This window comes from Musca domestica, unplaced genomic scaffold (genome assembly GCF_030504385.1).
Source record: "Musca domestica strain aabys unplaced genomic scaffold, Musca_domestica.polishedcontigs.V.1.1 60, whole genome shotgun sequence".
NCBI classification, from domain to species: Eukaryota; Metazoa; Arthropoda; class Insecta; order Diptera; family Muscidae; genus Musca; species Musca domestica.
The window spans coordinates 2528459-2596934 of record NW_026712364.1 but is presented as its reverse complement, the minus strand read 5'-3'; the positions used below and the strand labels follow the sequence as shown (position 1 = coordinate 2596934).

General features: G+C 35.7%; 3 protein-coding genes across 4 annotated transcripts in view; 2 read left to right on the top strand and 1 right to left on the bottom strand.

The window, feature by feature from the left end:
* The first annotated feature begins 17718 nt into the window (after positions 1-17718).
* On the top strand, positions 17719-24778 carry LOC101898314 (uncharacterized). The gene is made up of 2 exons (XM_059129362.1): positions 17719-18299; positions 24109-24778. The coding sequence occupies exons 1-2, from the start codon at positions 17859-17861 to the stop codon at positions 24685-24687; spliced, it is 1020 nt and encodes a 339-aa protein (XP_058985345.1). The 5' UTR covers positions 17719-17858; the 3' UTR covers positions 24688-24778.
* A 33345-nt stretch (positions 24779-58123) lies between these two features.
* Positions 58124-58953, top strand: LOC101898486 (loricrin-like). Of its 2 annotated transcripts, XM_059129394.1 has the most exons (2): positions 58124-58436; positions 58488-58953. In XM_059129394.1, exons 1-2 carry the CDS (start codon positions 58313-58315, stop codon positions 58811-58813), a joined length of 450 nt encoding a protein of 149 aa, XP_058985377.1. In that variant the 5' UTR covers positions 58124-58312; the 3' UTR covers positions 58814-58953. The 2 variants fall into 2 exon arrangements, with proteins under 2 accessions (XP_058985377.1, XP_005181767.2); XM_005181710.4 differs by having other exon boundaries at positions 58124-58953.
* A 9111-nt stretch (positions 58954-68064) lies between these two features.
* Positions 68065-68476, bottom strand: part of LOC101898655 (uncharacterized transmembrane protein DDB_G0289901) — a 597-nt gene continuing 185 nt past the window's right edge. The window contains exon 1 of the mRNA XM_005181711.2: positions 68065-68476. This exon is cut by the window's right edge and continues 185 nt beyond it. Coding sequence (XP_005181768.2) covers positions 68065-68476 — 412 coding nt within the window.

Sequence of the window (68476 nt, the reverse complement as noted above, 5' to 3'; positions counted from 1 at the left end):
ATTTGTCACATTTGCCCGAAGTTGCACTGCTCTGGCCCATTCCCGGCGAAGCGCTTGCTTGAGGTGATCGACACTTTGGTATTTTTTAGTGCCAACCTTGCTTTCCAAAATACTCCAGACAAAATAGTCCAACGGACTGGTATCCAAAGATTTTGTTGGCCATTGTGCACTGGAAACCAAGCGAAGAACCTCTTGGGTTTCGCGTGCTGAGTGCGATGATGCTGAGTCCTGTTGAAATGTCCAAGGTCTGCGGCCAAAATGTTTGCGTGCCCAAGGCTTTAATACACCCTCCATAATGTATTCACGATAATATTCGGCATTTATTCTGATGCCACGGTCTACTAATACGAGCGGAGACACCATCACCATGGCCGGCGCTTGAGTTCTGGTGGCCAACCGAAGGTGCACATTTTCATCTGACCTATTTGGCAAGTAAACACGATCATTTTGTTTGTTTACAAACTGCTGGACAACGAATGTTTCTTCATCGGCAGTTCACCACTTTCGGCCAAGCGAAGCAACTCTTAAGCACTTTTGAGTCTAGTTTCGTTTTGTTGAAGTGTAAGTTCTTGCACTTTTTGGAATTTCAATGGATTTACCCCGAGCTCATTTTTCAATATTTGTCGAATGGAATATTGCGATATGTTCAGGTCACGAGCCATTTTGCGGCCACTGCGAAGCGGGTTTCGATCAAGTCACTACTTTTCGAACCATTTCTGCTGATGTTGCTGTTTTCTTCCGTCCTCATTCTTGATGTCGGGCTACGCTACCAGTATCACGGTAACGAGCGATGGTACGAGACACAAAAGATTTATTGACATTTAAATGCTGGAGTGTTCTAACGATAGCCACTTGTGGTTTTCCAGCCAAATATCAAGAGATCACGCTTGAATTACATAACGAATAACTTTTTTTTCTGGAAAATTCTCACCAAAATGCTCTTGTACACTTGTAAACAATATAATGAGCTATCACTGGAATAATTTTAACAGCTGTCTGACGAGTGGCTTAGAAATTACAGCAGTCTGAATTTGGTTGTAGTCTCACCCTGTATCTGGCACCTCACGCACATTTCAACTGAATACTATCACATATCTCATATCAAGTGATGTAGTCCAAATATGACGCCTTGTAATATTTATACCAGACATATATCAGAGAGGAGTTGGATAATATTGACCAACTCCCTCGGGAGCTCCCCCATAAGGGCTTAAAATGATGAATAATAAATATGGATGTGAAATATGTTTAAATAAACGGACATTAGTACAAGCATCCCTCTGCAAAAACCGACCGATACCTTTTAGCTTATTATGTCTTTGTCCATTTGTGTTTAAAATGCAGAAGGAAACCACATTGATTCATATATTCGTTTGGTGATCGCCTTAGAGTTAAGTTCTTAAAGTTTATTTACGTTCACGTATCTCAAGAATAAATAATTCAATGTTGCCTTCCCATATATAAATCGTCTATATAAAAATTGACCGGTCTCGAACTTGAAATAAGTTGTTCATAAACTCCCAATATTAACGTTTATATGCTAAGGGAAGCTCCACAAAATATGCATAGTGGTGTAGGATATCATATAGTCGGCCCGACCGAATTCTGATCTTTCTTTACTGGTTTTATATTTTTTTACGGTTTTTACGCTTAAGTAACGCTTCAAATCAACCGAAGCATTTTGTTTTTGCTAAATACCGTTATTTACTAGTAGTAGGATCAGTACAAAAACAGAATGTGTGCTACTTTGTTGTGCGATGTGGTTGAATGAATATATAGATGCATATGGTATAAATATGAGTCGAAAGATATTATGATATTATATTTCAAATTGTTAGCAGTTTTAAAAAAATAAAATACATTTTTCTATTTTGAGTGAAATTTTGATAAATCTGTGCCAATACAAATAACGTAACTACTGAAAAGCTGTAATGCTTAAACAAACAAATAGCTCGGTCTACCAAAGCGTGAAGATGCTAGGAACATCTGACTATGAGAAAAGCAGGAAAATGCCAAATTTAGTGCGCATACACGAAGGGTTGGTCCTTCGGATTTATTAATTTCATAGTAAATGTCAAGCGTCCAGGAAACCGCAATCTTTTGAAGTTGAGTGGCATTTCTGTTGCAATTAATGAATTCGAAATATAATCGTATATAAGCGTGTCATCAATTAAATTGTTGTGTAGGTTTTTACCGTTAGACTAATACCATTGCAAAAGCTTTGTGGGTCAATGTTTCTTAATAAAATCATATCCCAATCTGAACCGATTTCGATATAATTTGACAAAATTTACTTTTACACCAAATACCAAATCTTTGTCGAATTTCATTGGAATCGGACATACATATCGCGTTGGGTGCATCAAATATGTAAAATGAGTCGAAAATATGTATGTGGGAGCTATATCCAAATCTGAGCGGATTTGAATATAATTTAACAATTTTTTTTTCTGATCAAATCCCATCACACATTCCAAATTATATACATATAAACGAAATCGGTCGAAAATATATATGGGAGCTATATCCAAATCTATGCCGATTTCAATATAATTTGGCAAAATTTATTTTTGTACCAAATTTAGTCACTAATGCCAAATTTCATTGGAATCGGACATACATATCGTGTTTGGTGCATCAAATACATCAAATCGGCCGAGAATGTATATAGGAGATATATCCAAATCTGTACCGATTTAAATATAATTTGGAAAACATTTTTTTTTTTTTGAAAAATTCCAACACACATTCCAAATTTCATTGAAATATGGCACACACAGCGTGTTTAATGCATCAAATACATGAAATCGGCCGAACATATATATGGGAGCTATACCCAAATCTATACCGATTTCAATATAATTTGGCACATTTATTTTTATTTCACATTCCGTTACGCATTCCAAATTAGGAGACTCTATCTGTAATCGATTAATAGATATGTGCATATAAAATCTAATTTTTTGGGAGGTACCTCCGATTCTGATGCCATATCTCCAGTTCCAAGTGAAATTTCAAAAATGTGTTATCCTATGTCACTTTCAGGCGATGTTGTAGTACGCTTGGAAATTTTCAGGAAAATATGTGCAGCGGTTTTTGAGTCCATAAATTACAAACAATCAAACATTTTCCTCCTAACTACACAACTTGAGGTCGCCTGTTCGAATTTACGCATCAGCAAGAAAATATACAAGTACAACAAAAGCTAAATTCGCAATGTCGAACTTGCAAGATGTTGAAAAATTCCGAGTATCAGCTGTTACAGTTATTTGGGGCAATTAAAGAGAGGATACGAACTCCAAATGCCAAGCTTGAGATAATTATGTTGAAAAATTTAGTTAAAATAATAAAACAAGCAAGCAAAACCTATAGTCGTACGGGGCCGACCATGTGATACCCTACAACACTACAATATGTTCAAAGTCCCCTTATATCCAAATCCATTTTGGAAGATTTCGTTTTTGGAATAATGTCAAAGAGCCCTGCCCAGTGGCCACCCTTAGGTTTTTGACCCGGAGAACTTAGCTAATATTTACACACTCTGTAGTGTTATTAAGAATTCAAAATAATTTCACACGAAAGTTGTGGTCCATTTTACAGCTAAATATTATCCAATAGTCATCCAAAATGCCAGACTTCTTCCCTATCCTTAACTCTCTCCTGATGCGAAATTTCGCGTCGATTAGTTGTCAATTGTGGCCTATAGAGCGACTACAAAATTAGAAAATTGTAATTTTTTAGTCCTCTAAATGTACATCTTAAGAAAAATTGGCTTTAATGCCGACCTTACCCCCATGCAAACTTTCGTGAGGATCGAAAGTGTTGGGGGTGTAAAAGTGTTGGGGGGTGTAAAAATTTAGAAAATTTACAATTCAAAATTGTAAGTCAAATTGAAAAAATCTCATTCGATAAAAAATATGACAAACATTAAAAAAATTGAACAAATGATATTCACTTTTTTTGATTTCACTTTTTTATCCTTTTCTAGCAAGAGAACATTGCGAAATGATGGGAATTGTGAAAATCGGCCCAGCGGTTCTTGAAGTGATTTTTAATGTATTTTTGATTTGGCTGGGATTGAAAATATTCGCGGTTTAGTGGAAATTTTCCTATTTTCTTACATACAAGTTGGGGTCTATTTTACCCGCTAACTATTGTCCGATTGCCGCCCAAATTGGTAGGTTTCTGTCCAGTCCTAAACTCTAACCCCCTGTAAATTTTCGATTCATAAATGTGGCCTATAGAGCAACTGTAAAATCATGAAAATTTTCTGTTTTTGGTCCATTTTAGTCCCTAAATATCGTGCGATCATCTCAAAAAACAATAGCGTTATATTCTGATCCTAACCTGACCTCTATTCTCAATTTCGTGGGGATCGGTTCATAATTGCCTGTAGCTTGATTATAAATAAACATGGACAGACGCACAGACGGACGGACGGATATACATAGCTAGAGCGACTCATCTCGCCGAGATAGGAAGATCCATATATACTTTCTTATGTGGGAAACCAATATTTCGAGGTGTTATATAATTTTTGGCCCAATTAAACTTATAATATCCCCAACACATAGTGTTTTAGGGTATAAATACCGAATATAGGGAGGTAACATCATATGGGGGTATATACAAAGACGTGGATCTGCTCAGGCAGTTTCCTGTGAGCGGAGGTGGTATCGCTTATGAAATGAAAAATGTGATGTAAATCATCAAAATACCTAGTATCCGGGGTACAGTTATATGGGGACTATACCTAAACATTGATCTCGATGGATAACTATTTGCAGAAATGTTTCCTATATACTAGAAGAAAACTGAGTAAATTCTGCTCAAAATATAAAAATATGGACCTATATGTACCATTTTCAATACCAGCAACATTTTACCGAATTTTACTTCATTTCATTTCGTTTTTTTTTTTTTTTTGTTCAGAATCCAGAATGACTTCCATAGAGGGACGAACATGGCTAAATCGACATGGGATCTAATACTGGTCAAGAATAAATATACTTCGTGGGGTCTAAAATACTTATTTCGAGGTGTTACAAACGGAGGGACAAACTTATTATAACCTTCCAGTTATGTATGGTGGAGGGAATAAAAGCAGAAAACCCGAAGAATTTACCCCTGCACATACAAGTTGTTAAATAACATTTTATTTTAACTACCCTTTGAGTTACAAATGGGTTGAGAAACTTTATATACCTTCCCATTTTATGGCTGCGGGTCTAGTATACCGTTACTGATGTATTTTTTATCTACAAAAACCACAAATTTGCAATATAGCAGAAACTAATACATGCGAATTTTATACCAATTTTAAGACCAATGACCTTATTGTGATGCGCCACGTACCAAATTACAGTTATTTATATACCTTTTTCATACAAGTACATACGGGTACTTGTATGTTTGCGGTTAGATTTCTAATATTCTTGGAATCAAGAGAAATTTCTATTTTGAAATGGTATCACAACTTCAGAAAACTTTATGTACGGTTTTTTTTTAATTTAAAACCCACAGAACATTAAAATAATCGAACACAAAACATCGAATTTGGTGCTGAAGTACTTAATATGACAACTTGTTCTAAATTCAATACCTATCAACCGATTGACGTATTACCAATTTTCCCATGATATCAACATTGGGTATTCAGACTCGAATTTTTGGATATGTACAATATTTAGCAAATAATTATCAATTTTTGGCAGCATACGTTAATTAAATTTATATTCCAGACACGCTTTGGGAATTTCAGATGTTTTGTTTTTCGATAACAGAAATTCTGATTGAAAAAAAGAGCAACAAAAAATTCATCCTACAGAATATTGAACATACCCACCTAGCCTGTTTAGCATTATATGCTAAGTGTTTTTATTTTTAATTTTTTTCAAATTTATGTGTTGAGTCATTGGGAGAATGATTAGAGATTGCAATAAATATACATTACTAATTTGCAGTTAGAGTTATACTCTGTGACAATGTTTCGAATGCAATGAGTAGCTTAAAAATCTAGACCTAAACGTTACTGAATAGCCTACTTAAACCTAACCTAAGGTTATTGATTCAAAACATCGTGCCAATAAACAAGCAAAAAAAAATTGAGCACGAAAAAATTTGCAATTCCTAATCAGAAAGGTGTGAGTTCAAACCCTCCATCCGGCAAATAAAATAACAAAACATGACATGTGGTTTGGAGAAACACAATGTCAAGTGTTCTCAAATTAAAAGGACTACATTTTTGATCTTATTCACTTTTCTACTTCCTTTGTCATGTCCATATTAAAATACGGCATGAATATGCTGTTAATGGTTAAGTGGTTAATTGAGCCGAAATTGACTTAATAAAACTATTCTTTGGCAATGAGATTTTGTGCTGGGTAAAAATACAAAAAGGCATAATTTCAGGGTTAAGGCATCGTTTGTGATATTCCTGTAAAAAATGTTGGTGAAGGCTAAAAATAAGATCCGATAAAAGTAATAAAGAAATCTACCCTACACAGAAAAAATCAAGCAAAGGTTATAGTCATGCGGGGCCGACCATGTGACCAGGAGAATTTGGCCAATAATTATGCACTCCGTAGTGTTGTTAAGTATTCAAAACAATTTCACACGAAAGTTGTAGTCCATTTTACAGCTAAATGTGATCCAATGGTCATCCAAAATGCTAGACTTCTTCCCTGTCCTTAACTCTCTTCTAATGCGACTACAAAATTAGAAAAATTTAAATTTTTTAGTCCATTTGAACCTCTAAATGTACATCTTAAGAACAATAGGCTTTAATTCTGACCCTAACCCTACCCACATGCAAAATTTCGTGAGGATCGGACGATAATTGCGACATGCATATATTACCCACAAAACGCAGTATTGCTTATTTTTCCGCGATTTTCTAAAATTTTATATTTTTTTGGAATGAGACCATTCCGAATTGATGGGAATTGTGAAAATCGGGCCACCGGTTCTTGATTTATAAGCAGAATAAATAAGATAATTTTTTACATATATATTTTGCTACATATCCGATGGCTATTGGCTATTATCATTCCTTTAATGATCAGAAGTGATCCTTTAATGCATTTGTGATTTTGCAGGGATTAAAAATATTCGGGGTTAGGTGGAAATTTTCCTATTTTCTTACATAAAAGTTAGAGTCTATTTTCCCCGCTAATTATTGTGCGATGACCGCCCAAATTGGCAAATGACAATTGATGACATTGACATTGACTCTGACAAATGTTATCAAAATCGGTACAGTTTTGAATATAGCGCCCATATTTGCTCCCGATTTTGGGTTAATTGTGCACCAAATGGCCAATATCAGTCCAAAAGTCCTGAATTTTGGTACATCTGACCGAATTCAGCATAGAAGCAAGTAAATCAAATTTGGTGAAAATCTGCTCAGATTAAGCTATTGCTCCATAATAATGATATTTGGTACCAGTAACCTTATAGAGCTCGGAAATATAGTCGCCGAATTCTATAGAGATCGGCTTAGGTCACAGGGTGAGACGCAAAAGCTGTAAACAAATTTCTCTCAGCCACAGTCCCTAACAGTGACATCCATTAAATTTCAGGATTTCAGCTCCATTCCTTCTCCCAATAATAAATTTAGTACTACAGACATCGTTAAATGGACTTAGAATTTTATGCTGATCATAAATGTACAGGATGAAATGAAAAAACTTGCAACCAAATTCAGACTGCTGTCATATCTAAGCCACTCGTCCAAGAGTTTTTAAAAATATTCCAGTGACAGCTCATTATATTGTTTACAAGCGTACAAAAGCATTTTGGTGAGATTTTACCAGAAAAAAAGTTATTCGTGAGGGAATTCAAGCGTGGTTTCTTGATATTTGGCTGGAAAACCACAAGTGGCTATTGTTAGAGCACTTCAGCATTTAAATGTGAATAAATATTTTGTGTCTCGTACAATCGCTCGTTACCGTGATACAGTGGTACAAAAATGGCTCGTGAGCTGAACATATCGCAATATTCCATTCGGCAAATATTGATAATATTGGGTAAAGCCATTCAAATTCCAAAAAGTGGAAGAACTTACACCGCAAGAGAAAGCAAATAGACTCAAAAGAGCTGAAGAGTTGCTTCACTTGGTCGAAAGTGGCGAATCTCAGAATTTGGTTTTTCTCGATGAGAAAATATTCGTTGTCCAGCAGTTTGTAAAGAAACAAAATGATCGTGTTTACTTGCCAAAGGGGTCAGCTGAAAATGTGAACATTCGGTTGGCCACCAGAACTCAAGCGCTGACCATGGTGATGGTGTGGGCCGCCATAACAGCCGATTGTCGCTCCCCGCTCATATTAACCGAAATGGTGAAAATATGCTGAAGGGTGTATTAAAGCATTGGACACACAAACATTTTGGCCGCAGACCTTGGACATTCCAACAGGACTCAGCACGCGCCATCCAAGAATGATTACAAAATGAGGTTTTTCGTTTCACTTCCAGCGCACAATGGCCACCGGGAATGGGCCAAAATATCGCAGAGCAACATTCGGGCAGTGAGTGACGGTTTCATTGGCCGTTTGAAGGCCATAATTTGTGCCATAGATGACCAATTCGAACAAATCTAGACTTATTCTAAAATTTGATGCTATTTCTGACATTTTTCATTCAATAAAATTAAAAAAAATATTATTTCTTTTGACTTTGTTGCAGTTTTTTTATCTCACCCTGTATACTCGCTACGTTTGTGCAAATGTAGAACGTTATTTTTCACATTTTGGCATTCGCCTTTATTATTCACAAACCTTTGATTCTGCTCATCAAATTATAGAGATATATTTGATGAGCAGAATCAAAGGTTTGTGAATTTTTGTCAGGAAGAAATTTTTCTGAATAATTGTACTATTTCGGTGCTGTGTGTAGTATTGCCAGGCGGTGTTCCATCGAAACTTGTACATGTTTAAAATTTCTTGTGCACTACATCTTCTGCCATGTTTTATTATTTTCTCTTTGATCAGACTCCCATTAAGTATGAGTATTTTCAAAATTCAATTCGTTTAGAATAATATTACTGACTAATAAATTTAAAGTCAATGCTTAATGTGACAATTGACACTGTAGTTATATTTACGCTCGCAAGAAGATTATAATAACATATACAGGGTGAGATAAACAACTGCAGCAAAGTCAAACGCCGTAATTTTTATTTACTTATTTTTTTATTTTATTGAATAAAAGCAAAAAATGTCGGAAATGGTCACCTTTGGCACGAATTATGGCCTTCAAACGGCCAATGAAACCGGCCCTTTCCCGGCGAAGCTCTTGCTTGATGTGATCGACACTTTGGTAATTTTTTTAGTGCCAACCTTGCTTTCCAAAATTATCCAGACACAATAGTCCAACGGATTGGTATCCGGAGATTTTGATGGCCCTTGTGTGCTGGAAATGAAGCGAGGAACCTCATTTTGTAACAATTCATGGGTGGCGCGTGCTGAGTGCGATGGAGCTCAGCCCTGTTGTAATGTTCAAGGTCTGCGGCCAAAATGTTTGCACAAGACTTTAATACACCCTCCAGAATATTTTACGATAATATTCGCAATATTTATTCTGATGCCACGGTCGATTAATACGACCGGAGAGCGACCATCGGCTGTTATGGCGGCCCACACCATCACCATGGCCGGCGCTTGACTTCTGGTGGCCAACCGAAGGTGGACAATTTCAGCTGACCTTTTTGGTAAGTAAACCCGATCATTTTGGTTGCTTACAAACTGCTGGACAACGAATGTTTTCTCATCGGAGAAAACCAATCTCGGCAGTTCACCACTTTCGGTCAAGCAAGGCAACTCTTTAGCTCTTCTGAGTCTATTTTCTTTCATTTGCGGTGTAAGTTATTGCACTTTTTGGAATTTCAATGACTTTACCCCGACCTCATTTTTCAATAATTGCGAATGGAATATTGCGATATGTTCAGCCCACGAGCCATTTTTCGGACACTGCGACGCGGGTTTCGATCAAGTCGCTTTTTAGTTTCCGAACCATTTCTGCTGATGTTGTTGTTATCTTCCGTCCACTTCCTTGACGTCGGGCTACGCTATCAGTATCACGGTAACGAGCGATGGTACAAGACACAGAAAATTTATTCACATTTAAATGCAGAAGTGTTCGAACGATAGCCACTTGTGGTTTTCCAGACAAATATCAAGAAATCTCACTATCACGCTTGAATTCCATAACGAATAACTTTTTTTCTGGGAAATTCTAACCAAAATGCTTCCGTACGCTTATAAACAATATAATGAGCTGTCACTGGAATAACTTTAATAGCTGTCGGACGACTGGCTTAGAAATGACAGCAGTCTGAAGTTGGTTGCAGTTTTTTCATCTCACCCTGTATGAGTGAGGCCATTTGTTAGCAAAATGTGGAAAATTATTAACAAAACTTAACAAGTAAGCAAAGGCTATAGTCGTGCGGGGCCGACCATGTGATACCCTACAACAATACAATATATTAGAAGCTCCATTTTGTCCAAATCCCTTTCGCTTTTGAAATTGTGTCACGGAGCACTGCCCAGATATAACCCCTAGAAATTTGACCAGGGACATTTGCCCAATATTTATGCACTCCGTCGTGTTGTTAGTTGTTTTAATCCATCTTACAGCTAAATATAATCCAATGGTCATCCAGAATGCTAGACTTCTTCGCTGTCCTTAACTCTCTTCTCAGGAGTGTCGATTGGCTTAAATGGTGTGATGAGGAACTTTTTTCTGTTTTTGGTTCATTGAACCCCTTACTATTTTGCGATCATCTCCAAAAGCAAAAGGCCCATCTGTATGGATTTATTTGCTTATCTACAATATTTGGCTCTATTCGTCAATGAAATCAGCATAAAAAAGAAGTTCGCCTTTTGTGTATTTCAGAAGATATCGCCTTGGTTTGGTTTCTATTTATGACCTTTATAACGGCTGCAAAATCAGAAACATTTTAGTTGTTGGTCCATTTCAAACCCTAAATATATTGCGGGCATCTTTGAAAACAATAGGCCTAGCACTTCTGAGCCTAACCCTACCCTCGTGAAAATTTTCGTGAGGATCGGACGATAATTGCAATCTGTATATAATAATAACCCCAACCTGTGTTGTAACCTGAAAAAATATTACAAAATATACTCTTCAATATTATAAGTCAAAGTAAAAAAAATCGCATGCGATAAAAAATATGAAAAATATGAAATATGAAAAAAATTTCACAAAATACTATAAAATCTATATTAACACCATTATTGCCATCTTTTTACGCGATTTTTTTAGATTTATTTCTTTTATGCCAAGAGGGCATTCTGAATTGACAAAATTTGTCAAAATCGGTCCAGCCATTCTTGAGATATAAGCATTCTAACTAACATCCCCTTCCTTTGTATATGCACATCGTATATATTTTGCTATATATAACCGATATATTTACTATCGGCATCTACCTAACTGTCAGAATTGACCTGTTCGTCTATTTGTGATTTCGCCGGGATTTAAAATATTCGCGGTTTAATGGAAAATTTTAATTTTATTTAATACAAATGATGTGGCCTATTTCACCAGCTAAATATTACCCGATGACCATCAAAATTGGAAGGCTTCTGCCCAGCCCAAAGCTCTAGCCCCATGCTAACTTTCGTTTCGATTGGTAAATAATTGTGACCTGTAGAGCAACTGCAAAATCAGGAAATTTTTCAGTTTTTGGTCCATTTCAACCCCTTAATATTATGCGATCATCTCCAAAAGAAATAGGGTTCTATTCTGACCTTAACCCCACCTACATTTTAAATTTCGTGAAGATCGGACCATAATTGCGACCTGTAGAGTGATTACAAATTAACATGGACAGACGGACAGACGGACAGACGGACGGACGGACATACATAGCTAGATCGACTCAGCTCGGCGAGCTAGGAAGATCCATATATACTTTCCTATGTGGGAAACCAATATTTCGTGGTGTTACATAATTTTTGGCCCAATCAAACTTATAATACCCTCAACACATAGTGTTGTAGGGTATAAAAACTTTAATGCTAATGAAAGGAAATATTTGCCCAAATTACATATTCTTTTTCAAACTGAACTGTAACGAATCCCACAGTTTTGATTATGTATGAACAACGAATAACCATCATAAAACCTCTTTAAATATATTCCAATCGAACCACAACAAACAAAACGGAATTAGAAAACCAGCAACAGCACTTCCCATCTTCAAAATACAAAAAAATAAACAAAATTTGTACATCTGTTCAGCTTCCGATATCAATAAAACTTCCGCTATATTATGTTGATGGTTCCATGAGACTGAAAAAAAAAACTCAAACATGTCATAAATAACAAAACACAACAATACAACAAATTATCAATTTTGAGTTAATGAAAATCTTTGAAGATTGTTTATCAATTAATTTTATGTTTTTGGTTTCTTGTCGACAAGAGATGCCGAGCTGACATTCACAACCAAACGTGATTGCTAATCAAACAACCGTTAACAGTTGTTCATCAAATTTAATAAATTTTAAATAGAGATGAAGATTTGGTGAAACAAACTTATTGTGTTTTAATATGTATGCCAGTTTATATTAAATGTATTACATCTAGAGACAGATAGGCTCCAGCCACGCCAAACTTAAAAGTGGTCTTACCAATTATCCACTTGTTTTCGTAATACCCCATCCGACGTCAATCATCATTAAACAATGCGGATTTCAGGCGTTGCAAAGCAAATGAAAGCTAATGTTGAATGACTGGGAGGCGGAAAGTTCCTTTTGGGAATGAAAAGCCGTGGTTAACATATTCAGAACCCCGAAAGACAGATTTATCGTGAGTGGAGATATGAGATAAAGAGTGATACATTTTCAGCTTCTGATCCTGAAGTGCATCACAACATGTTTGGCTTTTTCAGACGAATTTTCCTCAGTCAAATCGAATGAGGAATTTTGTGAAGAATTTCGTAGTCGTTGAAAGAGTTTGGCGTGAAATAAAAACTACACAAAAACTACGAAGGGAAATCGGCTTCAGAAATGGTATGTTTGTATATACTATAAGACTACCTAAAATTGTGTTGGCAACGAAAAAACTCTTGTTGAAGGACTTCTTTGGTCACAAGCCCAAAATTTATCACGCTATAAATGGGAATTTGGACTTGTGTCCTTCGAGGCACTTTATATGCCCACCAAGACCTTTTACCTCCAAAATTATCGGTCAATTTAAGTCATTGTTAAGTTCATAGACAGTCGAACAATCTGCATTATAGTATTTTTGGTTCCCAATGAGTATAATAGATGTTCTTAGGGATTGGTCAATGTAGGTCTAGGCTACGACGCATTTAATGTCTGATTGAGATGAAATGTTGCACAATTCATTTGTTTTGCGGTAGGATGACCCTATTAGAATTAGTTATACTCGGGCCAGATTTAAATATAGCTTCCGTATATATCTTCCTCCAATTGCAAGTTTATTCTGCACCAAATATTTTATTACAGCCGAAGCTTATATGTCAAATTTGGTGAAAATCTGTTCAGACATAGCCCGAGCTCCTACATACAGGATGAGATAAAAAACTGCAACAAAGTCAACAGCCATAATTTTTTATATATTTTTTTAATATTATTGAATGAAAGCGAAAATGTTGGAAATAGCATTAAATTTTAGAATAAGTACAGATTTGTTAGAATTGGTAACCTTCGGCACGAATTATGGTCTTCAAACGGCCACTGAAAAAGTCACGCGCTGCCCGAATGTTGCTCTGCGGAATTTGGCTCATTCCCAGCGAAGCACTTGCTTGAGGTGATCGATACTTTGGTATTTTTTTTTTTTTTTTTGGACCCACTTTGCTTTCCAAAACACTCCAGATACAATAGTCCAACGGCCATTGTGCGCTGGAAATGAAGCAAGGAACCTCCTGTTGTAACAATTCTGAGTCCTGTGGGACATTCCAAGGTCTGCGGCAAAATGTTTGCGTGCCCAAGACTTTAATACACTCTTCAGAATATTTTCGCGACAACATTCGGCATTTATTCTGATGCCACGGTCGATTAATACGAGTGGAGAGCGAACATCGGCTGTTATGGCGGCCCACACCATCACCATGGTAGGCGCTTGAGTTCTGGTGGCCAACCGAAGGTGCACATTCTCAGCTGACCTCTTTGGCAAGTAAACACCATCATTTTGTTTTTTCACAAACTGTTGGACAACGAATGTTTTCTCATCGGAAAAAACCAAATCCGGCAGTACACCACTTTCGGCCCAGCGAAGCAACTCTGTAGCCCTGTTGCAGTGTAAGTTCTTGCATTTTTAATACACTGTGCCATAGTAGGAGGGTATATTAAGTTTGTCATTCCGTTTGTAACATCTCGAAATATACATTTTAGAGCAGCTATGGGCAGCCTCGGACGAAAAAGTATAAACAAACCAACACGAACTCGCAATGAGAATAAGAATCAGTCGTCGATGAGACACCGACGAATGAAGACGTGTGTGGCTGCACGCATTGCTACCGTTGATGTACTTAGCGAAACAATAGTTTCATTTGCATTATTTTATTTCAGGTTAACTACATGCTACAATCATATTTTATGGTTAAAATTGCTTTTGATAATATTCAATGCATTTTATGTGGCAAAATAAAAAATATGACGTAATGAGACGTCATTTTAACAATTTTTTAAATGTAAATATTAATATTTTTATTAAGTGTTCTCTGCTTCAAAAGCCTTAAATCTCCATTTTTTTATTTAACTACTTTTGTGTCGATTATTTTTAAATTAACCGGTGAATTTGTTTTTTTACATTTAAATTAATTTTTTATTTATGTTTTTAGTTGAATTAAAATTTAATTTATATATTTGTATTTATACAAAACAAAACATTTCACTCTATAATATGCTAGTACACTGTAATAATAATATCATTATGCATTAGTTGGCGCCAACAACTCATGAAATTTCTTTGAGTGGACGTTCTCTCTCTCGCACCAATACACATTCATTTTTTGTTTTGAGCATCCCTGTTTTAGAGCCCACAAAGTATATATATTCTTGATCTGCATAAAATTCTATGTCGATTGAGCAATGTCGGTCGGTCTATCCGTCTGTGGAAATCACTCTAGCTTCCGAACGAAATGAAGTAGATTAATAAAATTTTATTCAAATATGTATTATGTCTGCAGGACTTTTGTTATTGAAAATGGGCCATGTAGGTCCACGTTTTGGTATAGCCTCATAAAACGGTACTTCCCGATATACGGTATTTTGATGATTTTAGGAAATTTATTTACCGGAACTATTTCAAATTTGGTATTTGAGTTTGGTAATGAATACTACAACATATGACAGAAAATTGTCTGTGCAGGTCCACGTCTTCGTATAGACACATATAACGGTACCCCCCGAGATTTGGTATTTTGATGACTTTAGCGACATTATTTACCGGAATTGTTTCAAATTTCGCATTTGAAGTTCGTAATGGATGCTACAGCCTATGACAGTAAATTGTTTGTGCCAGTCCACGTCTTCGTATAGCCCCCATATAACGGTACCTCCCAATATTCAGTATTTTGATGATATTAGCGTCATTATTTACCGTAGTAGTTTCAAATTACGTATTAAGAGTTCGTAATAGGAACTACAGTCTGAGACAGAAAATTGTCTGTGCAGGTCCACGTTTTATTACCCCCATGGTACCTCCCTATTCAGTATTTTGATGATTTTAGCTATATTATAAACTGTTTTTTTTTTTTTAAGTTTCGTATTTGAATATTGTAATAGCTTGTGGCAAAAATTGCCTATCCAAGTTGCAGGTCCACGTCGTCGTATAGACCCTAACATACGGCTACATTCGGTATTTTTAAGATTTTAACAGAATTTTTAACGGATTTTATTTTTTTTTTTGATAATTGCCAAATATGTACCAAATGGTGGAGGGTATTCAAAGTTCGGCCCGGCCGAACTTACAGTTTTTTTACTTGTCGAGCTCATTTTTCATTATTTGCCGAATGGAATATTGCGATATGTTCAGCTCACGAGCTATTTTTCGGCCACTGTGACGCGGATTCCGATCAAGTCGCTTCCTTACTTTTCAAACCATTTGTGCTGATGTTGCTATTTTCTTCCATCCACTATCTTGACGTCGGGCTACGCTACCAGTATCACGATAACGAGCGATGGTACGAGACACAAAAGATTTATTCACATTTAAATGCTGGAGTGCTCTAACGATAGCCAGGCAAATATAAAGAAATCACGCTATCACGCTTCAATTCCACACGAATAACTTTTTTTCTGGAAAATTCTTACCAAGATGCTTGTGTACGCTTGTAAACAATAGAATGAGCTGTCACTAGAATAATTTTAACAGCTTAGAAACCTTATTAGTTTGGTTGCGCCCTGCATAAAAACTACATTCCAAATTGTAGAATTGTAGCAGTTCAATATTTAGTACCTCTTAGGTAAATTCCAAAATTTTCACCTTTAATTATGTTTCTCACCAATAGTACAAGATGTCAAGATTCTAACAGCAAAACATAATATTTTGGCTAAAAAGCAAAATTATTAATACATTTTGGTGTCTAATATTTTTGGCACAAATTTTCATATTCACTGCACCCTTTACACCATAAGTGACCACATAATAAATTTAGAAATTCCGATTTTACTCAATTGCATTCGCAAAATATTTTAAATCATCAGGCAACAAAATATAAAATTTAAGAAATCCAGCTAGTATTTAAAACTCTTTAGTACCTTATTTTGTACGAACTTTTGAAAACACTACCTCACTTGTACTTTAGATGCTAATTTTATGGCGAATATCTGCTTATTTATTGTTAAACCTTATTAGGATCTCTGGTTAAACTGAACTGTTTTGAAAAGTATTTCTAGAGCCACAAGTCTATCTTTATGTTAATAAGTCAAAATTAGACAACACGTCGAAATATTCGCCGGAAACACCAAATTGTAAACATTTTCTGGATCACTGCAAAACTGGAATCAGAATAGAACACACTATTTCATATCCTCTATATTAGGATAATCCCAGTTTTTTTTGGGAAAACCTTAGCACATTTCAAATCAATTTTACTTTAAGTCGTGGTTACTTCATGTTGAACGTAATATGATTTTGAATACCTTTTATATCAAAAGACTTTTGTCAATTATTATTTTTTTTAAATCCAAAAACACTGTTTATATATGGTGTTGATCTCACCCGAAATGATCTGTACCCGCAATCTCCCACCATTATAGAATTATCTCTCAATCACTCTGGACTACTCAAATTAATCTTATTGATAGATAATAAGTTAATATAATTACGCTGCATTTTTTACTATGACACTTAAATTGTGGTAATTTTCGAATTAAAAGTCCCATTCTCGTCCAATATTATCACTTTCATTTATTTCGAAGTACGGATGTGTGATAGTTTTGAATTCATCAACCATTAATTAAAATCTATTAAAAATTCCATATTTTCTGGTTTTTCTGCATTCTCCCTGTGGCCGGATTCAATATCGTCAGACACCGAATTTAAGATGATACTCAGATGAATTTATTTATGTTTTGAGATAATTATAGAATTGTTATGCATAATTGGCAAAAAAAGAAAAAAAAAAAACAAAATACAAATATCAAAATTAACCACTAACTAAGAATTTGTTGTTGGCTTTGCATGATAAGCGTGTGGTGCAATATATCGGGTTTTTTATCTTTTGATGGAAAAAAATCTTTTCTAAGAATAATATTTAAGTTAGTGTTGGGCTGGTTTGCCAAAGTAGTTTAGACATAACCGTTCAATTTAGAAGTTGGTTAAGCACTGATTTGGAACTAACTGCGGCATTGAATACTAGCGTAATGAGAGTTTTCACCTGCGTTGTGGTGATTCTAGTCGCCATGGCTGCCTGCACCCATGGCCATTCTATACAGAAGCGTTCTTTGCAAAGCTTGATTCAGACTAAACTCTCATTGTTGAGCAGTTTGGGTGGATCCTTTGGCGGCGGTGGTGGTGGAGGAGGTTATGGTGGCGGTAGCAGCTACGCCAGTAGCGGTGGATACGGTTACGGTGGTGGCGGCCACGGAGGCGGTGGATACGGTGGTGGTGGCCACGGAGGTGGTGGCGGCGGCTACGGCGGAGGTGGTGCCACTAAGGTTATTGTCGTCTTGGCAAATGCTGGTGGTGGTGGCGGCGGCTATGGCGGCGGCCATGGAGGTGGTTATGGTGGTGGCGGCGGCTATGGCGGAGGTGGTTATGGCGGCGGTGGCTATGGCGGCGGCGGTGGTTGGAAAGGCGGCTGGAATGATTAAATCCTGCAGCAGTCTTGTTGATAATTGCCAACAGTTAACCTGATCCAAAAATTAGTTCTACGAAATAGTTGCTTAAGAAAATTGTTAAATGTTGTTAAAAATACACATTCTGATATTAAAAACAAGATCTGACGCTTGAGTCTAAAATTCCGTTCCAAATATCGACAAATACGTATTAATGGATATCAAGGGAAACCGGTAATTCTTAACGTTATAATACTTTTTACTATACAATTTAGGGTTGCGCCTTTCAGTTCGTCATTCCGTTTGCAACTCCTCGAAATAAGCATTTTAGACCCTACACAGTATATATTCTTGATAAGCATAAACTACTATATCGACTGAGTCATGTCTACGGACCTTTGGGGCCAAGTAGGTTAAAAAAAATTTGCTCAAATGGTTTTGGTAATAAAAGGGAGATATGTGGCTCCACGAAGGATCTTGCAAAGAACTGTCCAAATAGGTCAAAATTGTGGTATAGACCCTATATATCACCATCAATATTCTGCATTTGGATGATTTTAACTGTAATATTTAGATGTAGGTCCTTATACAATTCTGTTCGACAATAATTAAATAAGCATTACGATTTTGTCCTTTCCTTATTGATATCTTATCTAAAATCGATTTGATCAAGTAAAAAAAAGCTTAAAGTTGGGCGGGCCGACTTTATGATACCTCACACCAACTTGTACGGGTGAAGCTATTTCTACTAAATTTGCGGAGGCTTTTTTACTAGAAGCTAAATTCATCAAAAGTATTTTTTTAGCTGATATTACATTTTCACATAGGCCCAATAAACGTGAATTCGGATGTAGATATATGTGAGAGCTATATCAAAATCTGAGCCGATCTCTGTAAATTTTGCAGAGGTATTTATTTGCTGTATCTGATAGCTGTCGCAAAACATCGTCGTTGTGTTGAAAATTTTACGGGTATGAGGGATTTATATATATTGGAACTATGAACCGACCTGATAAAATTTGATTTGATGTATTTCCCCGAATATCATTATTTAGGAGCTCATATTACGGCTGTGGGGTACAAAAATAATAAAAAAGGAATAAAAATATATATTAGGGCTATTGTTATTGGCACACTTATTTCTACGATGAGTTTGGTGGTATATGCTAAGTTCCATCCTAATTGGAGTAATATTACACATAAAAGGTAAATCAAAAGAAGATATACGGGTGAGATGAAAATACTGCAACCAACTTCAGACTGCTGTCATTTCGAAGCCACTCGTTGACAGCTGTTAAAATTATTCCAGTGATAGCTCATTATATTGTTTACAAGCGTATAAAAGCATTTTGATTAGAATTTTCCAGAAAAAAAGTTATTCGTAATGGAATTTAAACGTGATAGTGTGATATCCTTATATGGGGCTGTAAAACCACAAGTGGATATCGTTAGGGCACTCCAGCATTTAAATGTGAATAAACCTTTTGTGTCTCGTAACATCGCTCGTTACCGTGATACTGGTAGCGTAGCCCGACGTCAAAGAAGTGGACGTAAGAAAACAGCAACATCAGCAGAAATGGTTCGAAAAGTAAAGAAGCGACTTGATCGAAACCCTCGTCGAAGTGGCCGAAAAATGGCTCGTGAGCTGAACATATCGCAATATTCCATTCGGTAAATATTGAAAAATGAGCTCGGGGTAAAGCCATTTAAATTCCAAAAAGTGCAAGAATTTACACCGCAACAGAAAAAAATATACTCAAAAGAAATACCGAATTTGGTTTTCTCCGATGAGAAAACATTCGTTGTCCAGCAGTCTGTAAAGAAACAAAATGATCGTGTTTACTTGCCAAAGAGGTCAGCTAAAAATATGTACCTTCGCTTGGCTACGAGAACTCAACCGCCGGCCATGGTGATGGTGTGGGCCGCCATAACAACCGATGGCCACTCTCCGCTCACATTAATCGACCGTGGCATTAGAATAAATGCCGAATATTATCGCGAAAATATTCTGGAGGGTGTATTAAAGCCTTGGACACACAAACATTTTAGCCGCAGGCCTTGAACATTCCAAAGGGACTCACCACCATCGCACTCAGCACGCGCCACCCAAGAATGGTTACAAAATGAGGTTCCTCGCTTCATTTCCAGCGCACAATGACCACCAAAATCTCCGGATATCAATCTACCAATCCGTTGGACTATTGTGTCTGGAGTATTTTGGATATCAAGGTTGGCACTAAAACATACCTCAAGCAAGTGCTTCGCCGGGAATGGGGCAAAATAAAGGAGTGCAACATTCGGGCAGCCTGTGACGGTTTCATTGGCCATTTGAAAGCCATAATTCGTGGCAAAGATGACCAATTCTAAACTTTGATGCTATTTCGGACATTTTTTGCTTTCAATCAATAAAATTAAAAAAAAAATGTAAAAATTCTGGCGTTTGACTTTGTTGCATTTTTTTATCTCACCCTGTAGTTACGTCTCAGATTTATCCTGCATTCTTTATAAAATATTTCGTCCTATGATACTTTCATACATCAAATTTAAAAGGGTCAAAAAATTAGGAAATATTTTTTTTTGCATAAATAATGCAGATAGATGCTCTTTTCATTGATGACTTTAAGTAAAATTTGATAAAAAATAATTTTGCTTTTATCCTCATTTTTCTAAAATGCTACTTTGTAGGATAATTTTGCATTAATTCACCCAAAGTCCGGCTTTAACCCATAAATGTGTTTTTATACCCTACAACAATATTTTTTGGGGGTATTATAAGTTTGATCGGGCCAAAAGTTATGTAAAACCTCGAAATATTTTTTTCCAACATAGGAAAGTATGTGTGGATTTTCCTATCTCGCCGAGCTGAGTCGATCTAGCTATGTATGTCCGTCCGTCTGTCCATGTTAATTTGTAATCAAGCTACAGGTCACAATTATGGCCCGATCTTCACGAAATTGAAACTGGAGGTGGGGTTATGATCAGAATAGAACCCTATTGTTTTTGGAGATAATCGCACGTTATTTAGGGTTTGAAATGGAGCAAAAACAGAAAAATTTCCAGATTTTGCAGTTGCTCTGTGGGCCACAATTATGAACCAATCGACGCGAAAATTTACATGGAGTTAAAGTTTATGAGTGGGCAGAAACCTACACATTTAGGCCATCGGACAAAAATTAGCGGGTAAAATAGACTATATTTTCAATCCCAGCCAAATCAAAAATAGATTAAAAGATCGCTTCCTACCAGTACAGTGATGCTAATAGCCAAGAAATCGGATATACAACAAAATAGGTACAATATATATGTAAAAGAATTGATTTTATTTATTCTGCTTATAAATCAAGAACCGGTGGGCCGATTTTCACAATTACCATCAATTTGGAATGGTCTCTTGACAGAAAACGATTAAATGTAAGAAAGTCGCTTAAAATATACCAATAAAGAAGTGAATACCTTTTGTCAAATATTTTCTATTTTTGTCATATTTTTTCTCGCATGCGATTTTTTCAATTTGACTTACAATTTTGTATTGTAAATTATTGCCCGATCCTCACGAAATTTTGCATGGGAGTAGGGTTAGATTCAGAATTAAAGCCTATTGTTCTTAAGATGTACATTTAGAGGTGCAAATGGACTAAAAAAAATATTTTTTTTCTTATTTTGTAGTCGCTCTATAGGCCACAGTTGAAAACTAATCGACATGGAATTTCGCATCAGAAGAGAGTTAAGGCCGGGGAAGAAATCTAGCATTTTGGATGACCATTGGATTATATTTAGCTGTAAACTTTCGTGTGAGATTGTTTTGAATGCCTAACAACACGACGGAGTTCGTAAATATTAGCCAAATTCTCCGGGTCAAAATCCTAATGGTACCATCTGGGCAGGGCTCTTTGACATTATCTCAAAAACGAAATTTTCCAAAATGGATTTGGACATAAGGGGAGATCGAACATATAGTAGTGTTGTAGGGTATCACATGGTCGGCCCCGCATGACTAAAGCCTTTGCTTACTTGTTAATATTTGTAAAATCCTGGCGTTCAGGTCCGATTAGACATGTGACAAAGACATAGAATTTTAAGTTTGTGGAAAATATATTTGTAGAATATTTTGTATACTTGGTCCCTCTTTGTTGGCGCGTGTGAGGTTTAAAACTGTCTTCTTGAAGAGACAAATTATCAAATATACATCAAAAAACCAGTAAAGAAAGTATTAAAGTCGGGCGGGGCCGACTGTATGATACCCTACACCACTTTGCTAATTTAGTAGAGCTCCACATAACAATTAATAGTTTTTATGGGAGAATTCATTCATACACGCTATGATTATGATTATAATTTAAAGTTCAAAGGACTAAATATGTCGAAGCATTTGTATCTTTTAAATTCGGAATTGTATTGCCCATTTGGTGCACAATTAATTTGAAATCGGAAAAAGACATATATGGGAGCTATATCAAAATCTGAACTAATCTCGATAAAATTTAGCAAATGTATTTCTGAGCTGTATTTTATATATTTCCCCAAATATTGTTGTTTCAGAGTGCATATTACGGCTGCGGAGGGCAAAAATAACAAATCGGATGAACAATATATATGGGAGCTATAGCTACATCTGAACCGATTTCGATCAAATTTGGCATACTTATTTTCAGGCCTATGAAAAATTCCATACAATTCACGCTGATATTACACGTTTGGTGCACAATAAAAGGCAAATCGGACGAAGATATATATGAGAGCTATATCTAAATTTTGACCGATTATCTCCAATTCCAATAGGGTTCGTCCTTGGACCCAACAAATGATCTGTGCAAAATTTCATCTGGATCGCGCAATAAATGCGACCTGTACTTTGTTTACAAAAATACATGGACAGACGGACGGACATGCATAAATCGACTCAGAATGTGATTCTATGCAGATCATCAAAAGGAACTATGGGTCTATCTCATTTCCTTTTGCCTGTTGCAAACAAATGCACAAAGACATAATACCCTGACCACCTTGTGGTGTACGGTATAATTACCTTTGGCTTAATAAGGCAAAAATTTGAAATAAAAATATTTTCGGCATAAGCCCGGCTGGGATTGAAGCCTACTACCTTGCAAATCAACGAAAAGTGTTGCCGGCATCTTAGCGTTCTAATCTATAAAACACTTGTAAACACTTCCGAACTGGAAGATAAATATGTTTTTTTATTTTATTTTTTTACCTTCGCTTGCTTCCGTCCCTTAAAAGGGCATATTTTTGCTGGTCGGAATGCCTACCAAGAACTTTATGATAACTTTAATTTCATTAGCATCCACAATCGTGTTGGGTATTTTATTAGTTGTAAAGCGTTGCTAATTCTATTAGTTTTCCAACAATGATTGAATTTTGTCAAAACCAAACCGGTTTGCACCTAATGAAGTGGCCATTCTTGTTGCGAAGTATTGTTTTCTTCTTTGAATTGATAAATGAAGAAGATTTTTTTGGTAGCATATACTGCCCATTCAGATATCGATGGAAGCTGGACAGAGTGTTGTTGGTGGGTTTTGTTAGGTTTTTATATTGGACCCCCTTCAGCTGACAATTTTATGCAAACATATACATATACATCCAACTGAGAATGTTAACAGAATATATTTATGTTTTACTGTTAATAACACAATGGGAACATCAAAGTTTGTGTGTGTGTTTGTGTAATGTTCTAAGTGCTTGTCTTTTTCTTAAGCCTTCTCAAAATTCTCAATGTTGAAGTATCGATGTCCAAAAAAAATTAGTATAAATGGCACTTACAGATGAGATGACCAGTTAGTTGACGTCGTGCCGCTACCTTTATTGGATTACCTAAAATTTTGTGGATTCAACGCCGTTAGTTTTACCCTTCACCATGAAACCTTTCACCTGTCTTTTGGTGATTCTTGCCCTTTTGGCCAGCGGCCAATGCCATAACGTACAAAAACGTTCCCTCGGCCAATTGCAGAGTTTGATTAGCTCCAAACTTGGTCTGCTCGGTGGATTAGGAGGCGGCGTTGGGCGTTCTGCTGCTTCATCATCGGCTAGTGCCAGTGCTGGCGGCTATGGCGGTGGCCATGGAGGTTATGGCGGTGGCGGTTATGGTGGTGGCCATGGAGGTTACGGTGGTGGCGGTTATGGTGGTGGTCATGGAGGCTACGGCGGTGGTGGTTATGGTGGCGGTTCATCCGGTGGCGCTGCCAAAGTCATTGTTGTTCATGTCCAAAGTGCTGGTGGTGCCGGAGGTTATGGTGGTGGTTATGGTGGCGGAGCTGGCGGCTGGAGCCAAGGTGGTTCAGGCGGTTATGGTGGTGGTTATGGTGGCGGAGCTGGCGGCTGGAGCCAAGGTGGTTCCGGCGGTTATGGCGGTGGTGCCGAAGCTGGTGGCTGGAGCCAAGGTGGTTCCGGTGGCTGGTAAAAACCAAAAGCCCAACATCATTTTTAGCGAAAAATAGAGAATCATAACAAACCACAAACTAGCTTAAGTCATTAGTTTAAGCAAACCTTTAGAAAACAAAATGGAAAAAATATATATTTTTTTTATAAAAAAGAACATTTTTCAATTTTTATTTTAAGAAGTCAAAGCTTTAACAGAAATTAGTAAAAATTATCAAGGAAATTGGTACAAATTTTCAAAATTTAAAATCAAATGCTAAAAATTTCATGATTCCAGTTCTATGACTTCATCATCCTATGACCGCTTTACACCAAAAAAAAAACAAATTTGTTTTTTTTCAACTTCATCAGAATTTTTGAATTCTAGGCCAATAGCAGAATTTAGTTTTTTTACAACCAATTTCCAAAACTTCATCTTATATCATATACAGGGTTGCCCATATTTGACGGACCCATCTGGCAACGCCATAACTTTTGACAGAGATGTCACATCGCTTAATGACATACCGCGTTTGATTTTTACGATGAACCAATATACGCCACGCGAGCGCTCTGAAATAGTTGAAATTTACATTCAACAGTAGAAGTCAATTGTGAAAACTCAACGAGCTTTTAAAACATTAAAAAATGTGAGAAGTGCGCCTTCTAAGAACACCATTAAGCGCTTATACGAAAAATTTTCTACTGGTAAGGCTCTTTCTAATCCGAAGAGGCCATATAAAAGTCGACCAAGGCGATCAGCCGAGAATATCGCTGCCGTACGAGCCAGTGTTGAGAGGTCCCCAAGAACATCCCAAAAACGCCGTTCTCAGCAGTTGGACATGGCTCGGTCCACTTTACAACGGATTATTCGAATTGATTTGCATTTGTTCCCGTACAAAATTCAATTGACGCAAAGAATGTTGTCTGCAGACAAGTCTCGTCGATTGGAATGGGTCATGGGTCCTGTATATCACTGTGGAAACCAGAAAATTTTTACCAAAAATCCAGTAGATTATGAAAGTAGAGCTAAATAAAAAAGGAGACACGAGTATCGTCATTTTGAAAGTTTACATCGAAAAGTATGCAAAATAGAGAGGTCAAATTCCACCCTCTTTCACAATTTCGGAAATTTTCGAATTAAAATCCCTCAGAATTCCTGCATTTTGTCTTCGGCAATATTGCAAATAAAACTAACAAGAATTTTAAGCCTCGATAGAGTCAAATAGGGGTCTTTTGGGTCCTTATTTAAAGTCAAAATATTTCTCAAAATAATTTTTAAATTTTTACGGCCGAGCCGAACTTTTAATACCCTCCACCTTAAAGTAAAGGAAACAAACCAACAAATACCAATTTTTAGACATATTCGTGGGAAAATGTGGCAAAAATCATCAAAATATCGGAAGGTACCGTTATATCAGGGCTATACCAAAACGTGGACCTATACATACAATGTTTCGCTATAAGAGCTAGAACCCATTATACCCTACAAATAACAATTTTTAGACAAGTTCGTGGAAAAAAGGTAGCAAAAATCATCAAAATACCGAATATCGGGAGGTACCGTTATGTGGGGACAATACTAAAACGTGGACCGATATATCTCATTTTCAATACCAACCATCCTAGACACAATACAAATTGTTCTGCTAAATTTCGACGCTCTACCTCATATTGTGTGGGCTGTATGATTTCAACAGACAGACAGGCATCGATAAATCGGCTTAGAATTTTATGCTGATTATGAATGTATATACTTTATGGGGCCTACGACGACCCCTCCTTTCTAAAGTGGAGGGTATATATTTTTTATTGGTGCAATAGATATACCTGACCGAGTTTCACTAAATGGTAAAATTCGGTGGAATATGAAAAAAACTATTCAATTTAGGCTGATGGTTAGTAAATCTGTATGTAAAATCGGGTGGAGATGTATATCGAAGCTATTAAAAAATTTGAACCGATCTCAATAAAATTAGCAGAAGTATTTTCGAGCAGTATCTGATGCCCGGTATGAAATTTCATTCTTATGGAGTGCATATTACGAATGTGAGGGATATAAACACCAAATCCGATGAAACATATATGTGGGAGCTATAGCAATATCTGTACCAATTTTCTCCAAATTTGATGTATTTTCTTTTAGACTGAATTCGGTTGGATGTGTTATATCCTAATCTGATTCGATAACATTTGACGAAAGTATTTTTGTGTTCCATAAGTTGATGTACTTGCTTCTAAACTGAATTCGATCGGATGTGACAAAATTCAGGACATTTGGGCTGATATTGGCCATTTGGTGCACAATTAACCCGAAATTGGTTGAAGATGGGAGCTATATCTTAATCTGAACTTCTCATCAATTCTCATCAATTTCAATAGGTTTTATCCTTGGGCCAAAAACATATTGTTTGGAAATTTTCATCTCAATCGGATCGCAACCTGCATTTTGTTCACAAAAATACATGGATGGACGAAGGGACAGAAACATTTTTAATACGAATTTCCAAAATCAGCTCATTGTTCTTTCCTTTTTAATTTTTTGGTTTCTCATAAATATCGATCTACCCACGAAGTATTGATTTTCTAATCCTAAAAGTACAGATTTGATTTGATTATACTGAACCCTTAAGGTTTTGGATTATTTTAACCTCTTTATATACTTTAAAATTTGATAAATATTTTCAAAAATGTAAAATTTTATACGCCAATATTTCATGAACTTTAGCGATTAACAGGTCAGTCACCCAACATATTTACATAAATATTTTAAAGAGTTAATAGGTGAAACAGCAAATAAATACCGGAATACAAAGCGGCAGTATATAAAACAGCTCTTAACTATTTCCAATAAATTGTGGGCTGGGCTGTATTGAAAAAACATTTAAAATATAAATAAACAAATACCAAAAAAAAAAAAAAAAAAAAAAAAAATAAATAAATAAAACTTACTATACGAGATTAAAAAGATTTAATTATGTATGTTCCGGCTTCTGATACCTTTTTTGAAAATGACAAAAAACACTTTTTTAAAACAAACATTTATTTTTAGTTATTGAATTTCTCAAAAATGTGTTTCTATGTTTTACATCTCTTCACAGTCCACATGTTTGCTGTTTGTCTGACAAATCGCTAAAACATATTGACAATTTGTATTCACTCAATACTAGAAAACCTGTTTTACGACATCTTCAACAAGCTTGGCAAATGTTAGAATATTTGAATAATTTTTTGCTTAATTTAATATTCATCTTAATTTTTATTTTCTAAAAAAAAACAAGTATAGTTTTAACTATTTAAATGAGTTTTTTTTATTTTATTTGATTAAAAATATTGAAACTTTTTTCGACTTGTTCACAAAAACAACCATCAAATGCTTTTTTGGGATTCCCTTGTCTTCTCCCAAACTCGCGATTTCTTCTTCTTAACATACAGCGAAATGTTCTCAAGTTATTCTCATTTTTTTGAAGTCGTCTTTCTGTCTTTGTTATAATAAACCACACATTAGCCCCCAGCTGGGTTTATACATCGCAAACTGTGCTATATTAGATTTCAGTTTTCTTTTACAGTTTCAGACTAATTAATAAACTTTCGATTTCGGCCTAACGCATTTTTAATAACTTTCTAAATTTTAAAATATATTTTGCAAATAAAGTCTTGGTACATTTAAAATATAAAAATTTTCCGTGTTTCTCACACATGCCTGGGGCTAAAAGGTAATGGACAGGGGGATGGTTATAAAAACTTTTAATACCCTCCATTATTTGTGCCGATATTTATTAATCGTGCGGTATCATAAAAATATCGAATACCTGGAGTTCTGTGCGAAAAAGTGGATTAATGTAGAAAACACTGTACACGAAAATTCAATGTTTTCAACAATTGCGGGAAAATCCAGCAGATTGTGAAAATAGAATTAAACGGTTGAACTTTTAATACCCTCCACCATTTTGAAGGACCTTGAAAATTTTCAAAAAAATCGTAGATAAAACCTGTTCCTTCAAAAAAAAATTTTATCGTAGACTGTGTACCCATTACGAACTTCAATTTCGAGATTTCAAACAATTATATATATACTTTGTAGTTACAAGTACGAACTTCAACTACGAAATTTGAAACCATTCCCGTTAAAAAGTCGTTCAAGTCATCAAAATACCGACATGGAGAGGTACCGTTATATGGGGGCTAAACGAAGATGTGGACCTGAATACGAAATTTTTTTTCACAGGCTGTAGTACCTGTTACGAACTTTAATTACGAAATTTGAAACATTTCCGGTCTATAATGTCTCGGAAATCACTAAAATACCGAATGCTGAGAGGTATCGTTATATGAGGGCTATATGGAAACGTGAACCGAAATGGCCCATTTACGAACTTAACCTGCCTTCTGGCAAAATACAGCCTTCTATCTCAATTTGTTCAAAAGATAGTGTGATTACAACAGACAGACGGACAGCGCTGGATCGACTTAGAATTTTACTCTAATCAAGAATAGATAGATAGATAACCTGACACGAGTATTTCGAGGAGTTACATACGGAATGACAATGTTATTGTACCCTTCATAGTATGGTGGAGGGTATAAAAAAGAAGACTATGTATCAGCGGTTTGAAGGTTTGCAAAGTAACCAAAATAGAGGGAGTAATTTACCCCCTCTATTACACACTTTTAGAATTTATCTTTTTTTAAACGTTATAGTGTCTTCTGCAACATTGAAGTAAAAAATACGAGAAATCTCTTGCTCTAAATATGGTTAAATACAAATTATTTGTCATAAAATTCTACTATATGCCCTACAAGACGTCAAATTTCTAAATCTAAAATAAACGCCTGACATTCCTTCAGAAGGTCCCTAGCTATATGGTCAAAACTATATAAAAGCCTTAACTAATCCTAAGAACCCGTAACTTCTTTAGGGCTTTGATCTACAAAGGAGTACTAAAAAAGTACACTTGGAATTTACCACTATGTTTTGGGGGTATTATAAAATTCCTATCTCGCCGATCTAGCTATGCGTGTCCGTCCGTCTGTTGCTGCAGTTAAGCCCCTATCCTGACGAAATTTAGCAAGGTCAGAATAGAAGCTTATTGTTTTTAGAGATGATTGCAAAATATTTAGGCGTTGATATGGATCAAAAACAGAAATGGGCTATAATTTAGGGCTGGGCAGAATTCTATCAATTTGTATGGTCATCGAATAATATTTTGCGGATGGAATAGATCTCAACTTTTCGTATGAATCGTATGAAGTCATATATATTTTTAATTCCAGCGAAATCACAAATACACGAAGAGATCAATTCTGACCCTTACATTGATGGTGTTATCCAAGATATTGCATATATAGCAAAATAAATAGAATTTTAAATATCAACGAAGACCGGTTAAAACTCAAGAGCGGCTGGACGGATTTTGACAATTTTCACCAATTCCGATTGGTCTTTTAGAGGAATAGAATAAAATTATAAATAAAGGCGCATTAGTTTTTTAATATTTTGACATATCGCATGACATTTTTTCAATTTGATTTTGCATGGGGTAGGGTGAGGATCAGAATAGAAACGTATTTCTTTTTTAAAAATATTTATGGACCAAAAACATAAAAATTGAAAATAGATATGGATTTTGGATATGAATATGAATACGGACATGTCCAATAGACATGGCATTTTTTATGAGGTTAGAGTTCACAACAGCGCTGAAGTCTAGAATTAGGATGGTCATAGTTTGTGTAAAGAAATATCAAAATTACCGAAACAACAGACATGGAAGGCACACCTCTGACCTTCACATTGATGCTGATTTCGTTAACGAATATAGGCAAATATCGGAGATAGAAGAAATAATATAAAGGAATCTAAATATTGTATTATTATTTTGAATACCCCTTAACATACATATGTCGTAAATGCTACGAAGAATTGCATGATCTCGTGGTTTCAGTGACTATTTGATACCATACAACACTACAATTTGACACCTTTGGTACGAATTAGGGCCATCAAACGGCCATTGAAACCGTCACACCTTCCCGAATGTTGCTCTGCAGTATTTTGGCCCATTCCCGGCGAAGCGCTTGCTTGAGGTGGACGACACTTTGGTATTTTTTGGTGCCAACCTTGCTTTGCAAAATACTCCCGACACAATAGTTGAACGGATTAATACGAGCGGAGAGCGACCATCGGCCCTTATGGCGGCCCACACCATCACCATAGCCGGCGCTTGAGTTCTGGTGGCCAACCGAATATGCACATAAACATGATCATTTTTATACCATACACAACAAGGTGGTCAGGGTATTATGTCTTTGTGCATTTGTTTTGTAACAGGGTAAAGGAAACGAGATAGACCCATAGTTCCTTTTGATGATCTGCATAGAATAACTTTCTGAGTCGATTTATGCATGTCCGTCCGTCCGTCCATCTGTCCATGTATTTTTGTAAACAAAGTGCAGTTCGCATTTATTGCCCTATCCAGATGAAATTTTGTACAAATCATTTGTTTGGCCCAAGGATGAACCCTATTGAAATTGGAGATAATCGGTCAAAATTTAGATATATCTCCCATATATATCTTCGTCCGATTTGCCTTTTATTGTGCACCAAACGTGTAATATCAGTCCGAATAGTATGGAATTCTGCACGTACGATCAGATTGGACCTGAAAATAAGTATGCCGAAATCGGTTCAGATATAGCTATAGCTCCCATATATATTGTTCATCCGATTTGTTATTTTTGTCCTCCGCAGCCGTAATATGCACTCTGCAACAACAATATTTGGAGAAATATATCAAATACAGCTCAGAAATACATTTGCTAAATTTTATCGAGATCGGTTCTGATTTGGATATAGCTCTAATATATAACTTCGTCCGATTTACCGTTGTTTGTGCACCAAATACTTGCCTGAATTGGATGAAATTTGGCACTTACGACCGAATTGAGCTAGTATGTCAAATTTGGTGGAGATCGGTTCAGATATAGCTATAGCTCCCATATATATTGTTCATCCGATTTGTCATATTTGTTACCCACAGCCCTCTGTAACAACGATATTCAGGGAAATATATCAAACACAGCTCAGAAATATCTTTGCCAAATTTTATCGAGATCGGTTCAGATTTGGATATAACTCCCATATATATTTTTATCTGATTTCAAATTAATTGTGCACCAAATAGGCAGTAAAAATCCGAATTTAAAACATACAAATGCTTCGGCATATTTAGTCCTTTGAACTTTAACCCTTTCAGTGTCAATGAAAATTTTTGTCGAGATAAAAATCTGAAATTCCGTACTAATTTACTAAAATGTGCTCAGAAATTCGAAAACGAAACTAATAGAATAGAACTGCAATATTTTTAAATAGCGAACGTGTCTGTTATTAAAAATATCAAAAATAACGGTTCGTAAGAAAAACAAAAAATGGCAAAGAAAGAGAGTACTTTTAAATGTCAAATATATTTGACAAAAACACTGAAAGGGTTAAATTATAATTATAATCATAGCGTGTATGATTGAAACTTTTAATTGTTATGCGCAGCTCTACTAAATTAGCAAAGTGGTGTAGGGTATCATAAAGTCGGCCCCGCCCGACTAAGACTTTCTTTACTGGTTTTTGTTTACAAACTGCAGGACAACGAATGTTTTCTCATCGGAGAAAACCAGATTCGGCAGTTTACCGTTTTCGGCCAAGCGAAGCAACTCTTTAGCTCTTTTGAGTCTAATTTCTTTCCGTTGCGGTGTAAGTTCTTGCACTTTTTGGAATTTCAATGGCTTTTGGAATATTGCGATATGTTCAGCTCACGAGCCATTTTTCGGCCACACTATCGCAGGTTTCGATCAAGTCGCTTCTTCACTGTTCTAACCATTCCTGCTAATGTTGCTGTTTTATTCCCTCCACTTCCTTGACGTCGGGCTACGCTACCAGCATCACGGTAACGAGCGATGGCACAAGCCACTTGTTATTTTCCAGCCAAATATAAAGGAATCAGCCAAATATAAAGGAAGGTTGTAACTGCCAAATTTCATCCCATTTGGGCTGATATTACACGGTTCTGCACAATAAAAAGCAAATCGGTCGAAGGGAGCTATATCTAAATTTTCGTTTATCTTCTATAGGGTTCAATAGGGTTCGTCCTTGGGTCAAACAAATGACTTGTCTGGATCTTACAATAAATGCGACCTATACTTTGTTTACAAAAATGCATGGACAGACAGAGGGACGGACATGCATAAATCGACTCAGAATGTGATCCTATGCAGATCATCAAAAGGAAATATGGATATATCTCGCTTTTTCATGTTACAAACAAATGCAGACATAATACCCTGACCACCTTGTGGTGTAGGGTATAAAAGGACCAAGAAGACCCCTTGGGTGATTCTCTTGAAGGTTTAGTATTTCCACCGATTTTTTATTTTCTAAAGACTTTATCTAACTAAAATGCCTGGATTCCAAGGAATCTTAATCGGATAATGTCAAAATGGGATACCTTGCGATGTATATTTTGAAAATTTGATTTTATGATTAAAAAGAGCCAATTTGGGCGGACCAATTTGCTTATATTAGAACTTTATCTAATTTTGGCAAAAGTTTTACGTTTAACCAAATTTGAACATGCTCACCAAGCGACCAGATAGGCGAACATGACTAGACCGACTCCAAATCTCCTGGAATCGTCGAAGTCTACAGTAGTTATTTCGATGAGGAGGGTCGGGTCCGTATCAAATGCTATATAAGGTACATAGCGACAATACTGATACTGTGGCCTCTATTTCAATGAAGTATATTTGCTAGTAATACAAAAACAATTATTAAAATGCTTGGAAATCTTTTTATAAACCATCATAGTCACCAAAACTTTTTTAACAACTTCCTAAAAATATGTTAGAAAACCAACGTACTCTAACTATATCAAACAATTTCGAAAAAGCTCAACAGAGCTTTTCGATTTAACATTTTATAGACAACAGCTTGTTTACAGATGATGTTAGATTCCAATAAATATTTATGACTAAGTTTTCTGCAAACAGTAATAAAATAAAATATTTATAAATAACGGCTTAGCAGACTAAGGTAATAATCGTTTCCAGAGTTGATTAGTGGAAAGTATAGATTTAACATTTCCAAATCAATGGATATAAAAAAAATTCCAATTTAATAATAATATATTTAAATTCAAGCTTTCAAACCTACAAACCATATTTACTGTCTCTTTTCTATTTGTATCGATTTTTAATAATAATATGAATATTTAATTTATTTTTCTACATAACATTTTGCTTGGCAAAAATGAAGCTGTCATCCATACAGCTAATCTCAAATATTATGCCTTGTCTTCGTGTCGAAAAATAGAAAAGAGTAAAAAACTTGTTGTCATTGTATCGAATCTATCAAAAAATAATGCTAATTTATTAATGACAACATTAACAGCTGTTTCATAGGCAATTTAATCAGATATTATGAGTTTTGTAATGGGAAATTGAATTGAACATATTATTCGATTGGCGGCTAATCATAATTCAACCGTGACCTTTACTTTCAACAACGTCTTGAATTATAAACATATTAGTCCCATTTATTTGATGAATGGGCGGAATGTGATAGGTAGGATAGGTGTGTGACAGGTTACAATGAAGATGAGACCGATTTGGGAGCGCCAACAGTGGTGAAAAGAGTGCAAAACACAAGGGGAGATTAATTCAAAATTTTATAACTGTTAGTCTACCCAGTTCAGCTGAAAATTTGCACCTTCGGTTGGGCACCAGAACTCAAGCGCCGGCCATAGTGATGGTGTGGGCCGCCATAACAGCCAATGGTCACTCTCCGCTCGTATTAATCGACATCAGAATAATTCGCGAATTATCGCGAAAATGTTTTGGAGAGTGTATTAAAGCCTTGGGCATGTAAACATTTTGGCCGCGGATCGTGGACATTCCAATAGAACTCAGCACCATCGCACTCAACACGCGCCACCCAACAATGTTAACAAAATGAGGTTCCTCTTCTCATTTCCAGCGCACAATGGCCACCAAAATCTTTGGATAGCAATCCGTTGGACTATTGTGTCTGGAGTATTTTGGAAAGCAAGGTTGGCACTAAAAAATGCCAAAGTGTCGATCAACTCAAGCAAGCGCTTCGCCGCAGAGAAACATTCGGGCATCGTGTGACGGTTTCATTGGCCGTTTGAAGGCCATAATTTCCGACATTTTTCGATTTCATTTAATAAAATTTAAAAAAATGTAAGAATTATGGCATTTGACTTTGTTGCAGTTTTTTTATCTCACCCTGTATATACATTTCATCCGATTTTGGGTTTAAGTCCCTCATATTCGTAATATGCGCTCCACACACATAATTTGCACTCCGAAATAATGATACTTGGTACCAGATTTTAGATACAACTCAAAAATATATCTGCCAAATTTTATGAAGGTCGGTCCAGATTTGGATTGAGCTTCCTTACATATATTCACCCGATTTCACGGTTATCGTTCAACATATATATATAATATCAGCCCAAATTGGATAGATTTTTTCATAGTCAACCGAATTTTTCCATTTGGTAGAACTCGGCTGTGATATATTTTAATACGAGAAGGATCGAAGTGATATCATATACTCTATAGCAATGTTATTTTGTATGATAGGTAAAAATACCGATTAAGACTCTCATTTATTTGTCCCCTCTGAATTCTAAATAAAGCTGTACTAAAGCCATGATACGCATTCATGTAAATTTTATAGTTGATATGATCTACCTTATACACTTTTCCAATATACACGTTTTTGTTACGGGAGCTCTACTAAATATGCATTGCGATGTAGGGTATCACATAGCCTGCCAACCATATTTTTGTAGTAGGAATTTCCAATAACCCACACATATTACATGCCTACGCACATATTTATACGCTACAACACTATGTGTTGGGGGTACTATAGGTTTTATTGGGCCCAAAATTATGTAACACCTCGAAATTTTGGTCCCCGACATAGGAAACTATATATGGATCTTCTTAATCCCGAAGAGCTGACTCGATCTAGCTATGTATGTCCGCCCGTTCGTCTGTCCGTCTGCCAATGTTAATTTGTAATCAAGCTACAGGTCGCAATTATGGCCCGATCATTACGAAATAGAAAATGGAGTTGAAGTTAGGGTCAGAATAGAACCCTATTTTTTTTTTTTTTTTGGAGATAATCGCAAATATTTAGGAATTTAAATAAACCAAAACACAATTATAAACCAATCGACGCGGAATTTTGCATGGAGTTAGAGTTTAGGGCTCAGAAGCCTACAAACTTGGTTTCGGACGATCATCAGACAATATTTAGTTATTATTTATTTAGTTATTTCTCTTATAAGTGAAGAACCGCTGGACTGTTTTTTCCAATTCTCATCAGTTTGGAATGGTCTTTTGCTAGAAATCAAGCAAAAATATGCCAATAAAAAATGGATATTTTTTTGTCAAAAATTTTATCGCATGCGATTTTTTCATATTTGACTTACACTTTTGATTTGTAAATTTTTTAATATTTTTACACCCCGCAACTCAATGCGTTGAGGGTATTATAATCAGGTCGCAAATATCGTCCAATTCTCACGAAATTTTCACGGAAATAGAGTTAGGGTCAGAACAAAAGCCTATTGTTTTGAAGATGTATATTTAGGCAATCAGTTCGACAGAGACAGGTAAACATAAGGCAAATGTCTTGGTCAAAAACCAAAGGCACCATCTGTGCAACTGTATTGCATTTTTGCAAAAAAATCAACAAAAATGGGTTTGGATCTAAGGAGGTTTTCCCATATATTGTAGTGCTGTAGTGTATCACATGGACGATCCCGCACTTTGTTTACTTACTTCTTTTTGATGGAATTGTCTCAAAATCCACACAAGGAGTTCCTTCTGAGTACTTTAACCCCTGAAAGAGTATTGTCTATATAGGTCCACAATATCGTATATCCCCATACAACGGAACCTCCCGATATTCGGTATTTTGTTATACCCTACACCACATAGTGGTAAGGGTATTATGTCTTTGTGCATTTGTTTGTAACATGGAGAAGGAAGACCCATAGATAGACCCATAGTTACTTTTGAGGATCTCCATAGAATCAGTTTCTGAGTTGATTTATGCATGTCAGTCCGCCTGTCCGTCCGTCCATGTATTCTTGTGAACAAAATGCAGGTCGTCTTCATTATACGATTGAGATGAAATTTTCCAAAAAACATTTGTTTGGCCCAAGGACGAACCCTATTGAAATTGGAGATAATCGGTCAAAATTTAGATATAGCTCCCATATATATCTTCGTCCGATTTGCCTTTTATTGTGCACCAAACGTGTAATATCAGCCCGAATAGTATGGAATTTCGTACATACAACCAGATTAGGCCTGAAAATAAGTACGCCAAATTTGATCGAAATCGGTTCAGATATAGCTATAGTTCCCATATATATTGTTTAACCGATTTTTTATTTTTGTCTTCCGCAGCCGTAATATACACTCTGTAACAACAATATTTGGGGAAATATATCAAATGCAGCTCAGAAATACCTTTGCTAAATTTTATCGAGATCAGTTTAGATTTGGATATAACTTCCATATATAACATGGTCCGATTTATATTTTATTGTACACCAAACGTCTAATATTTGCCCAAATGGGATGGAATTTGGCACATGCCACCAAATTGAGTCTGAAAGCTAGTATCCCAAATTTGGTGAAGATCGGTTCAGATATAGCTATAGCTTCCATATATATTGTTCATCCGATTTGTTGTATTTGTTACCCACAGCCGTAATATGCACTCCGTAACAACGATATTCGGGGAAATATATCAAATACAGCTCAGAAATATCTTTGCCAAATTTAATCGAGATCGGTTCAGAATTGGATATAGCTCCCATATATATCTTTATCCGATTTCAAATTAATTGTGCACCAAATGGGCAATACAAGTCCGAATTTGAAAGGTAGAAATGCTTCGGCATATTTAGTCCTTTGATATTTAAATAATAATTATAATCATAGCCTGTATGATTAAATTCTCCCATAAAAACTTTTAATTGTTTTGAGGAGCTCTACTAAATTAGTAAAATGGTGTAGGGTATCATAAAGTCGGCTTCTCCCGACATTAGGTCTTTCTTTACTGGTTTTTCAATGAAATTGTCTGAAATTCCACACCAGAAGTTGCTTCTGTGTACTTTACCACCTGGAAGAGAATTATGTATATAGGTCCACGATATTATATATCTCCATATCTCCATATATCTCCGGTACCTCCATTTATTCGGTTTTTGATAATATTAGCAACATTATTCACCGGAATTGTCTCAAATTGTATGGTATTAGTGACATTATTCAACGGAATTGTTTCATATTTCGTATTTGAAGTTCGGAATTCATATTACGGCCTATTACAAAAAATTATGCATTTCATTTAAGTGGTATTTGTCGACGGATTTATTTGAAATTTCTCAAGATTTATTATCACCAAATGCATTTCACAACAAACACCTATGGTCTACGAAGTCTACATGGATCTGAAGCCTCCCTAGAAAGAATTTCCAATATAGATCCACTAGTTTTTGGTAGTATTTTCCCTTCTTTAGAATTTAAAACCAATGAAAGCCAAAATTTAATGTTTTCTTAGGATTCAACAATTCTGGATAACAACCTTCCAATTTTTAAATTTCTTATTTTATAAATTTTTGCGCTATCCACTGTGCGCCCTAGAGAAAAAGTGTGTTTATTATTATTTTTTTTTTAATAAAACAAAAACTAAAGCTTCTTTTTTTCCATTGTCTTTCTAACAAAAGCAAAATAACATTGACAAAACACCCCGTCACAACAATACCTCCAGGCCTTCCTACCTGTCTGAATAGAAAAAAAATTATGACTTTTGTGGCTTGCGGTTACCGTAACAAATCATCTGCTTTGTGGAATAGAGTCCAAACAAAATCAAAATCACACAAAAAAATAGTTCAATTTTTTTAAGTTTTTAAGGTCTATTAAAACGAAATTAATAACAACTATGAACTTGACTTGATTTTTGATAAATGATTGAGAAAAAAAGTGGAAAAGACATACATAATTGAATTTTTCACCACAAAAAATATATTTGATTTATTCGGTATGTGACACAGTGGGTTGTGATTAAAAAAAAAGTTTCGATTGGAGGAATTTTCCATGCACTATACGTCGTCCTGTTGCATTAGAGTTCTTTTAAAATTATTTTCTGCTATTTTCTTTTTGGGAATAAAATTTTATTTTTTAACAGAACAAAAGAAATGCTGTTTAAATTACCCTTAGATGATATGATATTCTACTCATGTGATTCCAAGATTTTTGCTGGACTACCCAGCGAAACATCTCTCAATTGTGCTTTATAGTTTTTGCCCACTGTGCCAAGTCAAATATAATTGAAAATATGTAACTAAACTATGAGTTTTAATTTTTTTCCACACAAAGAACACCCAACGTGCGACCGTGCCATTTTTCCAAAACCTTCGGCAAACCTGGTGAATGGGCAAATTTTTAAATTGTTTTTATTCGTTATTTTACCCTATTTTTCGAATGAATTTTATTCGATTCGTTATAGTCGGTTTTTGAATTCAAACTAAAAAATTCAAAATATTTTTGCCTAAATATTAATGGCTGTCCGTTGTTCGATTCTTTGTTTCGATTCAATGCGGTGTGCGTCTGTGTGTTTGCTAACAGAGGCTATATATGCCTGTCCAAAAAGGTATTTACAAAACATTTTTCATTTTGATCTCATGAGGAATAGACAGACGATAATCATTTGTTTAACAAAATGATCATTCATCGAAAAATAGTACAAATCGCGCTACCGTTAGTGCTACTCGCTCAACTCACATTCGTGTCGTCGCATCCCACAATTGCCCCCATCCACCCGGCCGCTACACATTGGTTGCTGTACCAACAACAATTCAATTTGGATTCAACACAGAGCTACCATCTTCCAGTACCCTCACCATTTCGCCTATTAAAATCATTGGAAATATCATCGGAACCATCGCCAGATTACCACCACCACCAACCACATCCAGAGGAACAGCCATCAAATCATAGATCAGAACGTAAACTCAACGGTTATTCATATTCCACCCAACAGCCTGGATTGGTGGAGCAAATCTATCATCTGGACAATGAACTAAATCCCCATGCCCAAAACATAAATGTCGAATTGGAAAAGGCTTTTGCTGCCGCTGCCATTGCATCATCATCGCCAACATCATCAGACCAACAAAACGATCTACAAACTGCAGTACCTGAAGCCATAACAAATGACTTGTATTTGGATCAATCACCTACAGGTGCCACCGTTGGCAGTGTGCCATTCGATTGGCATCAATATTTTACAATGGATTCACAGCCATCTCAGCTACAACCGCCTCAAGAGCAAGACCAGCAGCAGCCACCTTTGGAATCGAGTGCCGACGAAGTGTATCAGGCCAAACGATCAAAAGAGGAATTAAATAAATCTCAATAATTGAATTTTTTCTTTGTGTTTTCCATTTGGCGGGGGAATCGAGTTGTTTTATTTTCTTACCAATCAGACTGAACCAAATTGAACTGTAATAAACTTTGTGAATAAGTAACAAATTCGGTTGTTATTGATTTTGTGTGTGTGAGTGCGTGTGTCGGTGTTTGTTTACAAGAAAAAAAATACAAATTGATTGGATTTGGGTTTAGTTCAATTGGTAAGGCATTTACTTTGATTCTGCATTGTATTAGCACCAGGTTCGAACTTTTAGTGATTCTGAGTCTTACATCAACAACACATCATTTTCATATTCTATAACTCTATATTTTGTGGGTATTATATGCTTGATTGAGTCAAAAAGTTTGTAGCACCTCGAAATATTGATCCTGGATATAGGATATTTTATATGGATCCTAATTCCTTCCATCTGTCAATGTTAATTACTATTCAAGCTAGATTTTGCCCTACGCATTTGGATTGTCATCGGATCATATTTTGATGGTGAAATAGAACATCACTTTTTTGTACACAAAAAAGTTTCCACTAAACTGCAATTTTTTTAGTCCCTGCTGAGTCACAGATACACCTTAAGGTCACTCCTAACCAGTATATTGATGATGATAGCCAGGATATCGGATAATTGGCAAAATGTACAATCTATGTCTATAAAAGAAAGGATGTTAGTTTAAACACTTATAACTCTAGAACAGCTGTACCGATTTTGACAATCCTCACTATTTCAGAATGCCCTCTCGACAGAAAAGGATAATATCTAAAAACAAATCCCATACAAATATTGCAATAAAACAAATAAAAAAGCTGTAAGTTCGACAGGGCCAATCTTTAAATACCCTCTACCATTTGGAACGAATTTGACAATTTTCAAAAAAAAAAAATAAAATCTGTTAAAAATTCTGTTAAAATCTTAAAAATACCGAACGTAGCCATTAAATTAGGGTCTATACGACGATGTGGACCTGCATAGGCAACTTTTGGCATAAGCCATTGCAAATTGAAATACGAAAGTTGAAAAATAAATTCGGTGAATAATGTCCCTAAAATTATCAACATACCGAATATCGAGAGGTACTGCTTTATGGGGGCTATACGAAGACGTGGACCTACACAATCAATTTTTTTTCTTAGGCTGTAGTATCCATTACGAGCTTCAAATACCAAATTTGAAACAATTCCAGTGAATAATGTCGCTAAAATCATCAAAATACCGAATATCGGGAGGTGCCGTTATATGGGGGCTATACAAAAACGTGGACCTACATGACCCAATTTCAATAACATAAGTTCCGCAGATATAATGCACATTTAAGTAAACTTCTATTAACCTACTTAATTTCGTTTGGATGCACAGAAGGATAGACGAACGGACATCGCTTAATCGACATAGAATTTTATGCTGATCAAGAATATATACTTTGTGGGGTCTAAAATGTATATTTCGAGGTGTTACAAATGGAATGACAAACTTAATATAATCTCCATACTACGATAGAGGGTATAACAATTTAATATTTTTCTAAAATATTTTATTTTTTAATTTATAAAAATTAATTAAAAAATTTTAAAAATTAATTTACAACACTTTGTGTTGCACTATTATATACAGGTCGCGACCATAGCCCGATCGTCACGAAACTTTGGTCAGAATAGAAGCTTGTTGTTTTTGGAGATGATGGCAAGTTATTTAGGGTTTAAATTTGACCAAAAATTCTAGAGGTAACAATTAAAAACAAATCTACACATAATTTAGCATGAGGTTAGAGATTAGGACGGAGGGATGTAATAATGACAAAATCACATACAACAGTATCCCCTATATACAGTAAATCTCGATAATTTGTGACAAATTTTTCATCGGAATCGCATAAAATTTGGTATTTGGTGTTCATAATGCATAGCACCTCTAATGACAAACAATTTCTTTTATAGGTCCACGTTTTGCTATAAGCCCCATATAACTTCGACTTTTGAGGATTTTAGCTATATTTTCAACAGAATTATATCAAACTTGGTATTTGGAGTTTGTAATAAGCTTCTCTAATAATAGTTGACTATATAGGTCCTCGTTATATCCTACAACACATAGTGTTAATGGTATTATGTCTTTGTGCATTTGTTTGTAACATGGAGAAGGAAGCGATAAAGGCCCATAGTTACTTTTGAGGATCTTCATAGAATCACTTTCTGAGCCGATTTATGCATGTCAGTTAGACTGTCCATGTATTTTTGTGAACAAAATGCAGATCGCATTTGTTATCTGATTGAGATGAAATTTTCCAAGCAATATTTGCTTGGTTCAAGGACGTATTGAAATTGGTGAGAATCGGTTATATCTAGCTCCCATATATTTCTTCAACCGATTTCGGGTCAATTGTGCACCAAAGGACCAATATCAGTCCGAATGACTTAAATTTTGGCTCATCCGAAGTAAGTTTATTAAGTTTGGAGAAAATCGATTCAGGTATAGATACAGCTCCCATATCTATGTTTCATCCGATTTGGTGTTAAAGTCCCTCACACTCGTAATATGCACTCCACAATAATGATATTTGGTATCAGATATTTTATGAAGCTCTTAAATACCTCTGTCAAATTGAATCGAGATCGGAAAAGATTAGGATATAGCTCCCATTTATACAGTTATCCGATACCAAGTTTATTGGCCACATGGCCAATATCAGTCGAAATGACCTGAATTTTGGCACATCCCAATTCAGTCTAAAAGTAAGTGCTTCAAATTTTATTGAAAATCGGTTCAGATATAGCTATAGCTCCCACATATATCTTTCATCCGATTTGGTTTTAAGTCCCTCACATGCCTAATATGCTCTCTACTAGAATGATATTTTGTACCAAATAACTTATGAGACTCAAAAATACCTCCGCCATATTTTATCGAGATAGGATCTGATAAGGATAAAGCTCTCACATATATATCTTTATTCGATATCAGGTTTATTGTGCACAAAATGGCTAATATACAGGGTGAGATAAAAAAACTGCAACAAAGTCAAACGCCATAATATTTATATTTTATTGAATGAAAGCAAAAAAATGTCGAAAATAGCATCAGATTTTAGAATACCTTTAGATTTGTTCGAATTGGTCACCTTTGGCACGAATTATGGCCTTCAAACGGCCAATGAAACCGTCACACGCTGCCCGAATGTTGCTCTGCGCTATTTTGTCCCTTTCCCGGCGAAGCGCTTGCTCGATCAAGTCGCTTCTTTACTTTTCGAACCATTTCTGCTGATGTTGCTGTTTTCTTCCGTTCACTTCCTTGACGTCGTGCTACGCTACCAGTATCAGGGTAACGAGCGATGGTACGAGACACAAAAGATTTGTTCACATTTAAATGCTGGAGTGCTCCAATGATAGCCACTTGCCAAATATAAAGAAATCACACTATCACGCTTGAATTCCATCAGGAATAACATTTTTTCTGGAAAATTCTCACCAAAATTCTTTTGCACGCTTGCAAACAATATAATGAGCTGTCACTGGAGTAGTTTTAACAGCTGTCGGACAAGTGCCTTAGAAGTGACAGGAGTCTGAAGTTGGTTACAGTTTTTTCATCTCACCCTGTATATCTTTTATCCAATTTGGTGTTAAAGTCCCTCACATACAACAATAATTTTGATACCAGATATTATATACAACTCAGAAATGACGGTTTAAAATATTGTCAAGGTCGGTTCGGATTTGGATATATCTCCCATACATATCTTAATCCGATTTTATATTTTTGGTTTATATCAGCTCAAATGGACTGGATTTTGGCAATTCTCAAAGAAAGTGTTTCGTCTTTTATGGAAATCGGTTCAGATATAGCTATAGCTCACATATATATGTTTCAATCCACAACAATGATATTTGATACCGGACATCCGATACGGCTCGAAAATACCTCTACCTAACTTAATTGAGATCGGTTAAGATTTTTATATGCTTTGGGCATGCATCTTCATCCGGTTTTACGGTTATTGCTCACCATATATATATAATATCTGCCCAAATTGAATAGATTTTTTATATTCAACCGAATTTAACCATTTAGTAAAACTTGGTCCGGTAGCTTTACTAAATACGCATAGTGGTGTAGGGTATCGTATAGTCGACCCACCTGATTTTTGACCTTGCCTAACATGATTTAAACTTAACCAAACAATTACCATTATTTTTTCTGGTGTTGGGAATCTTTAATTAACCAATTTATTATGCGGACAATAATAAATTAGTTAATTAAAGATTCTCAAAAATTTTAAATGCTTTGAAATTGTATAATAGGAGGTACTGTATTTGGTACCGATAAAGCTCATTTTTAATATCATGTTTCAATCCGGTCATTAAAAAGGAGTCAATTTCATTCGGAAACGACTTTTTGAGTAATCAAACTTTTTGAGTAAAGCAACGTTTAGTAAAAAGGGTAATCAGAATAATAAGATTAGTCGGGCCCTTCTATTTTTTGTCCAATTATTATTTTTAGTACTTTATATATTAATAGAGGTTTGGGTACGATATTTGGATACTTATACCTAAAATAGTCGTTTTCGGTCCACGTTTAACCACACCATTTGAACCTTTGTGTACTATTTTATAACTTCATATTCAATTCCACAACATTGTAATGTAAACTAAAACTAATTTGTTTAATGAAAAACCCATAAATTATTTTCATTTTAAATTAATTAAAAAACCCTTCGGCAATACGGTGCATAAAACTGCACTTATAAAATTTTAAGAAAAAAATCCAATAAACTATTGCCACACTTTTAATTTGAAAATTTGAACCACATTTGATTGCTCCAATTTTAAGAGCATGACCTGCACTAGTGAATATATTAAAACAATATAGTTTTGTTTTTCATACAAATTATAGCTCATTTATTTTTATGGGTTGTGTTATTATTTTTGTTTTTTGGGGGGAACAAAAAACAGATCAAATTACATCAACTTCACACAGCCTTAAGATTATTAGGTTGTTGTGGCAGCTGCTGTCGACTTTATCACATAAACGCCTACTCAAAAATTCAATTGGCCAATTTGCCAAACAAAATGAAATGCCTAGCTGGCCATGTTGGAAACAGAAGTGTATAAAAAAAGCCACTTACTACTATAACAGTGGTCAAAGCTAACGGAATGAACTTGCATCTAAGGAAGTTCGGAGGTTAATTGTAGAGGAACAACTTCTTGGCTGTGATATTAAATAGTTTGTAGCATTGTTAAGTTTTCTGTTAAGAAAATTGAAAGTGAATTCCTTATTCATATGGACTAAAACGGTAATTGAATTAAGGGGTTTAAGGGGGGGATAATTTGATTCAAAATAAAATCCGTTAAAAATTCTGTTATAATCTTAAAATACCGAATGCAGCCATTATATTGGGGTCTATACGACGTGGACTTGAAATAAACGGTGAATAATGTAGCTAAAGTCATCAAAATACCGTATATAGGGAAAACCGTTATATCGGAGCTATACGAAGACCTGGACCTGCATACACAATTTTCTGCCACAGACTGTAGCTTCTATTACGAACTTCAAACACAACATCTCTAACAATTTCGTTGAGTATTATACCTAAAATTGTCAAAATAGCGAATATATGGAGGTACTGATATATAGGGCCTGTACGAACACCTGGACCTGCATAGACAATTTTCTGTCACAGACTGTAGCCGCTAAATTCATCAGACTGTGGCGCTAAATTCATCAAAATACCGGGTATAGGGAGGTACCGTCATATGGGTGCTATACGAAGACGTAGACCTCGACAGACAATTTTCTGTCTTAGGGTGTAGTATCCATTTTAAACTTAAAATACCAAATTTGAAACAATTACGGTGAATAATGTCGCTAAAATCAATAAAACATGGAAGAGGTATTCTCGGGCTGCATCTGATGACCGGTATCAAAAACCATTGTTGTGGAGTGCATATTACGCATGTGAGGGATTTTAACACCAAATCGGATAAAGCATATATATGGGAGCTATAGCTATATCTGAACCGATTTTCACCAAAATTTAAAGTTCTTGCTTTTAGGCTGAATTCCGTCGGAGGTGCCAAAATTCAGTCTTTTTGTGCTGATATTAACCACTTGATACATAAAATAAACCTGAAATCGAATGGGTTTATATATGGAAGCTATATTCAAATCTGAACCAATCTTGACAACATTTTAAACACTTATTTCTGAGGTTTATCTGTTTCACCAAATCGGATAAAACATATCCAAACCGATTTTCACCAAATATAAAGCAAGTCATGAATTCCGTCGGAAGTGTCAAAATTCAGTCCATTTGGGCTGATATTGGCCCAATATATGGGAGCTATATTCAAATCTAAACCAATCTTGACAAAATTTTCAACACTTATTTCTGAGGTTTATCTGATATCTAGTACCAAAAAATCATATATATATATATATATATATATATATATATATATATATATATATATATATAGGAGCTGTAGCTGTATATGAACCGATTTTCACCAAATTTGATTTGCTTGCTTCTAGGCAGAATTCGTTCGGAAGTGAAAAAATTTCTCTCAAATAAACGTGCAATCAGTCGAATATATAACAATAAATTATAAAATTTGTCAAAGGTGTTTCTGAGCTCTATGGGATATCTATTACCAAATATCATATATTTTTAGAAATTATATGTTCTATTTGTTGAAATTATAGTGCAATGGTTGCATTACTAAGTGGCGCCTCTTAATAATGTGTAAGTAAAACATTTACAAAATTATATAAATACCATGTCATTATGGTAGCAAATATTTGTCGTACATAAATTATTGTACCATTTGAATATGCCGGCTAATAGTTAATTTGTCGTCGTCGTAGTAAAATAAACAATATTGTTTAAACAACACAAATCCTAAATATGCATTTTCAATTTGAATCGGAATAGTTTCGTTAAACTGTAATATTCAAAGAGGCGCCACCAATAATCAAATGTATGTACACACTTTAATTTACTTTTGGAATGTAAATATATCTAATATTTTGGATATTTTGAATTCAAAACAAGCAAAATACCTGTAATTTCGGCCGGGCCGAACTTTGAATACACTCCACCATTTGGTACAAATTTGACAATTTTCAAAAAAATAAAATCCGTTAAAATTCTGTTAAAATCTTAAAAATACCGAAAGTAGCCGTATATTAGGGTCTATACGACGACGTGGACCTACATAGGAAACTTTTGCCATAACAATATTCAAATGCGAAACTGGACAAAAATCTGTTTATAATGTAGCTAAAATCATCAAATTACCGTATATAGGGAAGTACCATAATGCTATAAAACTTAAACCTGCACAGACAATTTTCTGCCATAGGCTGTAGTATCCACTACGAACTTCAAATACCAATTTTGAAACAATTCCGGTAAATAATGTCGCTAAAATCATCAAAATACCGAATATCTGGAGGTACCGTTATATTGGGGCTACGTGGACCTACAGGCCCATTTTCAATACCAAAAGTCCTGCAGATATAATATACATTTGAGTAAAATTTTATCAACCTACTTCAATTCGTTCGGAAGCTAGAGTGATTTCCACAGACGGACAGACGGATTGACGGACAGACATCATTAAATCGACATAGAATTTTATGCTGATCAAGAATATATATACTTTGTTATACTACTATGGTGGAGGGTATAAAAATGAGAAATTATCCCCCGATTTTGTTATACCCTCCACCATTACATTGAGAGTACATTAAGTTTGTCATTCCCTTGCTAACACCTCAAAATAATAATTTTAGGCCCCACAAAGAATATGTCTTCTTGATCAAGAAAAATTCTATGTCGATTTAACGAATTCCTTCCGTCGGACTGTCTGTCTGCCGGTCTGTGGAAATCACTATAGCTTCACAACGAAATTAAGTAGGTTGATAAAATTTTACTCAGGTGTGTGTTTGTTCTGCAGGACTTTTGGTATTGAAAATTGATATTGAAAATATAGGTATAGCCCTCATATAACTGTACCTACCTATATTCGGAATTTTGATTTTTTTAGGACATTTGTTCATCGGAATTGTTCCAAATTTCGTTTTGATAGTTCGTAATGGGTACTAAAACCTATGACAGAAAAATATCTATGAAGGTCCACGTCTTCGTACAGCCCGCATATAACGGTACCTCCTTATATTCGTAATTTTGATGATTTTAGCGACATTATTCACCGGAATTGTTTCATATTTCGTGTTTGAATATCCTTATAGGTACTATATTGTATGACAGAAAATTGTCTATGCAGGTCCAGGTCTTCGTTTCTCGGCATTTTGATGATTTTAGTGACTTTATTTACGGGAATTGTTACAAATTTCGTATTTGAAGTTCCCAATGAGAACTGAAGTCTGTGAAAAAAAAAAATTGTCTAAGTAAGTCTTCGTATAGCCCCTAAATATCGGTATCTCCCTATATTCGGTATTTTGATGAATTTAGCTACATTATTCACCGGAATTGTTAAAATTTCGTATTTGCACTTCGTAATGGGTCCTACTGCCTGTGACAGAAATTTGCAGGTCCACGTCTTCGTATATACCCCAAAATAACGGAAACTCCCTATATATGGTATTATTAAGTTTTTAACAGAATTCTATTTTTATTTATTTTTTGTTTTTTTTTTTTCTGCAAATTTCCAATTTTTTACAAAACGGTGGAGGGTATTAAAGTTTGGCCTGGTCGAACTTACTACTTTTTCACAAGTTTTTTTTTTTTTTTGTTTTTTTTTTTTTTTTTTTTTTGAATTTTGCAACTTTTTCCCTATTGGTGTAGGATGTAGTTAGTAAAATGGCAGCAGGGTTTAAATAATCAGAGCCGAACATTGAATAGGCTTGAACTAACTGCTTTTTTACTTATTTAAACCAATATGTTAACATAAGATCTAGCAGCGAAGACTGGATATATAGATCCACCCCTTCCTGCAACTCCAGCAAAAAAGTTTAATTTTTTCAAAAATACTGATGTCATAGTGGGCAGAGATGACTGTTTGACAATTTTTTTGAGGTTTTCACCTGTCAAAAATTTGTAAACGTCGAAAACATCATATATCTGCATAAGAGGTAGAAAAAGTATAAACTCACAAACTTCTGAAATGCTGTCATATCCCAAGTAATACATCCCATGTTGGATGATAAACGTTTAGGTCATATTATTGAAACCTTGCTGATCATTCCATAAAATCCATAAAAGCCAAGTTTAAAAACAACTGTATCTGTTGATTGTCGGCCTTGCTTTACTCAATGCAACCAAACAGAAGGATGCTGTTTTTCAAACACCCTTCTGTCAAATTCTTATAATTTGTCTGGGTTTACGACTTTTTCTACGTATGTATGATACGTCGAAAAGTATATTATATACCTCGCAATTTTTGACATCTCATCTTTGATATCGATGAACTATAGATGAAATTTTCCACAAATCATTTGTTTGGCCCAAGAACGATCCGTATGGAAATTGGTGTGAATCGTCCCAAATTTGTTAATAGTTCCCATAACATATTCGCTTGATTTCAATATTATTGTGAGTCAGATGTATAATATTCGTCCAAATATAATGTACATAGTTCGGCAGAATTCGGCATAGGAGCAAGAATTCAAATTTAGTGAAAATCGATTCAGATATAGCTATAGCTCCCTTATATATGTTTCATCCAAATTGGTGTTTAATGGACAATCGTAATATGCACTCCACGGCAAGTTATCAGATACAGCCCGAAAATACCTCTGCCACATTTTATCGACATTTTCATTGCATCCCTCACAGAAAGGGTACAGGTAAACAAGTGGCCAAATACTAATGGTATGTATATGACTGAAACTTTCTAATTTCTTTTAATTTAATAAAGTTCAAATTGTCGCCGACATTTATTTTACATTGCTCTGACCTGTGAATATCGTTAAACTTTTATTTCTATTTCTATATCTATTGAATTAGTTCGTAGTTAATATTTCTGCAAAATTATTAAAATAAAATAATACACCACAATAATAACCGGAGTTAACACTGATACGTCTAACCTTAAGTTGGTCACTTGTAATATCGTCATCATACATACATGCTTTACAGCAGTTAAGTGCCTGATAATGGCATGACGAACAAAACTTAAATTGCTTAAGTTGTACCGGAACATAGATACGAACATTTGATTTGAAGTTACGATTATAGAACGGCTGGCTTAGAATAAAGATTTCCACATCACAGGTACATACATAGGCTAATTACGAGCAGCAGCTCTGCCACCACCATGCTTGTGAGGTATGCCGAAACAAAAAACTATGAATTTAAACAAATGATATAATGTGGGAAGACCAGAAGACATTATCTTGTCTAAGTAAATAAAAATCTGACATTCTACAAAAATATGTGGCTTTGAGTGAATTTTTCACATACTTTTGGTTTCATTCATAAATTTCAAATGGCAAATGTTTATGATTTGAATGATGATTTTTAGAATGTAAAAGGGCTAATGTCATGTTAAGACGACAATGTTTTATACTACACCAAAAATATGGAAAAATGGACAAATAAAAGCTTTTGGGAGTATACACCCTTTAAAATCGCCACGAATGTCCATTCAAAATCTCTATTATTTTATTATTTATATTACTTAAGTGTTTAATTTTCCGATATTTTACGAGGTAACCTATGGATTCCACATTGCACTAGTTTAATATTTAACATATCACTGGCCTATGAACACTTCTTAAGAAAAATATGGCCTATAGCAAAATACAAAATTTAATCTCATTCCAACAGTTTATGCTAGGCCTTTTATACCCTCCACCATAGCATTGAGGGTATATTAAGTTGGTTATTCCGTTTGTAACACCTCGAAATATACATTTTAGACCCCACAAAGTATATATATTCTTGATCAGCATACACTGTCGATTTAGCGATGTCCGTCCATCTGTCCCCCTATCCGTCTGTGGAAATCACTCTAATGTATATTATGTCTGCAGGACTTTTGATGAATTGAATTGAATAAAATAATTGGAGATGGACCACGTAGGTCCACATTTTGGTGTTTGATGATTTTAGCGACAATATTCATCGGAATTGTTTCAAATTTGGTATTTGAAATTCACATTGGCTGCTACTTTAACAGAAAATTGTCTGTGCAGGTCTACGTCTTCGTATAGCCCTCATATAACCGTACCTCCCGATATTCGGTATTTTGATGATTTTAACGTCATTATTCACTGCAATTATTTCATATTTGGTATTTGAAGTTCGAAATGGATACTACAGCCTTAGACAGAAAAATGTCTGTGCAACGTCTTCGTATAGCTCTCATATAACCGTACCTGCCGATATTCGTTATTTTGATGGTATTAGCTAAATTATTCATCGATTTTTTAAGTTTCGAATTTGAATATTGTAATGGCTTATGGCAAAAGTTACCTATGCAGGTCCATGTCGTCGTATAGACCCTAACATAACAGCTACATTCGGTATTTTTAAAAACAAAAATTTTAGCGGACCGTATATCCTTCATTTTAAAGTTTTCCGAGGATAATATTATTAAAACCATTGCATAATGGATCCAAATCCAATTTTTCTGTCCAAAACTAGTTCAACGTCTCCACATGAAAACCGCAGAAACTAAAAGTGACCTCAAAATCAAAATCTCGGGATTCCAGCTCCATTCCAATTTACATCTCTCCATCCTAGACACAAAGAGTGAAACAAAAGTTGTACGATTTAGTACATTTCCAAAATCACCTGCATTTATCAATACCAGATACTAACAGAGACCTGAATATCAAATTTGAGGATTCCAGCCCTATCCCTTAACCCAATACAACATTTAGTACTTTTTGCATAATTTTAGTACTTTTCTTATACTTTTAATACTCATTTGCAAAACCTTTCCATATCTCATCTCTTGACATCAACAGATATCGCAATATAAAATGTCACAATTTCAGAATTTATAGTACACATTTCCTACAGTTATCAAAACATCAAATTTCAGAATTTTATCACACAAATCCAAAATAAGCTACATCTATCCATCAGGATTCCAGCTCAATCCCTTCCTTCAAATTCAAAATGTACTTATGTAATAGTTTTTATACATGAGTACACACATCCTTACATCAACTCTACTCCTCCAACTTGATTTTCATTCCAGATATTAAGTTTTAAGCTCTAACCATTCACATGATACGAAATGTTACCAAATGTGGTACATTTTGTACACTAAAAATGCGAATTTCCAAAAACTCTGTGGTACATCTATCATACACTCCATTAGTAACTCTCATTCCAAATTTAAGAGTTCTAGCTCCTCAAATGCTAAGACTACCATATTAAGTAAGTTTTTATTCTTTTCGTAACGTTCTATTACGAATTTCCAAAATCCCAGCCTTATTTGACACCTTCGGAGCAAGAGTGACCCTCACCCATAATTTCAAGATTATAGCTTTAGCCGTTTCGTCTGAGCGTTGATGCATCGTAACTGCCCAGTCGGTATGATTAAATTCACACAAGTTCGCAAAATCTGAATTTTCCAGAAAAAAAGTTATTCGTGATGGAATTCAAGTGTGATAGTATATGTTTGGCTAGAAAACCACAAGTGGATATCGCTAGAGCACTCCAGCATTTGAATGGAAATATCGCTCGTTACCGTCAGCAGAAATGGTTCGAAAAGTAAAGAAGCGACTTGATCGAAGCTCGCGTCGCAGTGGTCAAAAAATGACTCGTGAGCAGAACATATCGCAATATTCCATTCGGCAAATATTGAATAATGAGCTCGGGTAAAACCATCGAAATTCGCCTGGCCGAAAGTGATGAACTGCCGAATTTCATTTTCTCCGCTCCGATGAGAAAACATTCGTTGTCCAGCAGTTTGTAAACAAACAAAATGATCGTATTTACTTGCCAAAGAGATCAGCTGAAAATGTGCGTGGCATCACAATAAATGCCGAATATTATCGCGAAAATATTCTGGAGGGTATATTAAAGCCTTGGGCACAAAACATTTGGATGTTCCAACAGGACTCAGCACCGTCACACTCAGCACGCGCGTATTTTGGAAAGCAAGATTGGCACTGAAAAATACCAAAGTGTCGATCACCTCAAGCAAGCGCTTCGACGGGAATTGGCCAAAATACCGCAGAGCAACATTCGTGTGGGTGTGACGGTTTTATTGGCCGTTTGAAGGCCATAATACGTGCCAATGGTGACCAATTGCTTCCCAGATGACCGTCCGTTCCTTATTGGTTTAAAATATGTACTTGCGATCAATAGCAAAATTCCGTATCTTTCACCTATGGGCTCTTTGTTTTCAAAAGTCTACCCATAGCCGTAACATTTGTATCCAAAGATTGCCATAATTAACAAATACCATATGCTAGTGTAGGGTATGGGCAATTATGTCCATCGCTACAAACTACGTTTAATCAACATGATAACACCGCCATAAATGCTAAACTATAATTTTTCGCACATCTACTTAAAAATAATAATGCTTGAAAATAACAATTACCCCCAACACATCCACGGACAATTTTAAATAAATGGACTTCTATTAATGAATAATATGTAATTATGTATGCCACTACATACATACGTACATATATGTATGTACACCACAAAAGTTTGTGCAACACTGCTTTGCTGCTTCCAGAGGTTAAAAGCTGTTAAGAAAAATTCAACCATAAATTGTTAACTCAACAAAATTAAAATGCACAATGCCAACTCCTAGCGCAGCGCAGACCCATGGGTGTTTGGATAGATGTCAGAGGTGTTAGGAAGGTAGCTTGGTAGTCCACCATCACTGTCATTAATTTTCAGTGCGTCTTGTTTTGTTTACAAAATAATTTTGAAGAATAGACCTGTAACAACTGGCCACATCCATTTGAAATAAGTGGCGCTATAATTCAAACGCAAGACGAATGAGACCTCCAAACTAAAAAAACAACAACAAATGGCTAAAGATAAATGTTGCCAACATCAAACGATGAGTCGTCTAAAGTGTAGTTAGGCAGGCATGAAGTGAGCAGAAGATTTCAAAAATTCACATTGATTACATTGCAAGTTCTATGGCATAGTTGATGGTCAAATGAATTAAAAAACATTAGATCATGTTTTTCGTTATTCTGTCCATGTTGGGGTTTATTAATTCGTTTTCTTAAAAAAATGCTAAACAAAAATTATTTTAATTGTGAAAAAAGCTTCTATTATATGGTCAAGAGATTTTCTGGAAATGAAACTTCAACATTAAGAATTGCGTTGGAATTTTCGGAAAGTTACTTGTGCTTGGTAATTTTGCTGAATGTAGATGGTACGGATTTTGGAAAAAGATAAGCACCATCAGCTCCATATGTAAACAAGCACTGTTTGGTGCGGATTTTGGTCTAGAGGCATACGATTAATCGGGCCATTTTTTCTTCGAAAATGAGCAAGGCCATTACATTATCGGGCCATGCTGGAAGAATTTTTGTTCAAAAAAAAAAAAAAAAAATAGAAGTAAAAAAGTTTCGGTCGGTTTTGTCGACAGATGTATACCCTACGCCAATGTTCGATTATTTTAAAATATTTTGACTTCTTTTATGAATTTTCAAACTCTTGAGCCTCTACGGAGTGGGCTTGGAAAGAATGGGTCAATATTTCTGAAATTCTACACAAGGAGTTTCTTCTGAGTACTTTACCCCTGGATGAGAATTGTCTATATAGGTCCAAGATATATCCCCCATATAACGGTACCCCCGATATTCGCTATTTTGATGATTTTATCCATATCTGAGTACTTTACCCTCTGGAGGAGAATTGCCCTTATTGGTCCTCGATATCGCATTCAACGGTGCCCCGATACCTGGTGTTTTGATGTTCTCCGGAATTGTTTCAAATTTCGTATTTAAAGTTCGCAATGGGTTCTACAATATATGACGGTTGTGTATTCCGACCCACGTCTTTGTATAGCCCTCATATAATTGTTTTAATTTGAGCGGTATTTTTCAACTTCGAAATTTACACTGATCAAGAATATATATACTTTGTTGGATCTGACATGAGTATCTCGAGGAATTACAAACGGAATGACAAAGTTAAAATACCCTCCACAGTAAAAAAATTGGCATGCGAAAAAAAAATTGACAAAAAATATTAACTTTTTTTTGGCATATTTTTGCGCGATTTTCATAGATTTTATCCTTTTCTGGCAAGGGGCCATTCCGAATTGGTGAGAATTGTCAAAATCAGTACAGAATAACTAACATCGAGATAACATTGGCCTTCAGACGGCCAATGAAACCGTCACACGCTGCACGAATGTTGCTCTGCGGTATTTAGGCCCATTCCCGGCGAAGCGCTTGCTTGAAATGATCGACACTTTGGTATTTTTTAGTGCCAATCTTGCTTTCCAAAATAATCCAGACACAACAGTCCAACGGATTGGTATCCGGAGATTCTGGTTGCCTTGTGCCCTGGAAATGAAGCGAGAAACCTCATTTTGTAACCATTATTGGATGGCGCGTGCTGAGTCCTGTTGGGCTTTAATACACCCTCCATATTATTTTCGCGATAATATTCGTTATTTGTTCTAATGCCATGACCGATTATTACGAGCGGAGAGCAACCATCGGCTTTTATGGCGGCCCACACCCACATCACCATGGCCGGCGCTTGAGTTCTGGTGGCCAACCGAAGGTGCACATTTTCAGCTGACCTCTTTGGCAAGTAAACACGATCATTTTGTTTGTTTACAAACTGCTGGACAATGAATGTTATTTCATCGGAGAAAACCAAATTCGATTCGGCAGTTCACCACTTTCGGCCAACTCTTCAGCCCTTTGGAGTCTATTTTCTTTCTGTTGCGGTGTAAGTTCTTGCACTTTTTGGAATTTCAATGACTTTACCCCGAGATCATTTTTCAATACTTGCTGAATGGAATTTTGTGATATGTTCAGCTCACAAGCCATTTTTCGGCCACTGCGACGTGGGTTTCGATCAAGTCGCTTCTTTACTTTTCGAACCATTTCTGCTGATGTTACTGTTTTCTTCCGTCCACTTCCTTGACGTCGAGCTATGCTACCGTATCACGGTAACGAGCGATGGTACGAGACACAAAAGATTTATTCACATTTAAATGCTGGTGTACTCCAACGAAGCCACCTGTGGTTTTCCAACCAAATATAAAGAAATCACACTATCACGCTTGCATTCCATCACGAATAACATTTTTTCTGGAAAATTCAAACCAAAATGCTTTTGTATGCTTGTAAAGAATAGAATGAGCTGTCACTGGAATAATTTTAACAGCTGTTGGACGAGTGGCTTAGGGATGACAGCGGTGTGAATTTGGTTGCAGTTTTTCATCTCACCCTGTAGATTGTACCCGTTGTGCTATGTACCCAATGTCTTGGCTATAAGTATCACTGCAATTGTCGGAAGTGACATTTGGGATTTCGCTGGGATTAAAAGTATTTGCGGTTTAGTGGAAATTTTCGATTTTTTTTCTGATTGCAACTCAAAACAATTTCACATAAAAGTTATGGTCTATTTTACCCGTTAAATATTGTCCGATGATCAAACAAAATGTTAGGCCTCTGCCCAGGTCTTAACTCTAGCGCTATATTAAATTCAGCATCGATTGGTCTATAATTGCGATATGTAGAGCAGCTGAGAAATCAGAAAAAAATATTTTTGGTCCATTTCAACCCCTAAATATTTTGCGATCATCTCCAAACACAATAGTGTTCTATTCTGAACCTAACCCCACCTCAATTCTCAATTTCGTGAGAATCGGGATTACAATTTAACAAGGACGGACGGACATACATAGATCAACTCAGCTCGGTGAAGTAGGAAGATCCATATAAAGTTTCCTATTTCAGGGACCAATATTTCGAGGTGTTACTTAATTTTTGGCTCAATCAAACTTATGCATAATACCCCCAAACACATAGTATTATAGGCTGTAAATCCCAAACTCTTTTATATCACATTACATTAATTTCGGATTGATATCCAATTCCATTGAGATTTCTCTTTTCAATAATTATTTTTTTTAATACATCTTCTTATTTGTCACTTTTCTTTTGGCCAAGGTTGACGCCGCACAATAATTTGGTAATTGAAAGTTTGAAAACGTCTTCATTAGTTGCCACTCACCGGGGGCAGTCGAACAAATGGAGTCATAAAATTTGGCCACCAAGTGTAACAACAAAACAATCAGTTGGATGGATACCTGCAGAATAAGCGACGCATTATTTTTTTTTTTTTTTTTTGGTTACAGAAGCTTTAAAACCAGCTAAACCTTAATTGCTAGTCTTGTGGTGAAACATTGAATTACAGACCTGCAACAAGCAAACCAAAAAAAAAAAAAAAAAAACGCCAAGCGAAGGCGTTTGTAACATTTTGGTTTTGTGATGAATTTTTTTGGCAATGCCAAAAGAGCAAAGCAACAAAAATGAAGTAAACAATTAAATGAAAAAAAAAAAAAACAAAAGACTGCTGAGACGACGGACGACCTGACTTGACAAACACCGGCTGCAGTTTGCCAAAAAGACGCTGAGTTTTAAGGAAAATTATGCACCCCCCCCCCCCCCCCCCCTAACCTGGCTAGCAGAATTCATTTGTGTTATTGTTGTTTTATTATTACACGCCAACAAATGAGAACTGTGTGCACAATTGAAAGCATTTTTTTTCGGTGTATTGTTCGGTGTACGACTGCAATCATCGGCTCAAGCATAGAATTCAATATTCAATGAGACGGACGGACGGACTTGAACTGCAGCAAATTTGAAATGCAAACTTATCTTTGCCGCCGATGCTAACGATAAGTCCCAGCATGGCGAGGGGGGAGGGCCGGTACGGTCGGTAATATCCGTCTTTTACCCCAAGGCATGCTTGGGTGGTTTGTTGGTTGGATAGATGGATGGCTGTTTTGTGACTGCCACTGTGGTGTTTTAATGTAATGGCCTGGCGGTTGGTTGGGAAGTTCAAATCGTTGTTGTCAAACTTTTATTAAGCTAACGTCTTTAGCGCAAAAGTTGAGTATAAATAGTTGTTGCTAATCTCCAATAGTCATTAGTTGAGAACCTCCAATCTTTGCGGTCACAGCTGTTCCCTGAATTTTTCTATTCGACGATCGGTTTGAAATGAGAAGTTGTATCCTTGTTTTACTGGTGGTCTTTGCGGCCCAGGCATTAGCAGGTTATTTGGGTGGCGGCGGAGGAGGAGGCGGTTGGTCTAGTGGTGGAGGCGGCGGTGGCTGGAAATCAGGTGGAGGTGGTGGCTGGTCTTCTGGTGGAGGAGGCGGTGGCTGGAAATCAGGCGGCGGTGGTGGTGGCGGTTGGTCTGGTGGTGGAGGCGGTGGTTCCACAAAAATTATTAAAATCATCTCCTTGGGCGGTGGTGGTGGAGGGGGCAAAGGCGGCTGGTCTTCTGGTGGCGGAGGAGGTGGCTGGAAATCTGGTGGAGGAGGCGGTGGTTGGTCCTCTGGCGGTGGTGGAGGCTGGAAATCTGGAGGCGGTGGTGGTTGGTCCTCTGGCGGCGGTGGAGGTGGCTGGAAATCTGGCGGAGGTGGTGGTGGCTGGAAAACAGGCGGCGGTGGCAGCGGTTGGTCCTCAGGAGGTGGAGGAGGCGGCTGGAAGTGGTAAAACAGTCCAAAGTTAAATTATTTTCCCTAACCACAACGTGATACCAAGTATTCAAGCAGTGATATCTTTAGAAGACAAAAGGCTAAAACGTGTTCTCAGAAATTTATACAAAACTTAAAATTTATAAAAAAAAAATACAACAATAAAGAAATTATATATTTTTATGCGTGTGTGCTTAAATAAAGAATAGTGTTAAGATCTACAAATAATGCAGTATTAATTGATGACAAAAATAAGTAGTTTATGGGTCTAATCCATGGAAATGAATCAAAAGAACGAATCGGGTGGTTCCTCGAAAACTTGGACCGATATGTTTCATTTTCAATTCCAAACATCCTGAGTGTAATAGCTCTACGTTTAGCAGTGAGAGCTCTGTCGCGATGTCAACAGACGGCCAAGTCGACAAAGAATTTACCCACCATTTTATTTACTTAATTCACGCACGGATAGATACGCATAAATAAACTAAGAAACCTCGCCAAAATGAGACCAGCACGGGAAGGAGAAAATTCGTTATGGTCAACTATATGATAATCTGCAATGCTCTTGGTATGGATCCTAACTCAAAAAGACCTTAACACTCTACATTATTATAAGAAGAGATACGGCCAAAACGTTATCGAAATAACGGCTTTAGACTCTAGATCCCTTTGAACCATATCCGTTTCAGGACATTTAGGAGTCGATCTAGGGGTGTCCATCAGGCAGTCGCGCACGATAACTCTCGAAGGGAGTATCCGATTTGATCCAAATTTTGGTACATCGTAATATTATTGCCAAACATAGATCGAGTTCTGAGATGGATATTATTTGTCCCCACATTCTGGTACCTCCCTCATAAAAAGTCAACATTTTCACAGAAAATAATTCATCACATTGAAAGATGATTTTGTAATTCCCAATATTTTTGCCAGTGCCCTGGACAGGTGCGAAAATGGACAACATCAAATGCTTCTAACTCAAAGGGTCAACATTTTGATTAATTATAACTCTTGTAAAATGTGAGATAAGTGTCCGATTGTCTTCAAATTATGCACATCCCAATATTTTTATTAACTCAAAATAAGGTGTGAAGATGGTACTTTCCGGTACCTCCCTCACAAAGGGTCAACATTTTGAATAGTCATGAAGCTCACAAAATACGAAATTACCATTCGATTCCATTTAGACTTTGCACATCTCAATACTTTTATAAAGACAAGATCTGTTATAAAGATGATAGAGATCGGACTATTCCTTCTGGTTCCTCCCACACAAAGGGTCAACGTTTTGAATAACCCAAAACGATTATAAAATCCTAAATAAGCATGCGGTTCTCTTCAAATTTCACACGTCACAATATTTTAATTAAATTAAGGTCTGGTGCGAAGATGGGATACATCGGTCCACTCCTTCTGGTACCTCCCCAACAAAGGGGTGAACATTTCTAATAGCTCTGAAGCTTAAAAATCGGGAAATGAAAAAACGGTACAAAATTTTGAATAATTATATCTCTAAAAAAATAAGCAAAGGCTATAGTAGTGCGAGGCCTACCACCTGATACCTTATAACACTGCAATATGTTAGAAGCCCCCTTATGTCCAAATCCATTTTGGAAGATTTCGCTTTTGAAATTGTGTCATAGAGCACTGCCCAGATATTACCCTAAGCTTTTTGACCAGGGACATTTACCCAATATTTACGCACTCCGTTGTGCTGTTAATTCTTGTGGTCCATTGTACAGGTAAGTCCAATCCAATGGTCATCCAAAATGCCCGACTTCTTCCCCGTCCTTAACACTCTTCTTATGTAAAATTCCGTGTCGATTGGTTTCAGTCCCAACAGGTGTTGTAAGGTTAAAAAATATTACAAAATGTATACTTCAATATTATAAGTCAAATTGAAAAAATCGCATGCGATAAAAATTTGAAAAAAAAAAAACAAGTAAGCAAGGGCTATAGTCCTGCTGGGCCGACCATGTGATACCCTACAACACTACAATATGTTACATGCTCCCTTATGTCCAAATCCATTTTGGAAGATTTCGCTTTTTAATTTATATCACGGAACACTGCCCAGATATTACCCTTAGCATTTTGACAAGGGACATTTGGCCAATATTAACACACTCCGTCGTACTGTTAGTTGTTGTGGTCCATTGTACAGCTAAATATAATCCAATGGTCATCCAAAATGCAAGGACTCTTCCCTGCCCTTAACTTTATTCTCAGGCAACATTTCGTGTCGTTTGGTTTCAATTGTGATATCAGGAAATTCTTTCTGTTTTTGATTTAATTGAACTGCTAGATATTTTGCGATCCTCTCCAAATGCAAGACGACCCTCTGTATCTCCAAATTAAGACTTATGTATATGATTTGCTCGTCTACGATATTTTGCTATAATCGTCAACGAAATCCGCATAAAAAAGCCAGGTGTTCGCCTTTTGTCTATTTTGGATTTTGTCTGTAAGTTATTTTCAGTTTTTCGGTAGAATGGAAATGTTGGTATTTTTTCACACAAAAGTAGTGGTCCATTCTACCCGATGTCTTAAACTCTAACTTTATGCGAAATTTCGTGTCCTTCGGTTTCTATTTGTGACCTTTATAACGGCTGCAAAATCAGGAACATTTTTAGTTGATGGTCCATTTCAATCCCTAAATATATTGCGGACATCTTTGAAAACAATAGGCTTAGCCTTTCTGAGCGTAACCCTCCCCTTGAAAAAATTTTCGTGACGATAATTGCAATCTGTATATAATAGCCCCAACCTGTGTTGTAAGGTGAAAAAATATTACAAAATGTACACTTCAATATTTTAAGTCAAATTGAAAAACTCGCATGCGATAAAAAAATATGAAAATAAAAAAAAATCACAAAATTCTACAAAATTTATATTAACATCATTATTGGAATCTTTTTATGCGATTTTTTAGATTAAGATTATATTTTATTCTTTTATGCGAAGTGGGCATTCTTAATTGACAAAATTTGTCAAAATCGGTCCAGCCATTGTTGAGATGTAAGCATTCTAATTATATCTCCTTCCTTTGTATATATACATTGTATATATTTCCATAACGGTCAGAATTGACCTGTTCGTCTATTTGTGATTTCGTCGGGATTAAAAATATTCGTGGTTTAATAGAAAATGTGACTTTTATGGTCTATTTCACCCCCTAATTATTACCCGATTACCATCAAAAATGGAAGACTTCTGAGCAACACTTAGTTCTAGCACCATGCCAACATTCGCGTCGATTGGTCTATAATCGCGACCTGTAGAATTCACTATATTTTGTTGTTGCAAAATTGTCAGGCTTAATCCCTTTAATCCCGTTTTTATACCCTACAACACTATGTGTTGGGGGGTATTATAAGTTTGATTGGGCCAAAAATTATGTAACACCTCGAAATATTGGTTTCCCATATAGGAAAGTATATATGGATCTTCCTAGCTCGCCGAGCTGAGTCGATCTAGCTATGTATGTCCGTCCGTCCGTCTGTCCATGTTAATTTGTAATCACTCTACAGGTCGCAATTATGGCCCGATCTTTACGAAATTTAGAATGTAGGTGGGGTTAAGGTCAGAATAGAACCCTATTTCTTTTGGAGATGATCGCATAACATTTAGGGGTAGAAATGGACCAAAAACTGAAAAAATTCCTGATTTTGCAGTTGCTCTACTAGTCGCAATTATAGACCAATCGACGCGGAATTTCGCATGTAGCTAGAGTTTAAGGCGGGGAAGAAGCCTACCAATTTGGGTGGTCATCGGATAATATTTAGCGGGTAAAATAGACCATATCTTTTGTGTTGAAAAAATTCTAAATTTTTCATTAAACCGCGAATATTTTAAATCCCGGCGAAATCACAAAGCCATGACAAGGTTACTTCTGATCTTTACATTGATGTTAACATCCAAGAAATCAGATATATAGCAAAATATGTGCGATATATATGTCTATCAAAGAAGATATGCTTGAAAGATCTCTAATATGTCGAGAACGGCTGAACTGATTTCGACAGTTCTCATTAATTCAGAATGGCCTCTTGGCAGGAAAGAAAAAACGTCTAAAAAAATCGCATAAAAATATCTCTCTAAAGATGAAAATATTGATTTTCTAACATTTTCTCATATTTTTTCAATTTTGTCATATATTTGGCATATTTTCATTTTGAATTAAGCATTTGGTAATATTTCTACAGCTAACAAAACTAAGTAGTTAGGATATCAGGATATCATATACAGATCGAATTTATGGCCCGATCCATACGAAATTTTGCATGGGGATAAGACGAGGGTCAGAATAGAAGCCTACTCTTTTTGGAGATTATCGTCATATATTAAGGGGTTGAAATGGACCAAAAAATGCAAAAGTGTCAGCAAGTCATAAGTATCGCCCGATCCTCACGCGCATTTGAATGGAGGTTACCGGACATTGCAAAAGCCAAATAGTTTTGGATGGCCATCCAAAAATATTCAATGTGTGAAATAGTTTGCCAACTTTTGTAGACAAAATACGAAAATATCCATTCCAGTGACTTTTTGGAGAATTCACAAATACAGGAAAGACACACTTCTGACTATTTCGTTAAGGCTGATTTCGTGGAAGAATATAGTCAAATGTCTGTATCTCATATAGATGCGTTTCAGCCAAAAGCCAATAATAAATGTTAATCTTTTGCCACTTCTGAGAGATTACAGGTCTTTGAGAAATATTAGTTCCAGATTGGTACGTGCAACATCTACCTATAAATTGGAAATGAGCAAATTAGTTCAAGTTTCTATTATTCGAAAATTAGAGAACGAAACCTGATGGTTTTCTTTTATTATTTGTCACAATATCTTGTGGAATTCTGTCGAGTATCTGGCCTATATAAACTGTATCATTTATTATAGTGTTGTAGAGTATTCAACGGTCGGCCCCGCTCGACTGTAGCCTTTGCTTACTTGTTATAAAATAACGTTTGTTTATTAGTGGAGAATTCTTACTCAGCAAATTTGAAGTCACATTCATAACTTCTTTTTAATGATCTCTTTTCTACAACATCACTAATCAATTTATTTAATTAGATTCTGCCAAAATAAATCATTTTCCGTAAAATATTTGAAATAATTTTTAATTATTGTTTTAGACCCGCTTAGCTATCTGCGCGTTAAAACCGTTTAGCGCCATAACATAATAGACAAACGCATTTTTTTTTTGCACTTCCTACTGTTGATGGCATTTGAAATATTTGTTCGAAATGGTTAATTGCATTATTAAAAAACCATTTTTCATTCATTGTTTTTAAGAGAGCATAGCTCTTTAGAAAAATTATATTAACCGTTATTTATTTTATATTAATACATAGATATTACTGAGAGCACAAACAACATTATACTAAAGAATAATAAATATTATTGGTATGAGGTACGTAATTAAGCAGCCAAAGCGTTAATTTTATGTCTGGTTGTATGTGTGCGAATGCTTCCGTTAATACTGGCTGTAATTTAATTAATGCCAGAATAAACATAATTTTATGAAGTGAGAAGTTCCATGCTATGTTAATCGTTTGAAACTTTAATGGATATCCAAAAAAAAAAAAAAAAAAAAACGAGTATGTAACGATGATTTAAATTTTTAAAATTTATAAACTTAGATTTTCCCTTCTTGTTATTTATACACAATAACACACACTGATATAAACTATAGAAACAACTCTTGTTTAGTAAATACTCTCGGATATTATAAACAATTTTTCGAGATGTATGTATTTGTACCCTGATTCCGGGAAAGTATTTTCTTCTTGGGGAACAGACCCGGATTTAAAAAAAATCCCCCAGGCTCCATTTTTGGAGTCCACAAAACATATGCCAAATTATAGTTGAGACTATAACTTTTTTTGTCAAGTTTGTTGAAAAATCAGAGTATATATATAGTTCCTAAATTGAGATTACTCTAACTCCATGATAAGCATTCAAATAAAGCTCTACTAAATACGCATAGTGGTGTAGCATATCACATATTCGCCCCGCCTGACTTTTGACCCTTCCTTTCTAATTATTAGCATGTTTTTATGCGATGTTTAATATATTATTCTTTTCTGGCAAAAGGCCCTTCTGAATCGGTGAGAATTGTCAAAATCCGCCCATCTGACTGACGAAAATCCCCCATTTTATACCTATATACCCTTCACCATCCATAGTATGGAGGGTATTTTAAGTTCGTCGTTCCGTTTGTATCTCATCGAAATAATAATTTTAGACCTTGATCAGTGTAAAATTCTAAAACGATTTAGCACTGTCCGCTGTCCGAATTAAGATAGGAAGATAATTTTTTTCTTTAAGCAAGGTCAAGTTCGAAGATAGGCTATATCCTCAGATCTCATATAACGGTACCACCGATATTCGATATTTTGATGATTTTAGACACACCTTCAATGGAATTGTGGGAAATTATATATTAGGGGTACCTTTTGAGTAATTTACACCCTAGAAGGGTATCTTCTTCTATATCTATAAAAGAGGAAAATGTTTGAATGTTTGTTTGTTTGTAATTTATGGACTCGAAAACCGCTGAACAGATTTTCCTGAAAATTTACACGTATACTGCAACATCGCCTGAAAGTAACATCGGCTGTATACATTTTTGAAATTCCACTTGGAAGTGGAGATATAGCATCAGAATCGGAGGTATCTCTCAAAAATTTAGATTTTGTATGCCCATATATATTGATCGATTACAGATGCAGTTTCCAAATTTGGCCAAATTCCAAAATCCAAATTTGCCAAATTATATTGAAATCGGTTCAGATTTGGATATAGCTCCCATATATATATTCGGCCGATTTCAAGCATTTCATGCACCAAACACGCTATGCATCCCAAATTTCAATGAAATTTGAAACGTGTGATGGATTTTATCTAGAAAATTGATTTTCCAAATTATATTGAAATCGGTACAGATTTGGATATAGCTTCCATATATATTTTCGACCGATTTCGTTCATTCGATGCCTCAAACACGATATGAATGTTCGATTCCAATGAAATTTGGAATGTTTAACGGGATTTGATCCGAAAATAAATTTATGAAATTATACTGAAATCGGTTCAGATTTGGATATAGCTCCCATATACATTTTCGGCCGATTTCATGTATTTGGTACACCAAACACGATATGTATGTCCAATTTTAATGAAATTTAAAATAAGTTACGAAATTGGGAGCAAAAATGAATTTGTCAAATTATATTGAAATCGGTTCAGATTTGGATTTAGCTCCCATATATATCTTCAACCGATTTCATTTATTTGATGCACCAAACACGATATATATGTTCGATTCCAATGAAATTGGGAATGTGTGACGGGATTTTGATTAGTAAATAAATTAGTCAAATTACATTAAAATCGGTTCAGATTTGGATATAGCTCCCATATATATTTTCGACCGATTTCATGTATTTGATGCACCATACACGATATGTATGTTCGATTCCAAAGAAATTTGGAATATGTGACGGGATTTTGATTAGAAAATAAATTAGTCAAATTATATTAAAATCGGTTCAGATTTGGATATAGCTCCTCGGCCGTTTTCACATATTTGATGCACAAAACACGATACGTATTTCTGATTCCAATGAAATTCGCCATGAGTGACTAAATTTGGTACAAAAATAAATTTGACAAATTATATTCAAATTCGCTCAAATTTGATTATAGCTCCCATATATATTCTCGGCCGATTTCACATACTTGATGCACCCAAAGAGAGAGAGAGACGAAAACTGGCACCTGAAAAAAATTGCCAAATTATATTGAAATCGGTTGAGGTTTATGTATAGCTAACATATATATTTCGGCCGACTTCATACATGTTATGCACCAAACACGATATATATGACCGATTCCAATGAAATTCAGAATGTGTGGCGGAATTTGGTTATAATAAATGTGATAAATTTATTGGAAATTAGTTAAGATTTGGATATAGCTCCCATATATATATTCTCGGCCGATTTCACACATTTGACGCACCAATTTCAATGAAATATGAAAGTTGTGGCGGAATTTGGTGTAAAAGTAAATTGTTTTTAAATTATATTTAAATCGGATCAGATTGGAATATGATTTTAATAAGAACCATTGACCCACAACGCCTTAGGCTAACACTAAAAAACAACACAACAGGTAATTTGAAATACCCTTATCACGGGGAAGTATGTTGCTACCTCGAATTCACTAATTGCAAGAAAAATGCCACTCAACTTCAAAAAATTGAAGTTTCCTGCACGCTTGGTATTGGCTATGAAATAAATAAATCCGAAGGACAAACCCTTCGTGTATGCATGTCATGTTACTGCTTTTCTAATGGTTTTGTTTATTAACGCATTAAAGTAGTGCAATAATCTTTTTTTTTAATTTTAAAATTTGTTTTTTTTTTTATCCAACATATATTCGTAAATAAAATAAATTGAATGCATATAAAATCAAAGGGGTAGCGAAGCGCACCGGGTTCAGCTAGTTGTCTATATAGGTCCACGATATGGTATAACCCCAATACAACTTAACTCCCCGATATTAGGCATTTTGATGATGTTAGCGACATTTTTGACAGGAGTTATTTACTCGTAATGGGTTCTATTGCCTGTGACAAAAATTGCGCATACAGGAGCATGTTTTCGTATAGCCCTCCCATATAAAGATACCTACCGATATTCGCTATTTTGATGATTATAGGGACATTATTCACCGGAATCTTTTCAAATTTCGAATTTTAATCTCGTAATAGGAATAACAACCTATGACGGAAAATTGTAGGTCCACGTCTTCATATAGCCCAGTTATAACGGCGCCTTCCTTTATTCGGTATTTTGATGATATTACGGATATTTCTAAACGGAAACGTTTCAAATTTCATATTTTTAGCGGTATTTTCGACGATTTTTTTTTTAAAAAACTTTCAAATTTCTTCAAAATGGTGGAGGGTATTTAAAAGATAAGTGTAAGTTCATAGGTCCTCTGATTTACATCCTCTATACTAATACTTTAGTAATTACCTTATTCCAAATGTATTTGTGAAAGTTAGCCTATATTTTTTTTTGAAATCATGGAAATAAATATTTGTTTTAGAAAAGAGTAAAAATTTTATTAAACAAAAGATCTAAAATTAATATCTTTACACGAATATAAAATATGAAGCATTGTTATCGAATGTATGGTACAAGAATTTACATGGCCAACAATAACTAATTATTGCAAACGGAAACGAATTGGCTGCGTTTACCACTTCCAGCCGGAGTTACCACCTGAAGACCAGCCGCTATTGCCAGCAGGCACCCAGACACTGCTGCCACCACCAGATTTCCAGCCACCACCATTACCGGCAGGAGACCATCCGCTGTTACCACCGCTGGATTTCCAAACAGATGCACTGCTAACGGGCCAAGCATTCGAGCCGCTGCTGGCGGACCAACCAGAGTTGACAGCCGATGGCCAACCTCCCGAGCCTCCGCTGGAAGGCCAGCCTCCTAGACTGCCTCCATTTGAGGGCCATGCTCCACCACTACCGCCGGCTCCTGACCAACCACTGTTTCCAGAATTAACAGGAATAACTTTAATTATTTTGGTCGCACTGCCGCCACCATTGGACCAGCCACTACCGCCATTATTCCAAACACCTGATCCGCTACTT

Bases quoted from the DNA above. Each gene is read 5' to 3' on its own strand.
- LOC101898314 (XM_059129362.1), top strand. From the start codon at position 17,859: ATGAGAGTTTTCACCTGCGTTGTGGTGATTCTAGTCGCCATGGCTGCC. The intron at 18,300-24,108 runs AATGATTAAATC...ATTACCTAAAAT, and splicing joins GTGGTTGGAAAGGCGGCTGG to TTTGTGGATTCAACGCCGTT.
- LOC101898486 (XM_005181710.4), top strand. From the start codon at position 58,313: ATGAGAAGTTGTATCCTTGTTTTACTGGTGGTCTTTGCGGCCCAGGCA.